Below are 72,089 nucleotides of genomic sequence, written 5' to 3'. Positions count from 1 at the left end.
CATGCATTCATATTGTATTATATGGTCGGTCAGTTAACCTGCTAATTAGCGGCCATTGGCATGTTTTATACAACATGTAATTTCTCAAACACTTGAAAGTACTTGGTGTTAGTGTTGGTCATTTTGGTTTTTGTTTTACTGCTGTATTATCTTGGTTAGTTTCTCCCCTCACTCTTCCTCAGCCTCCAATATCTTGCCCAGAAATGTTCACTTTGTTTTCTAAATTAACATGATGGCAGTGACAGAGAGGGTTAATGTGGGGCTTTCAAATGGCGGTCCACAAACAATGAGGCTACATCCAACATCACAAAAGTGCTCCAGTTATTACATACATTCTAGATGAAACTCATATCAATTCCAGTGTGAAACCATTTCGATTATGTGTTAAACCTTTGTTACAGATATAAACTGTGTATGAATACCCTCCGTGATGCTACCCACTGGCTTGTGAACTGTTATTTGAAGTCTTGAGATGGAAGCCATTACCATGTTTGTTTTATGGAAAGTGGATGAAGGTGGAGAAGAATGAAGGATGGAACTGGAATTTACTGAAAACACTTCATTTCATTTTATTTATCTATTTAGACAGGGACAATGCACAATATACATTAACCTTAAAAAGGAGAGATGTAGTGTGCCAGGTAGCACTAGTGCTAATTTCTGCAGGCTGATGTTATCATTAAAAACTTAGCACATTAAATTAAAACAGTGGAATAATAAATGTAACAAAGAATTCCAGCTGCTAAATAAATGTTAACATAGTTGTGACAGCAGTCATGACAACGTCCTGAAGTGTATAATAAGTTAATTAGCAGCCTAGTTGACAAAGCATTTAACTGAATGCAAATTAATGCTAACATCAGCTACTGCAGCTAAGTCATGCCAATAATTTAGTAAGTAAACTTGATATGAAAGAATCTTCTCTATTTAAAACAACTGTAGCAGAGTTTCCATTAGCGAAGAAAGTGAGTTTTATTCAGTAAACGAGAGCTCTGAATGTCAGCAGTGGAGCTAACGCTAGCTGTCAGTCAAAGCCCACATACACACTCACCTGTCAATCAAATTGGTCAGTCCTTCAATCATGTATAGCATTAAACCTACTATGATATAAACAGGTGATTTATATAAAAATTCATCCCCTCCACATTTGTCCCAAATTGCAAAATTAACTCCCAGGCTGTAAAAGTTTATTTCCATTCTATGTTAACATGGCTCTATGGGGATTGACACTCTTCTGTTTTCAGGTCCTGCTTTTTTCCCACTTGGTTACAATGTGCTAATATGGTTCCTATATACAGATGTGATCATATGTCCACATGTTAAAATGTTTTACTCATCATGTTTTACTTACTAATAACTTTATAGTCTGTTCCCAGTAAAAACAGAAATTCATCTTTTGTCACAGTTTTAAGACAAAGTTTAAAAACCACACTCAGGCATTAAAAACACCTCAACACAATCAAAAGCACAATACAATGGATAAAAACAAGTAAAACACATAAAATGACTAAAACCACTAAAACCACAGTGCAGTCTGTTTTGTGTAGTTAAGAGCAGCTGTTGCAGAGGGGATGAAAGATTTTTTGTAGATGTTTTTCCTGGCCAGTGGGGTTCTGTAGAGTCTGCCTGGTGGCAGCAGTGGAGTGGAGGGGAGGGGGGGTCCACAGTGATGAGAATGGCTTCCTCATCACCAAGTGTCTATACAGTTCACACAGAGGGAGTTGGGCTGTTTGAGTGATTTTACTGGCCTGATTTATTATTCAAGGGTTAAAATGTGTTTGCTGATGTTAAAGGATCTGAGCCTCCTGAGCAGGTGAAAATGCTGTTGTGCCCTCTTGTACACAGAGGGCCAGATCTACTAAGATCCCAATTTGCATGTGTAAATGGCTTTTGCACTAAATGATTTATATTGATGTGCAGTGATTACAACAGATTGTGATCCTATAGCGCCTTCTTTAGTGTACTATTTTATTTTGAAGGTCTCACATTCTTCTTCGTGTGTTTTTTGTTGAGTTATACTTCCGGCTTTTACCTCATAGTGTGGAGCCGCGGATTTGAGAATGCGGTAAAAAATGTATAAAATATAATTGATGATTTTTATTGTTTGTTTGAGACTTGTTTGAACCATTTTGTATGCCTTTTGTTTACTTTGTTCTGTTTGAGTATCTCCGTGTTTGTCCGGTTTACCGTTGTAATGTGTAGACGGAGCTAAGCGTTGGCTAGCAGAGACGGCTTCATTCGGGACATTAGATAGCGCCCTCGGAGAGTGGAGCGAGGTGCAGTGTTGTGTTAGTATGTTAATTATTGTGAATGTTTAGTGTGAATTGTTTTTTAAACTGTATATTGTGTTGCTTTGTGGGTTTTTTTGTATAGTTTTCACAGTGTTACAAACTGAGATTAAAGCACCTTTATGAAACGCTCTGGATCTGAGACTTTAATCCGAGGGACCGCTACAGCATGTACTAATTTGCCAGCGCAATCTAGAATTTTGCGTGTGAGGTTGAACCGCGGTTTGTGGGTGATTTACAAAGATTGCTTGCGCAAATGTCAACAGGTGCAAAGTCTTGCAGACCACCCTATTTAAATGAGGATTTTGTATGCGCTAAAGTGCTCTGGGATACGCCAGCACTAATATAAAAGGTGGGGTCTGAGATCTTAGAAAAACGGTTTGAGCTAGCTACATTTTGAAAATACTCAGTTCAAAAGTCCAAACCCCTTTCTTCAGACGTCCCTCCAAAGCCACGCCTCCAGAGTACTGGCACGCACAATGCTTGTTCCCGAGGGTTCACCAGCGCTGCACAGCAACAATTCACCAGCTGAGGCTCTGCTCTGCTCCGTACCTGGGTTGGGCTCCGACGCCGTCTACGGTCCGGTCCGGTCCATCCGAAACGTCTCCGCTGATGCTCCGTTCTCTGCTTCACTCCCGTACACCTCGGGCTCCGACGCCGACTACAGTCCCGGCTGATCTATCCATGCATACCTCATTCAGTTTCTTCTAACACCCCCACTCTTCCAGAACAGCCCCAGTTCAGACCTATGTGACTAATGTTGCATTTCCTAGTGGTTTATGTTAGTGACAAAACAGTTTGCCGGTGAACTTTCCATCCTAATATAACTAATATAGCCAAGTTCTGGCTACGCTTCCTGTACAAGCGCTCCAGCCTCTGGGTACGCGCAGGGGGAGGAAGGGGGGAGGGGTGAATGATAGTTGAGTTTGATAGACATATCACTGTTCAGTGATTTCGAGTGGGCGCTCAAAATGATTGGATAGTGTTTTTTCAGTCCTGCCCGTTCCACAGGTGACTGATTTTTTTAATTTTTGTGTTAGAGCATTTAATTAATTAGTTGTAATCGGGGTGTGAAGGGGATTTTAAGGAATATAATAAAAATGGTCCAGAAAAACATCTCAGACCCCACCTTTAACAGTGCGCTGAAGGATTCAGATGCACGGAAATGTTATGTTGGAGGAGTTTGGTCATAAAAGGCATTGCATGACTCATTCATTCATTCATTCATTTATCATTTTAAAGGTGTGTGTGTGGGGGGGGTGATTGAATGACTGTCAGGCGTACATACTTTTGTCACACTGTAGCCTAATGTCGGTGTGTATTTTTAATCACACTCATCAGAAGTGGAAAAGAGTCCCGTAAACTGTGTGTGTGTGTGTGTGTGTGTGTGTGTGTGTGTGTGTGTGTGTGTGTGTGGTGGTGGTGGTGGTGGTGGTGGGGGGGGGGGGGCATATGTCTCATCAATTATTTTTTCTTTCGTCACTCCAAAAATGTTCACACAAGGGTGAAAAACGCATTCTCTGCATCTCGTTTCATCATTTCATGTCATGCCTGCAGCCAGACGTTAGTCTGGTTTTGTCTGTCTTTTATGTTTTACTTTGTCACTTCCTGTTTTATTTTGTTAAGTTTCCCCTCATGTGTCTTGTCTGTCGTCTTTACTTCCTGTTCCCTGATTGTTCTGACCTCTTACCTGATTACCTGTCTCCGCCCTGATTTGCTCCACCTGTGTCTCGTTGTCTTCCCTCCCTTTTGTGTATTTAAACCCTGTCTCTTCCCCCTGTTAGACGCCAGTTTGTAACTCCTGTAGTTCTTACCAGCATTTTGACCTCGTTTGTCTGCCTGTTTTTTGACTCCTCGGTTTCTCGTCTTCTGCCTGCTCCCTGTCTGGTTTTTGTCTGCCTCTTCTGATACCTGGTTTTGACCTTCTCGCCCTGATTACCGGTACGTGAGTTTTTGCCTTGTCCTTATGTCCTGTTGCCCAATTGTTTGCCTACTTGTGTATGACCTGTTTCCGTCCCTGACCTCCCTTTGCTTTTCCCTAGTCGGGAAAAACACCCCTAACACCGCTCAGGGAGACGGGCTTTCGCCCTCGATCCGGAGGACGAATCAGAGGAGGATATCACCAACTATTATCCTCAAGATTCTGTCACTGATCATTATTTTTCACCTGTGTGTGTTCAATAAACCTTTTGAACTATACTTCTGGTGTTTGAGTTCTGCATTTGGATTCTGTGTTTGTACTAGCACCATTACATTTCAATGTCTCCTAACCTCCGCCATATGTGCACAATTACGCATCCAAACCGTTTGCTCCTCCTTTTGAGACGTGTTAAATATAGACGCAGTTTCTTTGAACAAAATTGCTTTCAGGTTTGATAAATCACTTTGCGTGTTAATAAATTTAATACATTTACATTTTCTCCTCCCAGCACATGCGCAACTGTGTGTAAACGCTCCATGTTGCATATTCATTGTGCCAAATGTACTAATTGGATGCAGATGCGCTATTTTGCACCTTTGGAAAAACGCAACCCTTGGCGCACACTGTTAGTAAATCAGTTTGTACACATTTTAATACACGCAAACCTTTAGTAGATCCAGCCCAGAGTCTGTGTGTTGGCCAAAGTTCTAGTGAGCTCTCAGCAAATGTTTGAACCAGGGTGTGGACTTCCTGCTGGTACTGTCAGGGCCTGGGTGTCAGTAATATGTGCTACCAGGGCCATGTTATCTACATATTTGTAAAGTTTCAGTCCTTCCCTGCTCCTGGTGATACTGTTAGTGTAGGCAGAGAACAAGATGGGTGACAAAACACAGCCCTGGGGAAGCCCTGTTTATAAAATCATTGAATTTAAAACCATTTAAAAACACATGTTGTGGTCTGTCCATGAAAAAGTCCTTTATCCATAAAATCAATGTGGGGTGAATCGGGAGGTCAGAGAGGCAGTGTAGCAGGGTGTTGGTATTTACAGAGTTAAAAGCTGATGAAAAGTCCATGAATAAAATCCTTGCGTGTGGATGTGTGGAGTCCAGTTGTTTAGTGACTGTATCTAAGAGGATGAGACTTCCATTATCAGTACCTCATTTTGTTTTGTAGGCAAACTGGAGTGGATCCCCCAACAGCTGACCATACAGTACTCTTTCCATGCATTTGCAGAGGACTGATGTCAGGGCCACTGGTCTGTTGTCCTTCAAATGTTTTGGTTGTGTCTTTTTGGGGATAGGAGTGATGGTTGATTCTTTCCATTTTTTGGCAACGACGCCTGAGTCCAGGAGGTGCTGAAACAACCTGGTAAACGCTCCTCCTTGCTGGATGGAACAGTCCTTGAGTACCCTGCCCCTGAGCCTGTCCAGGCCAGCAGCTTTGTTGGGGTTTACTTTGCATACGATGGAGGTTACCAGGTGTTCATTGATGTTGAGGGCTTGCATGGGGGGACTGAGGGCTGGAGGGGTCCAGGTGATTGGTGAGATGTAACTGTTAAAACGGGTGAAGAAGGTGTTTAGCTGTTCTGCAAGAGAGACGGAATCTGGCCAGTCAGCCACTGCAGGTTTGGTTGCCATGCCCAACATGATGTTTAAGCCCTGCCATGCCTCTCTTGCTTTTCCTGATAGAAGTTTTTTCTGTACCTCGTCCTTGTGCCTGATTTTAGCCAGCTTGGCCTTCCTCCTGAATTCTTTCTGCAGCTCCCTCATTCTGACTTTGTCACCCTGTAGGAAAGCCTTTTTCTTTTCCACCGAACAGGCTTTCATGTCCTTGGTGACCCATTTCTTGTTGTTTTGGTGGATGGTTACCTGTTTGGTTTGGGTGACATTGTCTTCACAGAAAATAATATATGAGGTGAGTACATCAGAAAGTCTGCTAAAATCATCCCCACTGTTATCAAAAAACATATCCCAATCTGTCAGTTCAAAACAGCCCCTCAGTGTCACAGATATATCCTCATTCCAGATCCTAATGTCTTTTTTATAGATTGTCCCCTCTGTCTTTAGTCGTGACCTGTATTTGGGCAGCCGCAGGATGACATTGTGGTCTGAGAGGCTTAAAGGTGGACATGGTTTTGAGATGTATCCCCCAGGTATACTGCCAAAGCACAAGTCCAGCATGTTCTGTCCTCTTGTTGGGGTTGTGACATACTGTTCAAGGCTGGAAAGATGTGTGGCAATATTATACCTACTAAAATCACCCAATAAAAACACTGGCTGCTCTCCCTTTTCAGTTACCGCTCTGTTGTAACTTTGTTATTCTCTCAGCCGCTAGATTAAAATCAGGTTCTGGGATATACAAATAATGGCTCTCTTGTAGATCAACTATTAATCTGTCCCTGGTATGTTTACACACAAATAACCATGATGTGCTCTTCTGTCCTCTGTTGTGCCTTTTTCGGGGACAAGATAACTTGTTTTAACATGCATGCACATTACTTCATACTGGACTTAGATAGCTCGTGTTTCAACTGAATTTATGGTCATGTTCAAAACTTTCTGCCCATTTAAAATGACTTATCCACTTATTGTTTTTAGGAACACTGAGGTAGACAGAGGCCTACAACACTTTTTTTTTTAGGGGGCATACCCTCTGCATAAATGTAACAGTTACAAGAGTCAAAGTTGTGCTGATTTTAAAAGAGAGTCCTCCATCCTCAGGCATATACTCCGTCACATCCTTCATATTTGGCTTTGCTTGTCCCAGGATTTCCCTGACTATGTAAAAGGATCCCAAGGAAGTCTAAGGGATGTAAGTGTTGTACTTGAACTCTTTTGGAAATATGTGGGATGCTTCTTTTCACTGTATGGTCAAAATTTAATGTTTCCCCATAGTCAAACTAAGTTCCCTGAACAGTGAGTGGAAACAAAAGGGAACTACAGTACCTTTGTTACTCTCATTTGTGGCAGATGTGACATGACAGCACCTGACTTAACTTTATTTAGATTTATATAAAAGTAATCATTGGGTTTTCTACCGGTTGAATAGTTTTGACTGGGTTAAAACTAACAGGTTTACTATTGGCAAAATGATTACAATATCCCTTTGGCCATTTCTGGCTGAGGGGAAACCATTCAATGTTGAGTGAAATCATTTTGACAGTGAAGCATTTTAAATGGCAAAACTGAAACCAAAACAAAAACATTTTCTGCTGAAGTCTTTATCATAGTATAAAAGTATATTCTGATATTAGTGATTATTGTTTTACTCTTGCCTCCATAAACAATGAAAAACACCTGAATTCAATGTGTGCTCATACTTTTGTCCACATAGTGTACCTGGAATTGAACCTGCATTGACATAATTGTGTGTACAGTTTTCTGTATTTTATGTTTGATTTTGAAACCTGGACACGACCCAAACTGGGAAAAAAAGTATAATGAAGATGGTACTAGACCTTGACCTTTAACTGAATTGGGCAATGCCCCTCATTTTCTCTTCTTTTTTTTTTTTTTTTTTTTTTTCAAATTTCACAATAAGCAAAAATGTGTATTTTTATTATACTTTGAAATTCCTCAGAGTAGGCACACATGTCTGACTAGAATGAAAGAATCTCACACTTACAGCTGCAGTGATGTATGTAGTCCTCTGCATTTTTACCTCCACCAAGTGTAATGGCGGAGGTTATGTTTTCGTCAGGGTTTGTTTGTCTGTCTGTCTGTCTGTCTGTTTGTCTGTTAGTGAGATAACTCAAAAATTTATGGATGAATTTGGATGAAATTTTCAGGAAAGGTTGATACTGGCACAAGGAACAAATGACTAAATTTTGGTGGTGTTGGGGGGGACTGATCTGCCTTGGCGGAGGTCTGCACTCTCAGAGTGCTTTTCTATTTTTTTTTTTTTTTTCCATTTTTTTTTTTTTTTTTTCATTTTAACCAATAAAGACCCAGACATCCACCACCGACTTAAACCATCTACTGATCTAAAATGTTTAATAGCTGTTGATCCACTAATCTACAAAAACTCATCTTTTCATGGTCATCAGATATGATCCATTTGAATGTACAGAGGCTCCATAGAGAACCTGAAAACACTGTTATTTTCAACAACATTGATTCATCAGTAAAACCCATGGAGTTTGATCAATGACAATGGATAATAATAATAATAATAATAATAATAATAATAATAATAATAATAATAATAATAATAATAGTAATAAACTTTATTTGTATAGCACCTTTCATACAGAAATTGTAGCCCAAAGTGCTTCACATTGATTGAAAAAAATACAATATTAAAATACATTAAGATTTGATTAGAAATACAATAAAATAAAAATAAATATAAAAACAGCGCACATTAAAATATTTGATTATGCATAGAATTTTTGAAGTGCAAGAAATAAGATGAAATGTGAGAGAAATACAATAAAATAAAAATAAAAGCAGCACACATTAAAATATTTGATTATACATAGAATTTTTGAAGTGCAAGAAATAAGATGAAATTTGAAATACAATAAAATAAAAAAATAAAAACAGAAATGCAATAAAATAAAATAAAAATAAAAAACCGCACATTCCTGGTTCCTGAATTGTGACCCCATTTTTATCTCCTTTCAAAGGCTAATGAGAATAAAAATGTTTTTAATTTGGTTTTAAATATATTCAGTGAACTGGCTTCTCTAATGTCTTTTGGAATTGTATTCCATAACTTTGGTGCATAGTTAGTAAAGGCTGCGTCCCCCATTTTCTTTGTAATATTTCTGGGAGTCGCTAGTAACCCTGCGTTTGATGACCTCAGTGTTCTAGCTTGTACATAATTGATCAGTGAGTTTGCAATGTAACTTGGTCCGGTTCCATTTAGAGCTTTATACGTGAGGAGTAGTATCTTAAAATCAATTCTGTAGGTTACCGGTAGCCAGTGCAGGGAAACCAACACTGGAGTAATGTGCTCTCCCTTCTTGGTTTTGGTTAATAACCTAGCTGCAGAGTTCTGAATCAGCTGAAGTCTGTCTGTGGTGCTTTTTAGGAGACCTGTAAGGAGTTACATTACAGTAGTCCAGTCTGCTGGAGATAAAAGCATGGACCAGTTTTTCAGCATCCTTTCGATTTATAACCAGCATTACTTTGGCTATGTTTCTGAGGTGGAAGAATGACGTTTTAGTGACTTTCTTTATGTGGGACTTAAAGTTTAAGTCTGAGTCTATAATGACTCCCAGACTTGTCACTTCTGGTTTGATCCAGGAAGTGAGTTTGCCCATCCTACTCATCAGCATTTCCCTTTTTGCTTTTGGGCCAACAAGCAGGATTTCAGTTTTTTCCTCATTCAGTTTCAGAAAGTTCCTGCACATCCATTGATTCATTGCTGTGAGGCAGTTTGTAATGGAATGGATGGCTGTCACGTCATTGGGTTCTGCGGAGATGTATATTTGTGTGTCGTCCGCATAGCTATGGAAGCTAACATTATGTTTTCTGATGATATCTCCAAGTGGTAGCATATATAAGGAGAATAGTAGTGGACCCAGGCAGCTCCCTTGTGGAACCCCATAGCATGTATCATGTGTGTTTGACACGTGATCTCCAAGCCTGACGTAGTACTGTCTTTCCTTAATATATGTTTTGAACCACTGCAGTACACTGTCAGAGAGACCTACGAGCTTTTCTAGCCGATTAATCAGGATGGAGATACTTGGATGATAGCTTTTACTGAAAAAGTCGTTTTTTCTTCAGTTTTCTCTGTTTCTGATATAATAACCCCCAACTTTAATGTGCACTTTTATGAACATCTAAAAGATCAGTGCATTAAATATTGGAAAATACCTGATTTTCACTGGAAAAATGCAAATTATGGAGGATTATTTTATAATAAATGGTGAAAAATCACTGTTAATGTTTAATATAGAGAAAAAAATAATTTGGGAACTGCCACAAAAGAAGCACTGAGTCTTCATATGGGTTAACCAGGATGGACCCAATACGTAATGGAAAAAATATGCATTAGAAGTAAAAGCAGTTAAAGTTTAAAGAGACAAAAATATCCCAGTCTACCATAGGTGATGATATTACTTCATCTTTTAAGTAGGTGATGTAATAGCTATGTCATCCAAGCGGTGCAATCACTAAATCACTTTCTCTGGGAATTCAAAGGACCTGGAAGCGAATCCCAGCCGAACAATTCCTAACATGTTTAGCCATAATATCATCTCTTCATTGTACATTTGTTATAACTTGCAGCTAAAAGTGTTATGGTATGGCTTATTGCATTTATAGTAACAAAAGAGTGTATTTTATGTTAATTTTAATTTAGTTCATGAATGGAATTCTGATGTAATTCCAGTCTGTAAGGATGCAGTAGGGTGGGGGTACATGCAGACTTCTGAGGGGGCACATCTAGTCAGATGAGGGTGAAGAGGTCCATCCACACAGGTGAGGGTAAGGGAGGAGGTCTGGGGTCACACTAGTTGTTCCTCATTGTTTCTCTACTATGGGTCTGGGGATGAGCTATGAACTGGGTGTGTAAACCTGAAGAAGCTATACATGAAATGCTTTGTTTGCTCTGATTCAGTGTGTGGTGGTCTATTGTGGTTTCCTTTACACAGAGTGTATATGACAGGCTACACCATCCTGAGAACATATATGTGCACTTAGGAATAAAGAACTCCAGGACTTACATTGTACATGTATTGATTAGAGCTTTTTTTCTGGTGGTTTGTCTTAGTTTTATTCTTGCTCTGGCAACAAAGAGGAGTAATTTTTAGTTCACTGTTTTCTTGTCCTCGTCCCAGGATCAGGCTCTAGTGTCCAGAAGAACACCATATGGACAAATTGGAGATAACACATCTGACTGATCAAAAAATAGAACTGAAGTGTTAAAACAAGGGAGACAGAGGCAGAGGAGATCCACTATCTGATGATGACAGTGTATCTGTATTGGAACTGAAAGCACTGAAAGAACTGTGCCTGGGTCTGGTCTCCTGGTCTGTGTCATAATATCCGAGATGACAATGGAGTGCAAGACTGGAAATGATAGACTGTTAAATTGATTCAGGATCAGCTCTATCTTCAATGGTGTCATGATAATTTGTTCATTTCTGATGACTATGACCAGGTCCAAACAGGCTCTCAAACACAACAGTGTGTTTGAGGGGACTTTCAAACCCGTATATCTATGTGTGTCCATGATCTAATCAATAAATGGAGAGTAATGCACCCATGTATTAAGCACACCCAAACTGTCCAGAAAAGGTCTTTGTTTTATATCTTCCTGTTTAGAACTTAATCAGCAAGTTAGAGTTTTGATGTATTGGATTGGGCTCTGTTTATGTTAGAGTTACATCCAAAATGAAATAAGAATGGGGGATAATTATAATTCCACTGCCATATGAGTACTGACATTTCAATGCAGCAATTTTTCTCTGCCCCTGATTTTTTAGGATATGACTCTTTGAATTTTGTATTCTTTTGTGTTGTGATGACGCCTCAGATTATATTATTTAGCGACAGTTTCAGCACAAATGAGGCACATGGGTACCACATTCTAATAGTACTATGTACACATACTTATCAGTCCATTCTCCATTGAATCTATGGTTTTCAGCATCAACTTTACGGTTAAGGTTCATCGAGTGCCATTTTGCATGCTTCAAATGTATTCAGAAAGCAGTGTTGTAGTTCTTCACAATACTATGGAACAGTGATGGACAGTTTGACAACTTCACTATCAAGCATAAAATATTGCTATCGCCCCCTAGTGGCTTGCTGCACTACAGGTAATGAGTTTTAACACTGACAAAGGCTAAAAAATAATACATTTGGGAAAAAAAATTAATATATCAAATAATAATAAATTGCATGGGAGAATCTGGCCCTCGGTGTCTGCTGATTAAAAAATTCTACTCTTTGGACAAATGTAGTTCATGACCCCTACTCTTAAGTGTTATAGTGGTCACCTTTTATGTAATTCCTCTGTTAAGAAGATTTTAGGGTGAATAGAAAACTCTCATACCTGTTGTGCTAAAAGTTCCCAAACACCTGAACTGTAGTTGTGGTTAATAAGCCACACTAGCAATACCACTAAAGGACTTTGTAATGCAAATGTTTTCAGTTCATCATTTAATGTCAGTAAGCTGCTGTTGAGCCTTAGCTTGTTCATCTATCTTCACATTGACTTAGCTCCACCCAGTGGTCATTCCTGGCTCCCGTGCAAAATGTCACTGTGGCCCCATCCACCTCCTTCATACAGTCTACATACAGAGCCCCATATCCAAGACACAAATCAACAGGCTTTTTGAAAAACAGATTGCTTTAATTTTCAATGTTAAAGAGGAGCACTTTGTAGTATAAACACTAACTGTCAAGGTGTGTGGTTCACATCTTGAGTAGAACAGCTATAGATGTACAGTCATCTGCCGCCAGCTGTGCAAACTGTTCCATGAACTATTTTATACATCTACAACACAAATGTTTTCATTCCACTGTTTTATTTAATTAATAATTCATATGAATCACTGGGATCAGCCAATAACATTTCAAAGTCATAATTATTCCAAAATGCAGCAGCCTGTAACATATCATTATGTCAGGCTCAGTTATCGAGATCCTCAGATCAACCGTTTACCCTCAGTCTGTTCTTGTTCAGAATCATCAGTTATAAGCAGAAAAAAGAGGACTTTAGAACCAGCCATTGCTGGTAGCTTCTTGCCATCTGTCAAGATAATTAAAGTGTAATCTGTGCCTGGTTAAGAGACAGAATCATGTGATAATCAACACAAAAACACTCAGCTTAAGCTCAAAGGAAGTTCTGTTGATTATTATTTATCTACTCATGCAGGCGCAGTGCAGGACCGTAGACCTGGAACACAGTTAGAGAAAGTAAAACAAAAGGGTCAGCCCTTAGTGCAGCAGAACCCATCAACTGTCCCAACTGAACCACTTCACACCAGAGATGGAGAGTGACTGGAGGGTACTGGTGCAGTCAAAGCGCTACATCTGCTGTGTGGAGTTGCCATTCCAGGTGTTGTTCTCATCCTCACTGTCCTCCTGAGTCCGGAGCCTGCAAATTTTACCATCTTTCTTGAAGTCCTTGGGCCGCTTTTCCAGTGTGTGCCTGGAGAGAGTTTCTCTGAGGGGATACATGAAGGCAACGTTGTACACAAGGACTAAAATTAGGAGCTGTGAATGTGGAGAAGAGCTACATGTGAAACAGAAGTGTAGCAGTGCCTCACCTCTTTGGTTTATCAGAAGATGATATTGAGTTGGTATGAGAGTTGGATTGTTGTGCGGCACCTCTGCTTGCTGCTCCAGGAGGAGGAGGAGTCGTAAACAGGAAGGAGCTGAGGAATCTCCAAACAGCGAGCAGAGGGTACAGGAGCGTCCCCAAAACAGCCCAGATACCACTCTCAGAGGACTGGACCACTGTGTTTGCAGGCCTGGCTGACTGCTGAGAACAGTGGAAATTACACAAATGTTAAAGCAGTCACCGGAACATGATCAAAGTGCAGTACACAGTAGTACCATGTTTAGACTGTTGACTGGTCTACTTACAGGCAGAAGCACAATGGAAGCACTTGGAGCCAGTTCCAGCTCCAGCAGAGTCTTGTTCAGGTCTTCGCTGGTGAATTCCCGCCGAGGGAACATGGTCGCTAAGGAGAAGTTACCATAGCGGTTTCCTACTTCCTGAGAGAGGATCAACACAAGAAACTCATCAGCGGTGTGATAATGGAAGCATTCTTAAATATGCACAAAGAAACTGACTTTACTTTAAAAAGTTGAATCCTTATGAAAATCATTTCAGTCAAATTAATATTCACTCCTTAAAAATCAAAAAATAAAATAACATTGTCATTCCCTATATTATTATGAATAGGGAACAAAAGTTGTTTTTGCTGCTCATTGCTCATCACAAACAATCTTCTCAGCTGTTTAAATTACATTATCAGGTCTCTTTTGCTCACATTCAAGACCTGACTCAGCCACACATTGCTTCTCTACAAATATTCTTGTGTAAATAAATGGAAACCTCTATGTCCGTTTGTTTGTCAACATGTACTGATGAGACTGACCTGAACAGCAAACTGCCTAGCCTCCTGCAGTCTGCTCTGTGAGGGAAACTGATTGGTGAAGGATGAACCATTTGGGAGGCGGAACTGTATCCTCGCTATGGTGCTGCTCACACAACATACATAGACAGAAAAATGAAAAAATTCAATATGTTTTCATATGTGTTTAAGGTCTAACTCTTCTACCCTATGATGCACCGGATCAAATGTTCAAAGGAAATAGCAGCTAATTTATGGAATAATAGTTATTATCAGAAATATCACAAAGAAGCAAAAAGAAATTACTAAAAAATGCATTTGAGAGCTACATTCACAATATAGTGTTAATTCAATCAATGAAAACCCCTTAGTTTATTGCAAGGCAAGAGGACTAACTAATATTTGCTAGTTTAGTAGAGTTTAAGTAAAAAACATGTCTCTGTCATCAGTATCATTTGTGGTTGTTCTTACTGTGTTTCAAATGCTACACAATAACCCAACTTGAAGTTAAAAGAAATATTTTTTTATTAATTCAACCATCTTTGTTTGCTAATAAATCTGTGCGGAGCTAGCTATCATTAGCTAGAATCTTACCGTGGGGCAAACCATTATTGATTAAATTAACACTATACTGTGACTGTAGCTAAATATACTATGTGTGGTCCATGGTTAGGCTACATGACAGACTGCAGAGCTGCTGTAAATGGACCTGGCATGTCATAACATCTCAAACTGTCACTCTCACCAAATTATCTTTTTGGTAACGTTAGATCTTATCAGGTGGTGTTGTACTTTACAAAATCTGTGGATAACATGTTAAAAACCATCACAGAGGTCCTCTGTTAGTTTTTACAAAAAGGACTTGAAGAACAAAAACACCACATAACACATACTGCACAGATTTTAGCTATTTTTTTGGCCAACAAATGACAATGTATTTTCTTATGTAATGCTGGTAGCTGAACACTTGTGGACATAAAATATATTGGTGTTCATGTGTGGTTCACCTCCGCTCCCGGACTATGGCCTCCTTCCTGGCCTCCTGCTCTGCCTGTCTAGCCTGCAACAAGGCCTGTTTGGCGGCCTTCTCTTCCTCCTGGGTTTTGGCATAGCGAGCTGCTCTGTCAGCTCGGTCCTGTAAGACAGCAAGGAGTTTAACACACACACAATTTTTTTTACAGAGGATTTTCTGTATGCACCCTTTTCTATCAAGCTCATATACTTACTAAAACAAGCCTTATTTTTTGGAATGTGAGTTGTGAGTGTGATTATTGTCCTATAAGTATAGGTACATTGTCTTATAGGTAGAGGTCGACCAATTATCGGCTGGGCCGATTATCAGCACTGCTTTTTGGAAATTAGACGTATATCGGTATTGGCCTTTTTTTAATCTGATGGGCCGATATTAAGAAATCAATTTAAAACTGGGTTATTTCGGCTCAGATGCAGCCACGCCTCTCTCTGTCTCTCTCCTGCCTACTGTCTCCTGCATTATCCACCCCGCGCCCTCTGATTGGTTGACGCGGAAGCTGTCCTCACACACACAGACTGGGACTGACTTGGGATGAGACTGTGCTCTACATACATTTTCTCCATTACTAATACATAGTCTGCAGAGCGTTTAGAACCAGATTGATGAACTAATGTTCTGGTAAAAGCTCATCAGCCTCCACCTTAGCGTGCTTCCCTAAAACAAGTGAACAGAGTTTTTCCTGCGCTCTCTCTTAATCACACACACATGCTTTTCTATCACGGACTGTTTCCATCTCCATATTATCAGCAGTCTTCTTTTAACTAATTCTCAGACATGTCAGGAGGTAATATGTGTTAGCAGAGCTGCCGCTAATGTTTACTCTGCTCTTACGTTCTTCTGCTGCTCACTGAAACATTAGTAGTAGTTGTGAGATGTAGAGCACAGGGATGTTTAGTATAGTTTCAGAAGAGTTTTCTGCGTTTACCTTTGACACGTGTTTTCTCTCCGGAGCTTCTCACACGAGAAAACTTCGCCTCTCCGCGGTGTGTACCCATTCCGCGTCGAAATCCGATGCGGAAGGGGTACCCCCCCCGCGTCAAATAGTGCCGCTATGGGGCTCTGACCGCATGTGTCGATTTCTGACTATTTGGGGTGAGACTGTGTTGGTATGTAATGTAATAGTGTGTGTTTGCGTTAAAGTCACATGAAGAACTCTACAACTCACAACTACTAATGTTGCTGTGAGCTTTCTAGTCCTATGATCTGAAAATTAAAGTGAAGATGAGAGAAAGAGAGTAAAATTCAGAAGTGATTTATCTGAACATGATGGAACATTTTAAATATTGTGTGGGCTCATTAAAGCCCTAAAGGCTGTTTGTGTTCTGTCAGGAGTTTAATTGCACTCATAGCAACTATTATACTTTTTTATGTAGCTTTTGTCATATTAATCATTAATAATGTAGCAACATAGTTTTGAATGACAGGGTCCCTGCTATCGCACGGTAAAATATAAAATTTAATAATGAAATCAACTTAAGGCTTCCCAAATGCTGTAATAAATTAAGCATGATGAGTTGAGCATATGTCAGCATGTGGCCCAAGAGTTTACAAGAGTCTCCCTGTATTTTTGTTGTGTTTGAACTTAAAACAAAGATAAGTCATTATAGTTATATTTAAATTTTACTTTACTTACTGTGGAAAAATTTAAGGGAACTATTTATTTAAGCTTTTATTCAACTTTATAAGAGATGCTTCTGAGTCTAGGAAATCCATGCACTTCTGGAGCTATTATTTTCTATTTGTTTAATTAAATAAACATGCTTTAGGCATTTAAACAAAGTTTAGTGTTTGCATTATTCAAAATTTTTCACACCAATTTTTACACTTTTACTGCTAATGAATATCGGCTCCAAATATCGGTTATCGGCCTCCTCTAACTGCTAATAATTGATATCGGTATCAGCCCTGAAAAACCCATATCGGTCGATCTCTACTTATAGGTAAAATAGGAAGACCGGCAGATAGCATTACCAAGGCAATCTGCTGCTTGACTCTCTCCCTGGCAGCCTTCTCCTCTGCCTTCTCTTTGTTCCTCTCCTCCAGGAGTCTCTTGGTCTTCTCTTCTTCCTGTTTCCTCTTGAAGTCCAGCATATCCTTTCCCATCTTCCGCCGCTCTACTTCCTTCCTGATCTCATTCTGATCACAGACAAAACACACAGCACCAACATGAGAGTGAGTAGTAATAATTACCTTGCCACCAGCTTGTGCTTTTGTTGGAGGGGACTGCAAAGAAGCTAAAAAAAAAGGTCCCAGTCTCAATCTGAGCCAATACAGTAGTCTGTAAAATAGGCTGGTGTCCTTACCTCCTCTTCTCCTTTCTTCCTTTGCTCTCTTCTCTCCTCAAGCTTCTTGGTTAATCTGACAGGAAATGAACAACAGCAAAAGATGCTTCATCCATCCAGATGCCACGATATGTTACGACTATTTACAACTGAGGGAAATGAAGTTGAAAGTTGCATATAGGAAATGAGATTAAAAAATACATGCATGTATACAATAACACAATTAATGATGTAAAGATTTAGTGAAGTTACACAAAATAAAAATCTGTGACTGTGTGGGACTGGGAAGGATGAGCTAGTGAATATGTAGTTCTGTGGCTACTCTACATAGAAGTGGGTGTCTGGCTACGATGACTTAAAGTCCAATTCAGAATGCAAAATAAGATGCAAAGGAGCCCAGAACTAATTGAGCTTTTTAATTGTCTCTTTTCTTGAGTCTATCCTCCTCAACTTTCATGTTGTGACAGGAAGGAGCTGAGGACATGACCATTTAATAAATAATATATCATCACCACAGAGTTATCATTTAAAACAGACAGTGGTTAAATATGACGTGTGTAACAGCTGCATCATCTGCCTGTTATTTAGTTACAAAGTCCTGCTTTATTTCATGACCTGACAGATGAGTGTTCATCTAAACTTATGACTACCCTTTAATCCAATGCAGGTGGCATTATTTGTAGGTAGGTGATATAGGGATGTCATTATTTCATTTTTTGTAACACACACACACAAAACTCTGATTTGTGCATTTGATCACTTTAAATAACTAAAACATCTGCAGACTGAGAAAAACTTGCATTATTTAAGTCCTGCTCCTGTCACACATCTTTTACACATCAGTTCTGAAATATCAGAGAGAAATAGACAGAAAACAGTATCTAGTTCAGGGCTACAACAGTGTTACAATACAGAATTAATTCTATTAATAAAACTCATTTGTTTGCTCTAACAGGAAGACACTAAAGTTTGCAGGACTGATAAGAATATTAACTTAAGCATTCAGAAAGCTGTCTGTCAGTTACCCTTCCTGGCTTTGGTTGTGGCTGATGGGTTACTTTTTATTTTCTAATTAATTCCTCAGGTTTGTTTAGGATTATAGTGTCATCTTTATACCTGACTGTGTTTGGGATTGGTCATTTGGTTTCAAATTAATCATTTTATGTGCATATACTCACAACTGGGTCCAAAAGACCTGGGTTGACAAAAAGACTTGATTGATTAATATCAACTGTTGATAGAATTTCTTTATGGTAAACCAATATTTTAATCTTTACTACACGCACTGTACATCAGTCCGTTTCAGGTCTCACGGATTGTAAAAAGTATGTTTGGTCCTACCTTTCCACCTTGTCCTCCAAGTTTTCTTGAGTCTGAGAACTCTGAGCCACAGGGTCTGAGGACGGATTTGTATCCTGTGTAGGAGTTGCTGAAAGGCTGCCTTTATCGACTGGGGCTGACAGGGATTCTGAACAAAACAGGAACAACACCAGAAAAAGATCCACTACAGTAGCAGCACTGAACCAATTAAAGAATGTCAGTCCAGGAGAAAACTACAGAATCACTTTTTTTTTTTTTTAATAAATATACCTGTGATTCTGATTAAACATTTGAAAAATCAATCAATCAGTCAATCAAGCAAATGTATTTATATAGCATCACGTCATAATAACTGTTAATAGTACTACTACATAATAATAACTGTTAATACTACTACTCCAAATACAAGAATTACCAGTGGATATACTACTACTGCTGCAAAAAGTAAGTGGAGCTTACTAATACCCCCACCCGTCGCACAACACTTTGCCCTCCTGCTCACTGATACCCTACCTACCCAGGAATTCATATTGAATTTTATATTAAAGATATCTGTAAACACGATTAAACTAAATAACTGTCCTTTTTGGGTAGTTCAGTCAAACTAAGACAAACATTATCAGTCTTTTAATTTTTTTTTTTAATTTGTAAAAAAAAAATGCAAAAATTTAAATTCAGTCATCAAACTGTGCACTGCACCTCTGCTAGTGATTGAGAACGTGTGTCAAATTTGAAAAGAATCGGGTGAATAGCCTTTGAGAAATCGGTTGTACAAAAATCTCGGAAAGATGGATGGAAGGACAGATTGGAATTCCTCTGCCCCCTGGGGTGGGTGGGGTATAATAAAAAACAACCCAGAATTCTGACAATATTTCTGTTGATTAGATTTGATAGAGATGGGTTAAATTACGTTCTTCCTCCTTCAAGCATCACCAATGACTAAGACCAGACAACAAACACATTAGTAAATCATGTATAACTAATTCCTGTGGGAAAAACTCTAGTTCTTTAACAGTATTACCAGTTCTTTAAATGATTTCGTCAGCTCTATAACCACCAGCAAGCAAGCTGCAGCTTGGATATTTAACGCCCTCTCTGGCTCCATCATTTTACTTTGATCACTGAAAGCTGAAATGAATGTTATTGGCCAAACAGAATACCATCTCTGTAGTTTCTTAAGTGAACCTCTTGTCAAGCCTTTGCAAGAAGTTATGACTCTGCAACTGCCTAATGTAACACACTGACCATCAAAGCTGCCTTGTGGTCATGTGATGTACCAGACTACATATTGCTCCCTGACAAGTTTGATGTAATCTGGAATGAGGTTCTAGTGACAAAAATGTTACGCGGTGTACATGTCTACAGCTTTAAAGGTGATGGATCTCAGGTCTGGAACTGAGTGAAAATGAGTAAAAACAATAAAAAAACAGTTCAGTGTAGATTGAACTGGAACAGTATGGGAAGGAAGGCTCTGTTATTACTTTTTGTTTTTTATATATGAAGGTGCTATTCATGACCCTTGGCTACATACACTATATTGCCCAAAGTATTCGCTCACCTGCCTTGACTCGCAAATGAATTTCAGTGACATCCCATTCCTAGTCTATGGGGTTCAATATGACGTCGGTCCACCCTTTGCAGCTATAACAGCTTCAACTCTTCTGGGAAGGCTGTCCACAAGGTTTAGGAGTGTGTTCATGGGAATTTTTGATCATTCTTCCAGAAGCGCATTTGTGAGGTCACACACTGATGTTGGACGAGAAGGCCTGGCTCTCAGTCTCCGCTCTAATTCATCCCAAAGGTGTTCTATGGGGTTGAGATCAGGACTCTGTGCAGGCCAGTCAAGTTCATCCACACCAGACTCTGTCATCCATGTCTTTATGGACCTTGCTTTGTGCACTGGTGCACAGTCATGTTGGAAGAGGAAGGGGCCAGCTCCAAACTGTTCCCACAAAGTTGGGAGCATGGAATTGTCCAAAATGTCTTGGTATACTGAAGCACTCACAGTTCCTTTCACTGGAACTAAGGGGCCAAGCCCAGCTCCTGAAAAACGACCCCACACCATAATCCCCCCTCCACCAAACTTTACACTTGGCAGAATGCGGTCCAACAAGTATCGTTCTCCGGGCGACCGCCGAACCCAGACCCGTCCATCAGATTTGCCAGATGGAGAAGTGCGATTTGTCACTCCAGAGAACGCGCCTCCACTGCTCTAGAGTCCAGTGGCGGCATGCTTTACACCACTGCATCCGGCGCTCTGCATTGCACTTGGTGATGTATGGCTTGGATGCAGCTGCTCGGCCATGGAAACCCATTCCATGAAGCTCTCTGCGCACTGTTGTTGAGCTTATCTGAAGGTTACATGAAGTTTGTAGGTCTGTAGCGATTGACTCTGCAGAAAGTTGGCGACCTCTTCGCATTACGTGCCTCAGCATCCGCTGACCCCGCACCATCAGTTTACGTGGCCTACCACTTCGTGGCTGAGTTGCTGTCGTTCCCAAACACTTCCACTTTCTTATAATACAGCTGACAGTTGACTGTGGAATATGTAGGAGCAAGGAAATTTCATGACTGGATTTGTTGCACAGGTGGCATCCTATCACAGTTCCACACTGGAATTCACTGAGCTCCTGAGAGTGACCCATTCTTTCACAAATGTTTGTAAAAGCAGTCTGCATGCCTAGGTGCTTGATTTTATACACCTGTGGCCATGGAAGTGATTGGAACACCTGATTCTGATTATTTGGATGGGTGAGCGAATACTTTTGGCAAAATAGTGTAAATAAAGCAGTGAGTGGGATATTAGTAAAGAACTTATACTTATGCGTTTATACTCTGACACTGGCTATGTTGTGTTGGAAATGAAATAAAAATTTCTGAGGTCATTGAAGGAGACAGTATGGGCTGTCAATCCCATTTTGTATGTTCACAGCTGTGCACTGCAGATCACTTTGTGCTCCTCTTGGTCAATGTCAGAGAGGTCTCAGATACCATCATGGAGAATTCAAACATGTTGGACAGACATGTTGTTGACTGACATCACACAATAGTTCCAGCCATTGTACAGCTGATACAAGACGTATTGAACTTCTTGGCATAATACACGTAACAACCTGAGGAGGACTACATGCTCACAATATAACTTGACAACAACACGACTACGAATCATACACAGATGTGACAGCCCAATTGCAGCTACTTGCAGATTTAATTTTGTTTTTGATCCTCATTAGGCAGTTTCCTGTTATTCAAATTAAGTATTATGTTCAGGTATTGAACTGATTGCCTCTCCCAGATGTTCAAGTCTGAATTTTACACAAACATACATTTTCATGGTGTACACTGAAGGTAATTTACTTCCCAGGGTGAAAGGACTGCCGTCATACATGTGCTGAAGCTAACAGATGACCTGATGGGCAGTTCTGATAGAGCATACTGGTGCTTCAGGAGGTTATCTTACCTGGTAGTCCTGCAGGCTGAGTGACTGCAGCTGCTGAAGACCCAGCGGGCTCCTCTGCTGAAACAGTTGCTGGAACTGAAGCCAGTTCTGGTGCTGTCCTGTCACACTGGCTTGTCACCATGGGAGAGCTTTCCTGTGGTAATGCTGTCGCACCTCTAATCTGCTGAGCATGCATCTATCAAAAAGGATATTGAGAGATGGTCACAAGAACACAAAGAAGAATGAGTAGTTTTAGGGACAAGTTGAATAGCTTGATCAGCCATCCCTCTTTCTCAATGAGAAATCCGTCTGGAACAACGGGGCTTGAATCCAAATATGAAGTCGGGACAAACAGGTGCCATGTAAACCAATTACAGACTAGAAAAGCACTCGGAGAGTGCAGACCTCCACCAAGGCAGATCAGCCCCCCCCCGATCACCACCAAAATTTAATCATTTGTTCTTTGTGCCAGTATCAACATTTCCTGAAAATTTCATCAAAAAAAGGTAATACGACAGACATGGCGCTTTTGTCACAGAAATTTAAGAATATGGAGTGTAATCTGTAATTCAATCCTCATGTTTGAATCAAGTAAACAACCAACAACAGATGTAAAGAGATTTGCGGACTTAAAATCTGACTTTGACTCGCTACAAAAAGAAGTCAGTGTGTATGATGCATTAAGAAACACCTGCCCCCCAGATTCATGATTGGTTCAGTATAGAATAGATTGTGCATATTTCACAGTGACTGGCCCAATTCCAACCTGTTTTCTCAGTAATGAATACGCTGAGAAACCAGATGGCTGGCCAGGCTACAAGTAGAATAGGGAAACATAAGAAACACATGCTTAGTTACATATTGGACTGTTCGAAGCTTTTTTTTTTCTGGGGAAACAGCAGCAAGTCTCTTCAGACAAACTGCAATATAAGATCAAATTCACCAAGTTTGATGAACTTACCTGCTTGACTCTACTGATTCTTTTCATCAGTTCCTCAGCTGACACACTGCTGGCTATAACCTCCAGAGGAATCCCATTCTCTCCAATGAAGAAGCTTGAGGGTATGCACACTACTGGATCTTCACACAGGTGACGTTAAGGAACAACTTTCCACCCACTGACCTTCAGTATCACTGTTTGGTCTACAACTCATACTCATTACTACTCACTACACATGCATATTCTTCAGTTTGGATTTGTTACAGAAAACCTGTGTTGGTAAAAGTAGAGAAATGATAATAACATCATGGTGATTCAAATTACTCCAAGGCAAAAGTCTGACTACTGAAACCGTTAATAATTCAAAATTGTATCATCTGACTTATCATCTGGCTCTTTCCAGGTCTGGATTTGACATGTGTTTTTGGTGAGTCAATCTCAAGTGGACACTAAGTGTGTCCGTTCATACCTGCCATTAAAATACAGTGTGAGTGATCCCATACAATCATTTCCCCACTTGATATGTAAATAACCAAGCACAATGTAATAAATGAAAATGTAGCTATGCAAACTTTCATTTCCCAGAGGCATAGGGTCAGTTTAATAAATTACCTTTGCAATGTTTCCAAGTAAATTCATAACATGATGAAGAAATGATGCTAAGCTATTACTTCAGTTTCAGAGCATAACAGAGGTTTTTTCTTATGAATTTGCGAGGTTAATCTGTGCCATTCAGAGGTTTTTTCCTCACCTACTGCATTCTCCCCCAGGCTTGTAATGTATGCCACCTCTGACTATTCTTTTTGCATTTATTGGTTCTCTTGCGTGACGTATACTACACTAGTGATAATTTAATCTTTCCAGCCTTGTGAACTGCGAATGTTCTATTTCCTTACTTGGATAAAATAAGTGCTGTTCCAGTGTATTCAGGCAACAACAAACCTTGCATTGTCTGTGTATGGGCTTTAAAAAACTTCAATATGATGCCAATTGCTCACTAACTTTTGCTTACAAAGAGAAAATCCACTTAGTAGAAAGTGCTTTAGTGCATCCCTAGACACATTTATGTTCACAAGGTCATATGTATCCCAGACCACCTCTGAATGAGGTCTGAAAGACCAGATCTCAGTGACTTTAGGGCATGTTCACATCTGGCAATTAGAACAGTCCAATTGTGATCAGATCACCAAAAACACGTTAATGAAGGTCTGAACAGAACCCTTAGTCCAAATTGTAACAAAATTTCATGATTGTGAACCACTAAGGGTTTTTTTCTGTTAAAATTGACCTCAGAATTGTTAAAAATGTCCTGTCATCACTAAAAAAAAAAAAGGAACGTTTGAATAGGACTAAGTTACTTAACATTATTCTGCCACATACGCTATATAAGGCTGTATTTCAGTTGTATCGTCCAAATTGTACAATTTCACTTGGTGTGAGCATAATCAGATTTCTAACAATTACTCTAAATGCTTAATTGTTGGGACAATTCTCCATGTTGTATATCTTCGTGTACATGATGTTCACTGCCGCCTCAAATTCTCAATCAAAGATGATGAAAAAAGAAGTTAACATTCTTCTAGTGTTTCTTCTCTGTTAACAGTTAACTTACCTACTACTAGCTCACTATATAGTAACCCCAGAGTAATCTGTCACATGTAGAAACTTTTTTGCACAAAAAAAGATACAGATTTGGGAAAACTGCACACATGTCTCACTGTGGGGGAAAAATTACAAGTTATTACAAATTAATCCTGCCTTATTACATTTTTCACCTGCCAATTTGGTATACTGCTGCTGTAATAAAGATAGGAAAACTGGTTGCTTAATTTTAATAATGCAGAGATGCAGTTATAATATGAAAAGGTATATGTTTTAAAATGAGATATAACTAAGCTAATGATTAGTTAAAAATGACCAAATTAAAAGTTCTGGTATAAACCGCTTCATAAATTTTACTGATGTTAGACCAATTTCCTATAGAACAATAAAAAGATAATAATAATAACAATAATAACGGATAAGATTTCTTTAGTGCTTTTTTGGCCACTCAAAGTGCTTTACATTATTGTGTGTATATGTTTAATGATCAATACCTTATGCAGAACAATATATTGCAAAGACTTCTCTCTGCAAAGTAGTGGCAACTATACATTTAGTACAGTTTATCTACATGCATTTCATCAACACAAGAAAAAATGGATGTTTCATTTGAAAATACTGTCTGAGTGTTCCACTACATTTATATAAATCATTGATTTTAAAAAATCCAGCTGCAGGTATATGCATTTAATATACCTAAGACCACTGACTAGTGCAAAAAAAAAAACAAAACAACTTGCAAATTGCAGCTGCAGAATTAATGATATAAAAAGATTTCAATTACAGGAAAAAATCTGCCTTATACAGATGACAGTGGCTTTTGTTGCTTTGGTTTTCTTCCCTGGTGTACAGACTATTAGACTATTCCGGTTTGTTTATGAAGCTTACACTGGGCATCATATCAACAGAGTGTGGCCATACTGGTTCAGTGAGTAAAACAGTCAAATTTTGCTCGCTCTGTTTGTAATAACTATGTAATAAAATTTTCTGCCATCCACTGTGCCTTTAACTGAACACATCGGTACCTCTTGGCATCGACTTTGATGGCGACACAACATTTCTGTGCTGCTTCTGAGACTTTGTCGTCCTCCCAGCTGGACATGAGCTGTGCAGACTGTTCATCTTCTCCTGGGAGCACAGAATGTGACGGTGATGAGTCATTTGTCCACACATTCAGCCATTTAAACTACTGAGACACTTTCTAGCTCTACAGTGGAGGAAAACCTGAATAATTAGACTTAATAAGATGCATTAATGACCCAGCACTGGGACGTTTATAGGCTTGTTAAATGTGAGTCGTATTCATTCCGTCTATGGTCCTGGATCTCTCCAATCATAATGTGACGAGTGTCACCTCGGTTAACTTTAAAAATCCTTTAGCTGCTCACCTAGCCTGTGTCATTCAAGATGAGTCTGACTGTGACGAATAACTACACGTAAATATTTTTTCTGACTGTAACGATACCCCCAATAACCAACAATACTTGTATACATTAGTGTGTAACAGAACTGCCTTACTACATATCTGTTTACTTGCTTTTGACCGGCCATTTCCTGAAACTTGCGCAGCAACACTATTTCTTTGGCTGCTACTTGTCAGCGCTAGCTTGTTTCACGGCTGGACTGCCAGCTAATGTTAGCTGGCTAGCATGCTAACGCTATCGCTTGTTGATCATCTCTTCGTGTAACGTTAGCTAGCTGGCTAGTCGATTAAACATACCTGTGATGACAACGACAAAGACCAAACTCCGTTGTTTAGCTGAGCTAATAGCGTCAGGAATGGAGCCCTCAAACCAAATCATCTTTACGAAAACTGAATCTTTCTGGCTGTGTTGTTGGTAATGATGTTTACCAGGGCTAAGCTATATCAATTCATAAAGCCTAGTCAGCCTGTCAATTTGGAGCTGAACACTGAACACTGCGCTAATCAGCTGGCAAGAGTGAGACACACTAGGGACGTAACGACGGCTGCCATGTGACCACTTTCGTAAACTCCGATTGGACACTTATTTATGGCCCCGTACAAAGATAGACGGGCAGTTAATACTGTACTGTTGTACACTTATGGTTTTAATAAGGAATATAATAACTTTAAGTATTCTTGATAGCAACACTAGCGTCAACTTTAGCAAAACCATAGACGATGGTAAATCCAGCTAACCTCTAGCTGTTATATCAAATGTGACACTGTAGAGGTTTGGGTATATTTGGATATATTTGTGCGTAGAGTAATTATTTTTAAAGTTATACACGACTTGAGTTTGACTATTATTATGATTACGATTAACTTATTGGATTCTATTAAATCCTGAAATCAGTAAAACCATCACTAAATCTCTTGGTCATGGCATTTAGGGACACACTTAAACTGAATTATAGGCTACTTTTTTTGTTGTGTTAATGTTTGAACTATTTACCATCTGTCTTTTGGTTAGACTTCGTGTACGCCATCTGATTCGTCACAACTCAAGCTTTAACTTTCACTTTTGATTTGGCTTACAGTCAGATCCTCCGTAGCTTGGATGATCTGTTTGTTTTCTCTTTGCCGTTTCTGTCACATTACACATTTTAACGAGTAGAAGAGCGAACCGAAACACAGGTAGACGGTATACTATCAGAGGACCTGCATCAAACATTGTATTTTTTATGAAGGCTGAACTACTTTGTTAACACAAAGTTTCGATTTCCTGCTGGCCATGTCTTACTTCTCCAATGACACCACGGTACAGGTAAGCGTTATTATAATCTAGATTGTGATTATTATTTTTAACTCTTTCTGATAAATGACTGATAAATGTGATTTTTTTTTCAGCCTGTCAGTGTCCTCGAAGATCCCACACAAATCGCTGAGTCCAAGAAAGAGCTGGAGGCATGGAAGGTATGACACAAAGACATAAACATTACAGGAACCAGGAAATGCAATCCTCTTTCCAGAAAAGTTGGTACATTTTGTAAACGTCAGCCAAAACTAAAATTTGTGATTTGCTAAATCAGTTGAACTGTGATTTAACTGACAAGAGCACAAAGAACAGATATTAAGTAATGTTTTTACTGACCAATTTAATTGTATTTTGTAAACATTTCTATGCATGTAACACACTAGAAACAGTAATAATGTCCTGTCAGATTCTACCATTATAAGGTTAAAAGGTAACAATTGAGAAGATTGTAATTGAGCATAAAAGGAGCATCCACCAAAATTAATACCTCTTTCATTTACAGTACAATATTTACAGTATATAGTAGAATGAACATACACATGAAACAAATCTTAGTGTTTAAAACGCCAGTGATGGATATGCTTAACCATTGAGCGCTCAGACAGCATTACTTAAAACTAATAAATATGGACACATGGGGCCAAGAGGGAATGTATCGCTGTATTCAGAGGAGCAGTCTGAAATTGTAGTACATAATGGGGAAGTCCTGTATCAGGTCAGTGCATGTATGCTGTTGTCACACAAATCTGTGTTTAATCTTATTTCAGAAAACATATACATCAGTTTCAAATTTCACAAAGGAAAAAAAAAACACATCCAGATTATTGTTAGAGAAAGGTGCAGCATCTATGATGGTCTGGGGCTTTATCAGTGCCTACATGGCTGACCTATGAAGGCAAAGATTGAAATTTTATGAGACATATGCTGCCATCAGGTCAAGATCATTTCCCTAAAGTGTTTTTTTTTTTTTTGCAAAACAATACCAGCCCTCATTCATGTCAACAGTGTGGCTTCAGAGTTAAGTGTGTGTACTGGACTGTTCTGCTGCAGTCCACACCTCTCCCCTTGTGAAAATGCAAGGACATGAAGAAGACAATCTGATCAACAGCCATCACAGACTGATGAGCAGCTCAAGTCTAGGAAACATCAGGGATAGACATGTAACATAACAGTAAATATGTCTCTGTCCCAACTTTTTTTAGCATGTTGGTGGAATCAAGAAAAGAAATTCCATATACTTTTTCCATTAAACTCTCACAGAAATGTAGAAACAAACAAATACTAAATAAATAAATGAATAAACATATAACATAACCAGTTGTGTGGAATTCATGCACATCAGAATGGTTTAATATAGAGTTCCAATTAGGCAGTACAATGTCATTTGATAAATGCAATTTTTTTTTTTTTTCCAGTTTTTGCTTAAAGGTTCATCTTTGATTCTCAGCAATAAAGTCAACTTCTCCATGGCTAAAATGTCAAAAACAGCTTCCATCTACTGATCTAGCTTTGAAGTGTTTATATTGAGTAAATTCCCAGTAAGAGCTTTTCACAATACAGTATAGTGTAACTTATAGTATAAACACAGTATAACCTCAGTCAAATACAAATCTTTTTTCATAACAACATACACAATGTTCTCAAGATGCATCACAGAGCAGTGGTTTGGAATTTTATTTCCCAAAATGATTTTGATAGTTGCATTAACAGTTTGATTATTTGGTCTCCATTTGCACAGTTCTAGAAAATACATGAGTGGGCCACCTTCATAGTGCCACACATCCAACAGTGTTGTAATGAGTTACTTACTTTTTATTTTAGGTATTATAAAGAACTGGGTTAAACTCTTCTGACAGAATACAAAGCACATTTAGGGTCAGGGAAAATATTGGAAATGTTTTTATATTCTTTTAGCAGTTGAATAAAGGATTCCAGCAAATCACCAAATCAGGTTTTCTAGAAATGGGGTTTGTAGATAAATTAAACATTTAATATCGTGACAAAATACTGGAGACATAACCTGAACATATCAACTAATACAGAAATTATTCACAGATAGAGAGGGTGGTTATGACTACAGACAGAAACCAAATATGAGACAACATTTCACTAGAACAAATCTTAAAAAGATGTACATTTCATGTTGGAGTGGTTTTGTGGAAAAAAAATGAAACTAAATATCAAACAGTGTGAAAACATCACAAAATTTAAGATGTATTAAAACCTTATTTTCCAGAGATATAGTAGCACTAAATGAGACTACAACAGTAATAGTTATCGATGGTATGTCATCATTTGCTCTTTTTTTGTAATTTAATAACTGACCTATTTTTGTTATGGACTGTATACATTAGCTGACTATCCAAGTCATGTAGAATTGGGGGAGGACAATATAAGTTCCTACTCCTTTTTGGACATTAAGTATTATAAAAGAGTCACAATGAAATAATTATACATTGTGTGACATTTGTTTTTCTTTTTTGGTTGACTTATTTCCTTCAATATATTGGAGTGCCCTGTTTAAATTGGTAATTTCTTTTGCCTGCTTCTGTTTGAAATAAAATCTATCTATCTACACTATATTGCCAAAAGTATTTGCTCACCTGCCTTGACTCGCATATGAATTCAGTGACATCCCATTCCTAGTCTATGGGGTTCAATATGACGTCGGTCCACCCTTTGCAGCTATAACAGCTTCAACTCTTCTGGGAAGGCTGTCCACAAGGTTTAGGAGTGTGTTCATGGGAATTTTGGACCATTCTTCCAGAAGCGCATTTGTGAGGTCACACACTGATGTTGGTCGAGAAGGCCTGGCTCTCAGTCTCCGCTCTAATTCATCGCAAAGGTGTTCTATCAGGCTGAGGTCAGGACTCTGTGCAGGCCAGTCAAGTTCATCCACACCAGACTCTGTCATCCATGTCTTTATGGACCTTGTTTTGTGCACTGGTGCACAGTCATGTTTGAAGAGGAAGGGGCCAGCTCCAAACTGTTCCCACAAAATTGGGAGCATGGAATTGTCCAAAATGTCTTGGTATGCTGAAGCATTCACAGTTCCTTTCACTGGAACTAAGGGGCCAAGCCCAGCTCCTGAAAAACGACTCCACACCATAATCCCCCCTCCACCAAACTTTACACTTGGCACAATGCGGTCCAACAAGTATCGTTCTCCGGGCGACCGCCGAACCCAGACCCGTCCATCAGATTGCCAGATGGAGAAGCGCGATTTTTCACTCCAGAAAACGCGCCTCCACTGCTCTACAGTCCAGTGGCAGCATGCTTTACACCACTGCATGCGGCGCTCTGCATTGCACTTGGTGATGTATGGCTTGGACGCAGCTGCTCGGCCATGGAAACCCATTCCATGAAGCTCTCTGCGCACTGTTGAGCTAATCTGAAGGCCACATGAAGTTTGGAGGTCTGTAGCGACTGACTCTGCAGAAAGTTGGCGACCTCTTCGTACTGCGCCTCAGCATCTGCTGACCCGCTCCGTCAGTTTACGTGGCCTACCACTTCGTGGCTGAGTTGCTGTCGTTCCCAAACACTTCCACTTTCTTATAATACAGCTGAAGTGTTTGCTCCTGGAGGATTCTGTTGGGTTTCTGTAAACTGGCTTAGAGTCTGGTTTTTGACCAACTCTATATATAAAGTGTCATGAGATAACTTTTTTGTTGCGATCTGGCGCTATATAAATAAAATTTGATTGATTGAGTGATTTAATTGGTTTTCCCCTGTAAGTCGCTTTGGAAAAAAGCGTCTGCCAAATGCATAAACATAAACATAAACAGCTGACAGTTGACTGTGGAATATTTAGGAGCGAGGAAATTTCACGACTGGATTTGTTGCACAGGTGGGATCCTATCACAGTTCCACACTGGAATTCACTGAGCCCCTGAGAGCGACCCATTCTTTCACAAATGTTTGTAAAAGCAGTCTGCATGCCTAGGTGCTTGATTTTAAACACCTGTGGCCATGGAAGTGACTGGAACACCTGATTCTGATTATTTGGATGGGTGAGCAAATACTTTTGGCAATATAGTGTATCTATCTATCTATCTATCTATCTATCTATCTATCTATCTATCTATCTATAGTTGGTAATTTCAATAGTGGAAAACTGTATGTGTGTGTTTTATGTCATTTAAGTGCTCACAACACTGTAGGTATTAGATAGTGGTAACCATGTTAGCCATTTTTCACAGTAGACATTTTATTTTGTTAAGGAAGAAGACACATAGATGTATTTGATATTATAAAAATTGGTGGATTCCACTCGGGTGTGTCAGTTCTACACCTTGAAGTTGTGCAGGTGGGTTAAGCGGAGCAACAAAATGGAACAAAAATATTACTAATGTTATCAATCAGTCGGTCAGTTTTTATTTATATAGTATCAAAACATAACAAAAGTTGTCTCATGACACTTTACATTTTGTAAAATGGAACAAATTTCTCCCCAGCACTGGAAATACAGCATATATTAAGTGATCAGAGAATTTTGTATCAGACTCTAGATGCACAGTTGTGCTCAGTTTGATAAGTGTGGACGCAGTAGTCAGACATGTGATATCTAAAACTGGACAATATGATAAATGTAAAGTTTGGACTGATTGTGTAGAACAAAAGAAATGTTGTGTTATAACTCAAACAACAACTCCTGTGTTTTTATTGTCAGTCAACTTTATCTGCCTACATGAAATTAATAGGTTACGGTTTCTTATGTTCTTGTGCACATTCTTCTGGCAAGGGTAGAGTTGGTCCTCAGTTGCACTAGTTGAAATTGGGCAGCAGGGGGTGCTAATAGGCTGATTACATGCGTCTCGTACATTTCATGCTCTTTTAGGAGAAATATGCACTGTATTAAAATGTTAAGAAAAGACAGAACAAGCATGAAAATCCAACTGAAACTCTTCTGTCCTGTTTGTCCAGTAATACCTGGTATGGATTTGGGGTCACTGGGTCATATGACATATAAGCTAACAGAAAAACTACGATCATATTCTATTCAAATATTTATGTAACCTAAAATAAATTAATTATGATACATTTTAGAATGAAAAAAACTAGACTGTGACATTAATAAACCAGATATTATTATCACACTGGATAATTTGTTTGTATTATCTGTTTGTATTAGATATTAGTGTTTCTTCCATTTAGTTGCAATATGACCAACATTAGCTGTGAGATTTTGTAAACTTTGATCATGGGTGTTTGACAGTGGGTCTCAGAATGCTAGACATTTCTTAAACATTGAATTAAGTGGAACAGTAATGAAAACCACCCAGTCCATTTTCCCACCTAAATTATCTAACTACCGTTTGCCAGTAGCTGCTACAATTATTGTAAAGTTATACATACAGTTAAGCTACATGTTATATGTAACTGACTTATTAGACTGTAAGTTTAGATTTAGGTTTTGGACTTCACTCATTTATTCACAGTGATGGTGTTGCTAACATTACGAGCTAGTGAAATGAGAATCACAACATGATCTATCACTTTGAATGGTTTGAGTGTGATCTAACCACCAGAATTACTGTGTTTTAATTGATATCAGTTTTTGTTTTTCTGATTTTTAAATGAAGTAATGACCTTTTGTGGATCTGTGATCTGTAAATTACAATGCATATGTGTAAATGATAAGGTGAGACATACCTGTTAATAATATTGTTAAAATTGCACTTATTTTAATCAAGAAATTTCAGGTTGTTCATGTTATTCACAATTTTATGAAGAATACTTCGTAGATGTAAATATTTTCATAATGTAATTTTACTTTTTTCACTCTAAAACAGAGAAAAGATGGTAGATGACATTATTTACAGGTTATTATGTTATTATTTGTATTTGTTATTATTATGTAATTATTGCACTGGTCTGGCCCTCTTGAGATCATATTGGGCTGAATGTGGCCCCTGACCCAAAATAAGTTTGACACCCCAGCTCACGAGGGTTCCAGGGTACTCTCTCCACTGGAAATGATGTACCTTATTTCAGCAAACACAGATGTTGATAAAAACATTAGTCTTGTATGAATCAACATCTCCATGGTCTGCAACATTTCTGTCTGCCATAGATTTATTCTGCTTATGTCCTGGTTGAGAACTGTGGAAGCTGATTGGTGACAATAAAGATAAATTAAAAAAAGTTTAAAAAATTACTACTTGGAAATTCAGAAGGCTAATGTCACAGTAGAGCTACTGTATATCCACTGAAAGAAACTAAAATCTTTCAAAAAAAAAAGTGATGGATGACAGGCATGATAGTGTAGAGTAAGGAATATTTTTCTATCTTTCAACTTGTACAATGAATAAAAAATATACCTTGAAATACAGACATGGGGTTTAATTTCCACTAGTTCCATCTTAATAGGATTTTAGTTGTTGTAATGGAAAAATATGATTATTTTCAATCTCAGCCCTCTGAATTCTGTGTAATGTGTTGGTGAAATAAAAAAGGACTTTGTGATGCTATGTCTGTTATCCACAACGTATTATTTTTCATTCAGTAGGAGCATTTGAGTGGTCAACTAACACCCTGCCTTGTGTTGAAGGTGAAGGTAGAGAAAGCTGATGATGTGAAGACCAGGCTGGTAATGGAAAAGCTGGAAGAAGAAGAAGCCAAGAGGAAAGCCAAGGAGCAGATGATGACTTATGCAAACAAGCGGCAGGAGTGTGAGAAAAAATTTAATGAAAACCTGAAAGAAATGCAGGTAACCTCCAGTTACTGTCAGCTGTGTTAAACACTGTAGATGCATCAGCTTGGATCAGTCTCTTCCTGAGTACTGACTGAGATTTTTGTCTTTCATAGTCTGAGGTCTGCCAGCTTGGGAAACGCAAACAGGACTTGATGGACAAGCTGAAGAGGTGCCAAGCTGAACTGGAGGCTAAAAGAAGCGAGTCCATGAAACTGAGGCAGAAGTTTAAGGTGGAAATGAAAGACTGCTGACTTCTCTTGTGTCACATATGTTCAGACTTGCATATTCAGACTGTCTGTGTTTCTTAGATAAATGCCCAGATTCCAGATACAGAAGTGAAGTTCACACAGCAGAACAAGGAAAATGGTGATGATGACACTTCAGCCATCAGAGGAGTGTTTACCATCAGCCAGAGACCCAGTGTGCTTCTGCGGGGAGGACAGGCACTCATCACCTTTGAGGAGGAGAAAGGTTTATAGTATTTGATTAACTGCACTATATTATCATGAACTCAGCATCAGTTTTGGGAATGCAGTTTACTAAACATTTATCTGCATGGAGGAAAACAATAGGAGAACAGCATGAATTTACATTTCACAAATTAAGAATGAGGACAAAATATGAAAGTGTGAAACTTACTGCAAAGACAATACTGTAGAGTGGGTGTTGAAAATGTAAGTAATATCAAATTCCAGCTTGACACAAATTTTTTTTAAACACTCCTTCATCTTTCTAGTATATTTCCTGTTGGAAACTTCACTAATAATTGACGATTCACTAAGTTTTTCCTAACAATGGCATCTGTCTTATCCTGTACAACCACTCATAACTAGGTATAGGAGGCTTGTCAGACATTCTGAGCAACTGATAAAGGTGTAACCTGCAAATCCAACAGCAGATCTCCTCAAAGATTCATTTGCTTTTCCAAGGCTGTAAGTATAAAAGGACAAAAGGTCAGACCTGGATTAACCCATAAAGACCCAAACCACCACCATAAACCAAAAGCATCTACTGATCTGAAATGTTTAATACCTGCTGATCCACTAATCCTATTGATACATGTAAATAATTGGCTGATGACCTTTAATGGTCATCAGATATAACCCATTTGAATGTTCAGTGGCTCCGTAGTGAACACTGTCATCTTCTACAACATCTAATTCACCAGTAAAAACCATGGAGTTTGATCAGTGACAGTAGATGGGGACACTGGGTTTATAATGCTATATTTGCAGCAAAACTCAGTTTTTCTTCTGTTTTTTTCTGTTTTGATATAATAACCTTTGAATTAACTTTCACAAATGTCTTAATCAAAAATAGAATATTAAATATAGGAAAATATAAGATTTACAGTGAAAAATGCAAAATATCGATGATAATATTATAATAAATGGTGATAAATCAGGGTTCAAAGGTTAAGTAGAGAGAAAAATTCATCTGTGAACTGTCACAAAAGTGACACTGTGTCTTTATGGGTTAAAGTTTGTTAGAGCAGACTCACAGCTCAGTCCATCAGCGTTACTATATACAGACTGAGACTTAAATGGACTGATCTTATATAGCGCATTTTCTACACCTTAATGGTGCCCAAAGCACTTTACAATTCCTCACATTCACCCATTCACACACACATTCATACACCACTAGGCAGCTGCTGCCATGCAAGGCACTTCCAGGCTTTACTGGGAGCAATTTAGGGTTCAGTGTCTTGCCCAAGGACACTTCGACATGTCAGAGCCAGGATTTGAACCGCCGACCCTTCGGTCAAAGGATGACCCGCTCTACCAACTTAGCCACAGTCGCCTAAAAGGTGTTCCTTACCGGCCATGGACACAATGTATATAGAGAATTAAAAAATAGCATATGTTCTGTGTCTCTTAATTTGACGATGTATGAGAAGATGAAAACCTTTCTATGTCAGGTAAATGAAAACAATTTTTTCTAGCAAAGCTGAATTCCACATATAAGTAGACTATAAAGACTACAATATGCATTTGAGAGCTACATTTACAGTCTGCTGACTTGGTACCTGAACAATGCAAATGAAGAAAAATATGTTGCATAACTGACTTTTCTTAAATGTGAATTTTCCGCAATTACCTAACTAAAAGCGAATAAAATAAATAAATTAGAATGACTACTCAATCATCTTAGTTAACTAAGCTAGCTAACCCTAGGATCTTAACTGTAACTCAAACAAAGGAATTTTCATTGACTATTTGAAACTTTTTTAAATTAGTTCTTCAATACATCATTCTGCTCTTTCTGTTGGAGCAGTGAGCTGACAAAGCAGTAAAGCAAAGCAAAATATGTGTTTGTTTTTTATATATTCCTGGGGCCCTCTTTTAATTGTGTAAAACCACCTTTGTATGAGATGGAAATGACTAGACTGACAGAGAAACCTCCAAAGACCTTTAGGATCTTTGCATATAATTAGTTTCTTTCTAGTGTAAACAGATAGAATTGGGGTACAACTTCACAGAAGATTACTTGTGAGTACACTGTACTTAAATGTTCCTTTCTTCCAGTGGTTTCTCAGATTCTCAAGATTCCCAAGTGCTCTGTATCCTGTGAGAATATTACCTTGGATGTGAAACCAAAAAGAATAGCCATGGATCCTGTTGTGAAGTTTGAGGTACACATTTATGAAACCACTGTCTGTCATAGAAACCTTCAGCAGCAGTCTTTTTCTTTTTTTGTTTTTGTTTTGGTGTTCTCCACTGCTTTCCAGATGTACACAAACTAAGAAGTAGTCCTTTGTAATAGCTTCTTTGTCATAACATCAGAACTCTTTGATTCTTCACCCTCTGATGATTATTTTCTAACACTTTTTTAATATTTTAAGTTGAAATAGATCCTTTAAAGGCTCATCTGTAATCACTCTGCACTTCAACATATAGGTCCACCTTGATATTTCTAAAAAGGATCTCAAGGTTGCTAATGTCCCCCCGTTGATGCCAGAAGAGCGAATAAAGGACCGGCTGGAGATAAGTTTCTCACGGCCCAGCAGAGGAGGGGGAGAGGTGGAGAGCGTGGACTACCATAAAGCCACTGGGACGGGTCTGATCACCTTCCTCCATCCTGGAGGTACAGCTCTCTGTTCTTATATTATCATAACTTTAGACCTCAGCAAACTTTTATGATAAATTTTATACATCAACCTCTCCAGTGTTTAGACATGGAGAGGAGCTCAGATATTTCTGATCAGGTTACATGCACAGAAGTCTTTTTAGCTCACCAGCTGATAAAGCTGTTGTGATGGTGCCATGTCCGTCTTTGTTTTCATCTTTGTTAGCAATTGCTTCAAATATTTTCTCTGATGAAACCACTGGTCAGATTCATTTCAATTCTTTTATTTAGCTTCCTTGGGACAATGTCTACAAAGTTTGCTCTCAATTTTTTTAAAAATTAGATTTTTGAATTTTTGAATAATGTGCCTTTATAAATGTAAATGTGTCATATTTTGATGGCTTATAACATGGGAATGGTTACAGATATCAGTATAGTTACTATTGAGCACTGATAGGAAGTCACATATGGACATTTAAGTTGTTGAGTTATCCTCCAGTACCACCCACTTCAGTTGGGAGATTGATCTCCTGCATCAAGACCAGAGGACTCTAACATAGCAGCAGAATGTGACAACCTCGCAACCACTTTATTCTTCATAGAACATGCCAGGGAGATACAGGGACTTTGGTCCTATTTTTGTGCTTGCACTCACATTGAATTCAAATGAATTCAACGAAAAACACACAAAAACAATACTAACTATATTTCATTATTTAATTTACAAGCTGTTCTTTAACTTCTCTTGACTTTGTCATTCCATTTGTTCTGTATCAGCTTCATGGATCAGGTTGTTAGCCTTATTTAGACAAAGAGAGACTAATGTAGGGCTAAGCTTTACAAAAAGTGGACGGTATTTAAAAGAAGAATAGCAGACTGGTTTATCTCATACACCAGGGTTATAGGTATGTTCTCACTCAAGTGATTAGTCAAATATTTAAGCATTACTTTACTACAAACATATCTTGCTGACTTTACAGACTGGTTTTGTGTGGTTTCTGAATTTTCAAATTAAGAGTAAAACCCTTCTATTATAAATAATTAAAGTTGCATGATAAATGCAGCACAGAGCATGTAGTTGTGTTGGATAACATTATTGTCAGCTTAGCATAATTTATAGCATAAACAGTAATCAGTACTAGCTGTCCAGTCACACAACTTATCTAGTTGTGTTCCAGGATAATGTGTTCATCAGGGACTGCAATATAGGTCTACAACACCTAAACTGTTCTATTACAGGTCACAATGTTGTGAAACACTGATTCTATTACCTAGTTTGTGAAACAGTAATAGAGCAAACAACCTGACTAGGAAAAAGTCACACATGCTAATCTTTAGCCTTAGCCTTATTTAGCCTGTAGCTTTAAGTTAATGCACAATATTATTTCTGTTACTTTGTGGACTCATAATGTTGCTGAACCTAGACCTGACAAAATGAAGCAACCTAAATCATAACACTGGCCCCACAGGCATGTACTATAGGCACTAGACATGATGGGTAATCACTCCATCTGCCTCTCTTCTCACCCTGATGCACCCATCACTCTGGAACAGGGTCATTCTGGACTTATCAGACCACATGACCTTCTTTCATTGACACACAGTCCAATTTTTGTGTTCTCTTTTAAACTGATAGTTGTTTAAGAAATACAAATCTAGTCACTCCATCAGTTAAGGGTTAAAAAATTTGTTGTAGCTCAAACATATTAATCCCTGCAGTCATTATCCAGTGGAAGGATGTGAACTCTGAACTGTTAAACTAAATGAACTGAACTAACTTAGTGAAATCCAGGTGGAGCCTCTTGTTCTTTTTTGGCTGGGCTGCGTACAAGTAAACCAAGGTTGTTGATAATGGCAAATGCATTTCCTTGTGAGTGTTTTAACTGAATAATCACTCTTCAGGGGAAAATAGAGTAAGTATTGGCAGTTGATATCCTAGGTATGACATGTATGTCATCAGACAAAATCATAGTTTTGTGTCCGATGTTTGTATGCCCGATATCTTTGTTCACTTGGAGTCTAGACTGGTAAATGACATAAGGATGGTTTACATAAGAAATGATCTCTTTTTGCAGTCATTCCCTGTTTCCAGTCATCACCTGCTCTTTGCCAACTAATCCAGTTCTGTTTACCAGTTTAAATTACTCAGAAGCTGACAGAAATTAGTTATGGAGACAAAGTCAGTTTTTAATACAACATGTGTAAGTTGTCATTGACATCAATACCCGTTAGCTACTTGCCAGCCAGACCATTAGCTGTGCTGAGGTTGGCATCTCTTTAAGTTGTTTCAGAAAATGAAAATTACTGACAAAATAAACATTTTGCTAATTTTCTGTGTAACCAAGAGGCTGCCATCATCTACCAACGATATTGTTGTATGTTTGCATGAGTCCATGAATAACTCAGCACACCCAAATGTCAATGTGATAATTAAACCATTCCCTTTTTTTATTGGCTGTTGCAGGATACACACTTTAGTGATGGCTGGGTCATCAAGTATGTCATGTTACCAAGCATTGTTTTAACAATTAATAATGCTAAAATGTGTGGCTGTGTTTAGTTGCAGAGGGCCTGGCTTTGAAAGGGAGGTATGAAGTGGATCTGGATACTGCTGTGACTGTACAGGTCACACCCCTTTACAAATACCAGCTACGTAAGTTTCAGGTAAGATAATCCCACTAACTCAGGTTTACCTTTCACTTTTACTTATTTGTACCATGTTTTTAGGCTAGACAACCCTGCAGCCAGGTTTTAAAAATCTGATGAATAGCTAGAACAAAACATAAGGTTAATAGATATCTGCTAATTTATTCATGTCATTTGGAATGTTCATAATCACCTACTGTGTTTTTTTATTCAAATTTTTTTGGTGTTGCTTTTAGTGTAACTTGTAACAGTTTTATTTTGGTGCTCTACCTTGTAGTACTTGCTGTAACAAATCAGAGGTCTGGCAGAAGTTACACAGTTTCTGACAGTATAGGGTTTATGTCCTCTGCTTTTATCATAAAATTTTTTTAAAAATTACATTCCTACATATATCTGTGTTCCACCAGCTTCAGGGCCTTTGAATTTCAGGGAAAACTGGTTCCAGAGCAGGACCAAAGTATAACTTTAATTAAATTTATAACTACTATTTTCCAAAGCATACATATATATATATATATATATATATATATATATATATATATATATATATATATATATATGTATGCTTTGGAAAATAGTAGTTATAAATTTAATTAAAGTTATACTTTGGTCCTGCTCTGGAACCAGTTTTCCCTGAAATTCAAAGGCCCTGAAGCTGGTGGAACACAGATATATGTAGGAATGTAATTTTTAAAAAAATTTTGTGTGTGTGTGTGTGTGTGTGTATATATGTGTGTGTATATATATATATATATATATATATATATATATACATGTATATATGTGTGTGTGTGTGTGTGTGTGTGTGTGTATATAGAGAGAGATTAGGGCTGTCAAAATTACCACATTAACATTTATTAACATGTTTTTGGGGTTTTTTTGGATAAAAAAATTTTAATGCAATTAACCCATCTGCAGCACAGAATGACTCTGAACATCTCTGGCAATGCATTTTGGACAGTTACCATCACGCATTCGCAAATGGGCAGTTGCTCTGGTAGTGACAGGCAGCAGAACCAACCGTTACAGGTGGAAGACGCTAAACAGCACGTTGGCCCTCCTGATGGGAAATTTGAGTACAAAAAAAACAAGACGGAAGGGTGGTTTCAAATTGTTTTGTTTTAACTTGTTTTGTTGAAACTGTAGTCTGTCTAAAGGCCTTGTAAATAACATAGTTGGAATTGTGTTGGTATTTGTTGTTGTTGGATGACTGCTGTTGGTTACTGTTCTCTGTTTAGTTTACTGCTGATTGTAAATCAAATTGTCCCTCGGGGATAATAAAGATGCCTTGAACCTTGAATCTGAAGTTATAACTTACTGCTAATCAGCTGGGTGACAGTAACTAATGTTACCATGTTTCTCTCAAACTTTTCCCTTGGTTTACCAACATATGCAGAACTGAGCTGAACTGGGGCGTAATCAAAAACACAAGTCACATTAAGTCACAAGACAAACACTGGTCCAGAACAAACTAGGGGTCCAGAGGTAATGGACAACCCTGGACCAGTACAAACACTGGTCCAGAACAAGCTCTAGGTCCAGAGGTAATGAGAACGCTGGACCAGTACAAACACTGGTCTAGAACCAGCTCTGGGTCCAGAGGTAACGGAGAACCCAGTCAGTGCTAATATTTGTGATTCTTTTCAGACCTTCTGTGGCACTCCAAAGCGTACCCTCCTCCTGGATGACATCGAGGACATTGATGATATAGATGATGATGAGGAAATACAAGACCATGTGGAGATCCACTTCCAGAAGCCCAACAACTACGGCGGTGAGATCGAGAGCATCAAGTACATCTCCGGTGGGAAAGTTCTGCAGGCCTTTTTCTCTGAGGACACTGTGTAAACTGATCTAGTCAAAGCTGTGTAGAACGACTCACAAATCATTGCTTACTCTTAACTAATATGGAATCAGTATTGTAATATGCTTTTTGTGATTTAGAATAACTTCAAATATATTTCTAGTTATCTAAGCTGCTTTTTGGTATATTCACATATTCATCCTGTTCTGCTGGGGGTCAGGTAGTCTGAGGAATCTATTCATCAAGTTCAGAACTTGATTGTCAATAGTTTATGAGATAACTTAATCATGGAAATAATAAACTCAGAAATTTACACCATCATTCATCAGTGTTACAACTGCTTATTTACATTTATGTGGGATTCCTGTGACTACGGTCTAACAGGTAACTGAATGCTTATCTGAATATTCATTCTAAGCCCAGGATGTATTTAGGGTAACTGTAATCTGATTTTCCTCTGGAAATTTTTGCTCAATAAAAGATGACATGCCGTTAAACACTTTCTTGAAACGAAGCTTGGTGGTTTATAAATGTCATCAGGGTCAATACACAGTAGGCGTAGAAGCCCAGAATATCCAAACATATCAAGGTAACCAGTCCCATATGATATGTTAACTCAAACATTTGGCTCCCAAACATATTACATGCTGTACTACAGAGGAGAAAAAAGGTACTACTAGGCTTCAGACACTAAAGGTTTTCTGTGAAAATAATGAATAACTTAATCTTAAAACTAATTTTCTGGTTCTTTTCATTGTTTTCACCTTGCTATTAAATGCAGTCTTTTGAGAAACACAGAAGATATACAAAAGGTACAAAAAACTGGTTTAATTTGGAGGCAACTTGAGGTAAACTTTTGAAGAAAAAAGAAGGGAGAGGAGAATTCCAAAGAGGCCAGTTCCCATCAAGTGCTTTGCAGGAGTAAATAAAGTAGCTGATGTCTGAAGGTGATGCTATAAGCTTCTATATGTTGTACATGGCTGCAATGAACACCAGGTTTACAGCTGACCGATCACATGAAATAGAAGTTCACAATATCAAAACTTATTCACACATTTTTTCCATCTTCCATTAGTATTTTCAGATTTTACACATAAAAAATAAACTCCAGAAATATAGTTTGTCACATTGTTCTCAGAAACCATGGCTGCAGCATCGCTGAGAGATAGTACAAGACACAAGTCCCAGACCAGTCAAACATGTAACTTGGAGCTGTAAAGCCATTGTTCCAGAGCTAAATGCCTCTTGAATAAATTTTAATCTCATAAATAAATGCTTAAATATAACACAATAACTGCAAATGTTTCCATTCAGGTGTTCCATAATGCCACCTACTGTAACCTACAGCCCTTGGCCAAAACAGTACATTTTGTACATTTATAGTATATACAATTTGCAAAATAAAAAGTGCTACTGCTGGACTGAAGAAAGTAACTGGGGCACCTACAGTAAATGGCCTGTAAATGTTCACTATGATGCAAAATGAAAATAATGGATAATTACCCTCAAAGGTTTTAACTCTACATCAGTGAACGGATTCTTAAAATGTAAGGGACACAAAGTATTGGAGATATACAGAAAAATAAATCCTCAGTAAAGTACAGATATAAAATATAAAAACTCTACTGAGAAATAGTGTTCATACTCCATACCCCTTCTGCCCTGTCTCATGGTTTGGACATTTACATTTATCTTATTTACAATTATTATAAATGTGCAGCTGCTCCAACAATGAACACATTAAAAGGTCAATAGAAGTGACAAAACTGTCAGCAAGTCACAATTCTGTTTGAAAGATCAATTCTCCACCCTGTATATCTCCAAAATAGGTGCTTTATGCATCTTTTCAAAAAAAAAAAAAAGCTTTATATTTATACTTTGCTTTAGTTTAATAGGTTAAGCCATTTCACAAATTTGAACACACATGCTCTTCAGTGTGGTCCGAACATAGTGTTTTTAAATAACGTTGTCTTTAGTTATAATCCTCATCTCCAGATGTTTTGCAAATTATTCTTTCTTGTTTTCTACATTATCAAATATCAATATCATATGCCAGAGTTCACCCAAGTTAATGAGGCTTTGGGAATGAGTTCTGAAACAATTCATGAACAAGTCTGAGCAGGTCAGGATCTGATGATCTGAAGTACAGGCAGTGGTGCTGCTTGCCATTAGGCAAGGCAGGCAGCTGCTTGGGGCCCCTAAGCCAGCAGGGGCCCCTAAAGGACCAACAGACTTGACACAAACAGTCTAAAGAATAAGTTCACTACACAGCGGCAGAGAGAAGTTGCAGTAACAACTAGCTGTCTCAAATTCTCTGAAGGGGCCCCCTGAGTCCAAATTGCCCCTCCCCCACCTGTGTGTGTGTGTGTATATATATATATATATATATATATATATATATATATATATATATATATATATATATTTATATATTTTTTTTTTTTTTTTTTTTTTTGGCTTGGGGCCCCAGGGGACCTTTTCTGCGCCACTGAGTACAGGTGTCAAACATACAGCCTGTGGGCCAAAAATGGCCCGCCAAAGAGTCCAATCCACCCTCTGGGATAAATTTGTGAACTGCAAAAATGACACTTAAGATATTAACAATCACAGATGTGAAAATCATTACAGTTCAGGGGCCACATACAGACCAATATGAGCTCAAGTGGGTTAGATCAGTAAAATAATAATATTCTATCAATAATGACAACTGCAAATTTTTGTTTGTTTAATGTAAAAAAGTAAAATTACATCAAAATGTTTACATTTACAAACTATCCTTTCATAAAAATGTGAATAACCTGAACAAACATGAACAACCTGAAATGTCTTAAGTCCAATTTTATCAATATTCTACTAAATGTTTTGTGTATTTGTAGATCCACTGTGATCTGTAAGTTGTAATATATGTGTAAATGATAAACTGAGGCATAATACTGTTAAAAATGCACTTATTTTTTTAAAGACATTTCATGTTGTTCAGATTTTTAAGGAGACTTTGTACATGTAAACATTTTCATAATGTAATTTTACGTTTTTTCAGTGTTATCAGATCATACTGGGCTAAATGTGGCCCCTGAACTAAAATGAGTTTGACACCCCTACTCTAAAGGGACTAGTTGCTGTCATTACATCTTATCAGCCCACTAAAAATCATCAACAGTTGTAAGTCGCTCATTAAAGCAGTGTAACTTTTTAATTCACAATTTAAAACAATATTATGTGCAAGTGTAACATTCATCACCATCCAGTGAACTCTCCTGACACATAAACACTTTGGAACCTCTTCACACAAAAAACATATAAAAAAAATGCATATATAATCAAAGGAATTCCAAAAGAGATTCATCTGTGTGGTAAAAACCCAAATGGTCTTTCCTGATGAGATGCTCTTGTGATTATAAAAGCCTTGCAGTATAATTACATGTGTATAAACCTAAGCAAGTGCCATGCAGTTGAATTAGAATAATAATCATTAGCTGTGGTAACCTGATGAAGGGTGTCAGAATGTCTCTTTTCCGATGTTTGTGACAACTTTATCAAGGTTCAGTGTGTGACGTTTAGTGATATCTGGTGGTAACCTTTACATAACAGGTGACGGCACCTCAACAACCAATCCCACACATTAAATAGAAAATGGAACATAAACTCTGCTTTGAGCTACTTAAGAAATATGGTGACACAACATGACGGACTTATTCCATATGTAGATAGAAATGAATGAAAGGAAAAAAAAAAACATTTCAACATGATAAATATTATATTCCATTCAATCAATTAGAGACTCATAAATATGACACACTGAACCTTTGAAAATACTTTACACTTACCTGCGTGTCAAAAAGCATTCAGTTCCTTCTACAACCTTAGAATTCAATGGTCTTGTCACCATACATACTTATAATTTTACCTAAATACATTTGTTATAGATCTTTTCCAAAAGCAATGAACACAGCTTTGACCCAGCTTTACTCTATTATGATGAACAAGATGAAAAATTGGCAGTTCTTTGAACATGTGGTAAGCCTGCATTAAGCCTGGCCGGGCTTCTGGAAGTAGCGCTTATACAGCCCTCTTGCTAGTTGGACTTCTTCAGCCCAGGTAGTGTCAGCTCATACCTGGTGAGAAAAAGATGCCATATTTCTTTAAAATGACACCTGAACCATGTAATGGACTTTTTCCTCATGTTAAAGGTTTACTATCGTCACCTTCCTAAAATAACTGCCTATATAATTTATTCATATTTTTCAGGAAATACAAAAAACTTAAGCAGAAATTAAGTATTTGATGATTTAGGCAAAAAAGTAATTTTTGTCAAAAAAAAAGTAAAATATATAAAATTCACCTGTGCTCATACTAAAGTTTTCATGGGGTGTTTTTATTTTTCCTCAAATCCAATTGTGAGCAAGGTACTGCCATCTCTAAGCTAATGTCTTTGTGACCTACATCTTTGTCACAGACTCTACACTGGTTTTTATGTATCAGGGGCTTTGAGAAACTCAGGAGCAAGTATAAGCACTTTCATGAAAAAATGACTAGTGTATATATTCTGATGTTTTCCAACAGCAACAGTGTTTTCCACTAGCTAATTTTAGCTCAGAAATGGAGTCAACTAAAGTCAACAAATGACCAACTACCAGCACTAAATATATGCCAACACCATCTTCATGCATCTGGTAGATTCCAGACTTCAGTATTTATTTTTCTTGAAAATGTTTTACTTTTACTCTGTTTCTTTCTTTCTAGATTGGTCTAGTAGAAAAACAGGACTCCTACCATTCTGTAATGCCTTTGGCTAGATCCAAGTTGTTCAGATTTATCAGTACCTGTGGACAAAAGCAGAATTCAAAACAAGCGAAACATGAAGTAAAACCCAGTGGACTAATCTGCAGTTCACAAAACCAGCAGTAAACAGTTCACACATCAGCCTTTCAGCTGTACTCTACACAACTGTCATGGATGTCTCTGTCATACATCTTCAGTTAGCAGTAAGAAGTCATCATCAATCACAACAAGCATTTCCCACCATGCCTATGTCCTTCCTCTCCCGTGTGTGGAACATCCTGCTGTTTTTCACAGCCACATCCAGCTTCCTGGTTTTTGCCTCTTCAAGTGACACATCAAACTCAAATCTGTGATTACAAAGCATTGGCAGAAAAAGAGCGCCATAAACAACCTCAGATGATGAGGAACAAAATACATCACTATATAATAATACTAATACTAATAATATATATACACGCATACACATACACACACACACACACACACACACACACACACACAGACAAACAGGACCTGTCGTTGAAGACTGGATTGACCGTCCTCTTCTTCACGTGTGTCTTCTTTCGGTGTCTCCAGGACTGGTCAGGGAGCAGATACAGGCGGACATATGAGTCTGTTCCGTTCTCATTGCAAGGGAATAAATTCCTGAAAGAAATGGTTATATGTGTATGAGTTATAATAGAATGCAACTACAGGGGTTGGACAAAATAATGGAAACACCTAACACTGTGGCATCATAGAAGGTGTTTCCATTATTTTGTCCAACCCCTGTATGTAAGTAATTGGCAGATTCTAACTAGTGATGAACAGAATCCTGGCACCCGGGGTCCCTCTACTGTTGCCAAACATAACTGTATGTGTTAACATTTGTTAAGGAGCTGACATGACTTGAGGGTGTTTATTATGACACTTAGTGGATGTGGTCTGTGTTTTCAACCATTCTTCAATCTTCTCCAACTCCACCCACTTGTTTCATAAAACAATCTATGACATCACAGAGGGTTTTCCACTATTTATACACAGTCTGTGGGTAAAACCTGCACAAACACTTAAACTAAACCTTTCATTGCCTCACATGGTTCTCCATAAGAGCCTGGGATTCTCTGACCTGATGTCCCTGAACTAGTCCTGTTCCACATGCACACCTGGACATTCAGACCCACATCATCCCAATGTCAACCACTTCCTAACTTTGTTGCAGTTTTCAGAGTCATCCTCATCCTCTTCTTCAGACTGTTTTTTATTTTTTTAATTTTAACTTTTCCATAAACATCGTTCATAAATGAGTTCATAATATGTAGAAGGGAAATGCAGCTGGTGAGTCACAGATCACTCTAGTGTTAAAAAGTGGTATAATGGTGGAGGACTAGCTGGGTAGAATGCTAACGGCTGTAGGCGTCTCTGCAACACAAACTACTCACGTCTTTAATCATTTAAATGTTTTAAAACAGAAATATTAGAAATTACACCTGTTATTGGTGTATTGGAATATTCTGAACAACCTCATTTTTCTCTCTTTACCAATCTTCCAAGTGTTCAAAAACAAATCATACCAAGCTGGATTTCTCTCCAAACAAGACAACTCTATGAGCTATGTACAACAGAGGTACCATGTGAATTGCTTTTCCTTTTACATGAAGTGTCCTGGGATTCAAGATAATTTTTGTTGAAAGAACTGAGTAAATTTCTGCTATTATTTGCTGGAAATCATTTGTGAGTGAGGGTTTTTGCCATGTACCTGCAGGCATTGACTAGTATGATCAGTTTGTTCCTCAGGGTGGCGTATCGCACTGTTAGATGGATCTCTCCAAGGGAACCCTGATATTTTCTGAGGGCTCTGTAATGATGAACACAATTGATATTTGATTATGTTTGGTTAAATCAGGCATATATCAGTTGCTAGAATGCATACACTGAAGTAGAAGAGGGCATGTACGAGGGGGCTTCAAAAAGTCAGTGGAAAAATAGCTTCGACATGGTTTAAATCACACAGCCCTTAGTCTTACACAGATGGACTTAAAGGCTGGTATCAACACTTGCAGAAGTGTATTGACATAGATTATGTCAAATGTTGAAAAATAAACGTCATAAACAGTTTTTTTCAACTTTCCTTTTTCCATGAACTTTTTGAAGCCCCGTCGTAGATGTACTGACACCAAAATATCACTTTATTACATCCTGTCCCAACTTTCCAACCCATATTTCCAGCCAACTCACTCTGGATACGAGGCTCCGTCTGAAAGGTCAAAGCGTGAGGAGGCGATGGAGTTCTCTGACAGGAGGCTGTGGGAGTCGTACCGACGCATGTTTGGTGTGGAAGGTGATGACTGGCAGGTTTCAGAGGCCAGGAAGGAACCACGACGGTGGACTAAGTAGTCATCAACTCCATTCCCGGTTGGAGATGGGAGCTGGGCAGCTGGCGTGGCTTCAGCGGACAGTGCAGCAGGGTGTGGTGTGGGGACACTGCTTCTTTGGTTCCTTTGTGGTGTTTTCGGTTGTGGCGGTGAACTGAGAATAATCTTTGGTGGTGGTTTTTCCTCAAAAAGAATCTGTGGTAGGATTGAAGACAAAAGTGTTGTCAGTTATGAATATAAAATCTAATAGCACTCAGTAGTTGACAAAAATTTGCATCAAGAAATGCCACAGTTCCAGTTATAGCAGTAATCATAGTTGTAACAAGGCTAAGCTAAGTTTGTGATATTTCAAGAAAGCACTCAAAATGCTAGAATAATATAGATAGAATATTTTGAAGGAAAATGAATAATGTTACTAGAATAAAGTTGTAATACTTTGAGAAAAATATCAGATTACAGGAATAAACTCCCAATATTTTGAGAGAAAGTCCTAATAAGGAGGTAATAGTGAAAGTTTAAAATTACAAGAGTTGTCAAAATTCTCAAGTGAACCAAATATCGCAGCCTGAGTCTTTTTGTATTGATAAATTACACAACAATAAATATGGCTTGTGGTTTACATGTTATGTGATGTTATATCAGGGGGGTTCAACAAAAATCACCAGAGGTCCACCAAGTCAAACCTCTTTTAGCTGAGGTCTGAACAAGTTCAAATAATAATAATAATAATAATAATAATAATAATAATAATAATGGATGGTGGTCTTCAAGGCATTCAAAGTGCTTTACATTTTTTATCCATCATTCATTCACTCTCACATTCACATTGGTGGTGGTAAAATGTTCCCACTTTTAAAGTAACATGTTTTGGTTTGAAGGCTCAACCAACCATAATAATAATAATAATAATAATAATAATAATAATAATGATATGGTAGTAGTGTTTGAGTTTATTCATTAAATGAGTTCCACGTAAGGAACCTTTAGTTTTCATTTGGGTTTATTTTCTCACAGCACACCATAATAACTTAAATTTTCTGCAGATCTCACCCATCTGCCTTAGCTTGTTACGAATATTTCTATGCCACCAGTCTGTACACAACTTTAAGTGGAATAACCATGACATCGACTCCAAATGAGTCCTTGTGATCCTGTATGGGTTTCCACAGGGAAACCATTGTGGTGAACGAGTGCCTACCCTGAGCGTGGCCTTCAGCTTGATTTGGCTCGTGGCTCCAGATCGCTCCAGCATGAAACGCTGGTCTAGGCACATGTTGGAAATGTTAAAGAGACGACTCAGGGGCAAGTTGAGGGTACCAAGCGGAGTCTTCTTATCCTGTTCTTTCACCTGGACAATAACAGCACAAAGAAAAATGAGCCTAAAAGCAGAGAAAAGGTTCATGTTATGCAAACTTTTGTTGGTGTTCTTCCCTGTGAAGTTTCTGTAAGTCTTTGACCTTAATTTGTGAGATAATCACATGGTGCTATATGAATGAAACTGAATTTGAAGCTGTCTTTTTCTTTGATGCCTTTATTGCAATAATGTCATTTATGTTATGTACAAATGTATAGAATTGTAGAGAACCAACGTGACATAACTAATTGGATTTTCACCTGTTGTTTGGAATCATTTTTTGTATTTGGGTCACCTCTGTGTTGACTCTGGAGTGGAAGTGGTAAAGGGTAGAGGGGTGATGGGTGACCGAACGGTGTAAGCTAATGTAAGCTTAGCGACATAGTGACAGGGTTAAATGTGAACAGGAACCACTGCCCCAGGGGTCACGTGTCATTTGATCTCTCTTTCTCCTGTCATCTCCATACTGTCTTATGAAGACAGAGTAAGACAGATTTAGGGTAGAGAAATAAATAAATAGTAAACTGAGTACAGTGCTAATATTTGAAGAAAAAACTCAATCATAAATATAGGAGAAAATGTGGAACTCATAGCCGGCTATTTTCCCTCTTGGTCAAAATAATCTTCACATGCTACATCAGCTGATAGATAAGATTATAGCTCTGTTAACTTAACCCTGTTTCAGACAGAAAAAAGCCACAGTACAACCGTGGATAAACAAACAGCAACTTAGCAAAGATAATAACATCCCATAATAACTTTATACCTTCATAAGCCTCATAATCAAACTCCCCCATGTAGAAAAAAAACGCTGACATTTTACCCTCAAACTCCATTCTTTATATTTACAGCTGTGTCCAGTGGTGAAAAACAACCACAGTGCTCTAAACTTTTATCATTTTGTCACTTCCTTTGACTCCAAACGATATTTTGTAGTGATTCTCATCCCATCTGATCCCTTTCTGATGCGTTGGTCAAAGATGTGAGTAACTCACCACTCCCTCTAGTGGTATAGACATATAAGCCTGTCAGTGTGAATAAATTCACTCAATATTTGTACAATCTACATCGGTGTCTTGTGTTAAGTTCAGAGGTCCTTATTCTAAACGCTAGTGTTAATTTTAAGTCATTTTTAATGTCTCAAAGTGTATATATATATAGCCCCTGAGTAGTGAATTACATGAGAAATACTGAAATTTATGACAAAATAGAACATTCTCAAAAAAATAAAGTTGCACACTTCTGACAGAATCAATATTTTCTTCACTATTCTCTCAGACTTAAGTTGCTAACTTAATAAGCCAAAGGCTAAACACTTGTCTCCTCAGTGACAATATAAAAGCCTTTCAGCCAATCTGATAATCTGATTTCTTAAGTGGAGGCTTCAGTCTACCTCGTTTCAATGCCTTTGCTACCCAAGTTTTCTTGTATATTTGTAACCTCACTGGAAATTTAGGACTTTTATGATAGACGTTATTATAATGTAGTTTGTGTCTGTGGCGAACCTGGACAATAAGCTGCTGTGTTTTGATGTTATGCACAAAGAAGGTGAAGCCCTCTTCCCACACTGGGTCTTTGGACGCGTATACAGTCTGTGGGCAAACAACACAATGATTGTGATAATTTGAACAGAAAAGCTATAGAAATTCTCAACTGCATGACTTTTGTCACCACTTTTAATCAAACCTGTTAAAAATGGAGAGTTGTACCTTGCTTTTCTGGACATCTTTATCAATAGAAAATTCCACAAAGGAATTGGGGTTAGGAGTTCTCTTTGTGAGCTGAAAGGAAAAGCAGATCAATGAGACAGGGCATGTATTTATATTTTTTTCAGTTAACAATGTGAGAAAAAGGTGGGTAAGTTGTTGAATCAGGACAAAGCTTGTCCTTACATGCCTACCAACCAGGAAACAATGCGGAAGATAGTCCATAAGCTTCCACTGTTGTTGAAATTTATAGTTAAGATCTCAAATGTGGCAAACTCTTTTTAGTTTTCATCCATCTGAAACATTACAGAACAACAGCCTGCAACTTCCAAATGAATGTGTAGATGTCTTCTTTACATGACTTACGGAGTTTTCATTGTCAGTCCCACCAAACTATGAACAGATGATGTTGACACTACACAGTTCTGATCAGCAGAGGGCAGCCAAAAACAGTAGAACATTCTGACATTTAACTCGTCTCACCCTGAACTGAATTTTTTTTACGTCAAAATCTCAAAAAGTGGCCCTAATAGATATACAGATGGAGTTTTACATAAAAAACACTGTTTAGATGGTGAGATTTAAGTCTACCAAAACATAATCTGTTGCATTGACAGCACTCAATGATTTATCCGTCAGTTTGAACGATAGTCCACAGAACGGTTACAGATTGAACTGTTGTTTACTTTGCTCCTTCATTACACTGGTAAAGTCACTCTGAATAGGCCTTTGCTTAAGGAGGAAATCTAAGAACGAGAGCACTAGTTGGTAAAACACACCTAGAAAATGACAGGCATGCAGCCGACAAACAGGAAATACCAGCCAAGCAGAGAAATAATCACACCTGGACAAGGCATTTGAGCTGCCCGAGGCCTCTGTCTCACACAGGGATACAAATGGACTTTCTGTTGAGGGGAAACTACCTGCTCAAAATGAAACATTTGGCACATTGGAATGTACTTCCTTGGTATCTGTTCATAAGGACATGTAAGATGTCTTTTCTCAGACACTACTATGCATGTTTCACTTCCATCTTTGAGAGTGCAGGGAAAAAGTATTAAAGGACATGAAAATCAAGTCTAAGAGTCCGGTCACGTTGAAGCTGTAGAGATGTCTTCAGCGACCCTGAACAGATCATGTAAAGATCACAGTTACAAGGACGTCACATCTGGGACTTCCAGGTGTGTAGTCTTTATATTTATGTATGTTCACCATCTGATACCTCAACAGTTTTACAACAAACCGCAATGTTCTTGCCAAGCAAAAATATATTTTAAACTAACAAACATAATATGTGTTAATGATGGAATAATTCAAACAGGGTCCAAATATTGCTTGTCTCTTGCTGTTGACTGTAATACAATGAGGCACAATCAGAAAGAATACGACACCACACACACCTCTTTGTAGCTGACAGACCACAGCTGACAGTTTCAGTATTTTCATTTTTATTTCTTCTACACCACAACTACAGTTAAACTGTCTGTCAGGAAATAAAATTATATGCTCTAAAGGTCTCACTCATCAGCTGAGCTAGCTGTCAATCAAAGCCCACACAGCTGACAACACACATTTAATTCTGTACAACTTTAATCCTATTTGTAGAATACCTGTAAAATACTTGATGTATTTTGACGGGAAACTATCCACAGCCTTAAAACAATGACCGGGTTTTTTATTGGAATGCAACAATTTCCAGTTCACTACTTAGAGAAAAAATAAGTCCAAGTGTGAGTATTATTGAATGAAGAATGAAACCCCTTCTTCTCATGTTTGACACATTGCTTTTTATTGTGCTGCCAAAATGTAATGCTTTGATTATTTAATTTTTGTAAAGTGTCTAAACTCTTGTCTTACCCGAGCTTCCTTTGCCTGCCTCCCATGTTTTTGATGCTGGGTGATCTCACTTTGGTCTTTCTGGAGACAAACACAAGAAAATATGCCACCAAATCCATATGGCATAAAAGGGACAAATTTGTGTTACTCCATATTGCGCCGCCTGCTTTTAACATCAATCCTGAGTACATGACACTTACCGGCAGGCTGGAGGCACTGTCCAGATACACTGCAAGCATTGCACAAGCAAGACCATCATCAGACTGAAAGAGACATTATAGAACTTTAACTTCAACCGTGTGCAGACACAAGAACCCACACAAGTGTAAAAGCACGGAGAGAAGGGAGAGCTCTAAGTAAAACTGAAGCTACCTTCAGGAGTATAATAGTCTGGATCTGACTGTCACAGTGATATGTGCATTATGAACTCATGTGCAGTGTTATTCATTTATTATTGCCCAACTTTGATTTATTGATGGCTTCATTAAATGATTATTAGTTTTAATCTACCCACCCTTAGCTTTTATTTATTGATTGTTATCTTCTATGCGGTGATTATTGCTTTTATTTATAGATTGGACCTTTATTCATGGTATGTACACAGCATGGCCAAAAAAGTCTCACACTCTAATATTTAATCTCAGCCTTATTTAGCCTTTAGCTTATACTATGGCATGTATTTGCTGTGGCATCATTTCAATAAGTTAATACAATGTCACAACTGTTATTTTTGTTGTTTTTTTGGACACATAACGGTGCAGAACCTAGACCCAAAAAACTGAAGCAACCCCAGACCATAACACTGCCTCAACAAGCTTGTACTGTAGACACAAGGCATGATGGGTAATCACGTCATTCATTTCTCTTCTCACCCTGATGCACCCCCACTCTGGAAAAGGGTCAATCTGGAGTCATCAGACCACATGACCTTTTTCTATTAAAACACGGTCCAATCTGTATGCTCTCTATCAAACTGATGGTTATTTAAGAAATAAGAAGCTACTCACTGCATCAGTTAAAGGGTCAAAGAAGTTGTTGCAGCTCAGACTTACTAATCACTAAAGTCATTATCCAGTGGAAGGATACTCCTCATTTGGTTTGCTGAATCCATGTTATGACTTTTTTTTTTAGCCAAGTATGTACACAACACTACTAAGCCCAAAGCGAAATACCCAAGAGTACAATGAAGTCTATAATATTGCATCATACCTCTTTGAGAAGGCTTGAATCCATCTGAAGGGAAAGCCATTGGAGTTTGAGATGAATTTCTCCAGTCTGGGCGCCCTCCAGGGTAAACCACTGTTACAGAAGTTGATCCATTCAACAAAGTGGTGTTCACATAGACACTGGATTTAAATCTTGAAAATGGTGAGTATTTTGGAATGTACTACAACGTTATAAAAAATCATAATGGTAAATATTTGAAACTGTCAAATCACTTCCAAAGGTCCTGCAGTGCTGGAAATCATTTTTGCTAATACATTTTTCTAACTGAAGAACTGCCCTCTGTTTGGGATGAACCACTCTATTACACCTAGAACAATTAACCACACGTTACCTGATCCATTTCTTTCTCTTGCTTCACCTCTCCAAAGTCAATGTTAAACCTATTGCAGAAAGAACAGAGATATTTACTGTGTAAAACTAAAAATCAAACAAGTGAAAAAGTAGGCAGAGCTTACTAATAACCCCGCCTGGTCGCACAACACTTTGCCCCTCCTGCTTACTCATACCGTGCCTACATAGGGATTAATTTTAAGTCTTAACTTTGAATTTTTTCATAAAATGTGTAAAAAAAATGCAAAAATTGGGAGAAATTGCGAGGTAAATGTAAAGATGATGTGTGAAATTTGAAAAGAATCAGGTGAACAGTGTCTGAGAAATCGTTTGAACAAATTGTCCAAGTTGAAATTTTCCTATATTTATGAAAAATCCAAGAATTGAAATTCTGCCATCAAACTGTGCACTGCACCTCTCCTAGTGGTAAAAAACATGTGTGTCAAAATTGAAAAGCATTGGGTGAATAATGTCAGAGAAACTGGTTGGACAAAAATCTCGGTTGAACAGACAGAATTCCTGGTATATCTATATACCATATACCAGGTATAATATTAACAATGGCAAGCAGAAAAGCAAAATATGCATCTTTTGCACAACATATTCTTTTAAATATTTTTATGGATCATTGTCCATATGCGGATGATACAAATAATAACAAATGCAAAACTAACTCCCCTTCTTCTTTGGTATACTGGACTTATCATCTTCCATTTTCCTGCTGGACTCTAGGCGTGTATGTCTTCCAGAGAACTCAGACCATTCCCTGATTTGAAATGATTCGAAGTTCAACTGAATGAGTGAAATGTGAGTTTCATACCAGATTACTAGAGAAGAATTCAAGTATGTACTTTTAAAAACACAAACAAGTTCATGATAATATCATCTTTAACCCTAACCTCACTCCTCAAATGACAATTATTATATGACAGAATCAGAGATGAGACTTGTGTTGACTCCAGCAGCTTCAAGCCTACTGCTGTTATCAGATGGTTTACCTTCCGAGGAAGTCATCTTTATCTGTGTCTTCATCAAACACCTCCAGCTCCAGCTCTTGTCCTGGAGCCTCATGGACGACAAACTGCATGAAAATATAGAAAATGAAGCCCTTAAATGATCCATGCTGCAGTTCAGTAAACACGCATTTATACCTGTGTAAGTCATTTGATGACAGTGTGAGTGCGTATGTGTCTGTCACTTTACCTCATAGACCTCGTTCCATTTTGGGTGCAAATTCTCCTTAATAGTTTTGCTTTTGTAATGTCGGTTGCCAACTCGGAGTGTTGCATAGGGGTCTGATTTCCCCTTTACTATGCCCAACATGTATGTATCCTTAGCCATCAGATCTCTGGCCTCCAGCAAGTGGACCCTCACCACCCCCTGAGGAGCACAACAAAGTGACAATGAAATACACAGCACTGTCAAATGGAGGAAAAGGCTGTACAGTGCAATCCCTTGTACATATAAACTCAGTCATTAGGACATAATGTCAATTTAAAGTGGATTTTCACACTTTGTCACATTAGATGTAGTGTTTCATACAATAATACTAGTTGAGGTGTTCATGGAGGAGCTGACAGTGGTAACCAGAGGTCTTTGACCCACAATGTCATCCATTTTGGTCAAAACCTAGAAGATGGATTAAAATTTACCCTCCCAACCAAGCATCGCCATCTGATGCTATTTGCTCAACATTGTTCACTTTTTTTGTTGAGTCTTTGCCCACACAAGATTATATGTCATCATTTATATGCACAATGCATTTCCATTGTACTTCTAAAGTGAATAGGAGTGTGTATTGGCAAGAATCTGGCAATACGACACAAATCACAATACTAGGATCACGATATGATATATCATGATATATCACAATACTGTTAAGAAGGCAATTTTTTGTTTGTTTCTTTTTTTTAAATGATTATTTCCTCAAAGAATTGAATCACACCAGAAATACTAAACACATTTTTATTTGATCAGAACAGGATCTAATGCTACATCACAAAATTTTCCTGTGTTAAAACTTCAATCATGTTTTACAGACATTACAGTTTAAGATCCTGTTCAAATGTTTATATTCTATTAGTTCATAACCAACATCAGAACATTATTTTTGTGCAATCCCAACAAAGGAACTAACATTATTTAATAAAAGAGTGTTAAATAATAATAAATAAAATATACACAAAAAACAAAACAAAAATGAACCTCCACAATATCTGCATTTGAATAAATACCTAAAAATATTGATACAGTATTTTTTAATATCAATACAGTATTGTGAAATTAAATATCGCAATATATTGCAGAACCGATATTTTCTTACACCCATAAAAGTGAAGCATTTCTATTTGACAGAAATGAATTAAGCACATTTTAAATGCACTGGAATTGAAATATTAATGCATATCATACATACACGAGGCAGTGGAAACCTCATCTGGTCCATTTTGACCTGGTCTATGAGTGGAAAACACATGCGGTTTGGTAACACCATGAGGGAAGCAATGATGTCCATGATGGCCTCCTCAGACAATGAACTGGACACAAGGGATGAAAGAGCATTATATTCAGAACATTAAAAAAAAAACTAAACTAAAACACTTTTAAGTCCCAGTGGAGAGGATGAGCAGAATGACTGTCAGCAGGTCTCCTGTGGAAACTCACCTAAAGGCAGGGCTGTCCAAAAGGTTAGTGGTCCCAGTCCAGTTAACTTGCATTGTCTGAAAAAGTTTGAAGTATTGAAATTGAACTCATCCCATCCTCACATGAACTAAACACAGAAATCTAATGAACAGTTGTTGCTAGACTGGATCTGCTAGTAGATAGCACGATTGGTTCAGTTACTACATTGAAACGAATATTAACACTGCTGCCATGCTAATACATTATTCACAATTAGTGTTTCTTGTTAATAATAATAATAATAATAAGAATAATAAGAATAAGAATAAGAATAAGAATAATACATTTTATTTACAGGTGCCTTTCTTGGCACTCAAGGACACTGTACAGTAAAACAGCAAACAGAAGAGTATAAACAAGCAATAAAACAGAGTAAAAAAATAAATAAAAGGGAGGTTAAAAAATTGGACAATGGAGTTGTGATCACAAAGAGAAAGAGTTCCTAAACAGATGCGTTTTGACTCTGGATTTGAAGAGAGGGTGTGAAGTGACGTTTCTGAGATCCGGTGGCAAGGAGTTCCAGAGTTGGGGAGCAGAGCGGCTGAATGCTCTGCTCCCCATGGTGGTGAGACGGGCAGAGGGGACAGTGAGGTGGATGAAGGAGGAAGATCTGAGGGCACGAGAGGGAGTGGCAACATGAAGGAGGTCAGACAGATATGGAGGGGCGAGGTTATGGATGGCCTTGAATGTCATTAGAAGGATTTTAAATTCAATCCGGAACTTAATCGGGAGCCAGTGGAGCTGTTGGAGGCAGGAGTGATGTGGTGAGTGGAGGGGGTCCTGGTGATGATGCAAGCAGCAGAGTTCTGAATTAATTGAAGTTTAACACCCTACTCCTTTGATGAAATCCAAAATCTACATATATGGTTACAAATACGTATGGGTAAAAACCACAGATTGTATGTAAATACTGGACAAATCCTCTGTGACCACAGATAGATTTGTGAGTTTGTCAATTTTGAAGCCTAAATATGTGTGACATGGCCTTAGCCTTGTTGGATTTATGGAACCAAGTGGCTAGAGTTTAAGAAGACTAAGCTGAAACCAAAAATTACTGAAAACACAGACCACATCTACTCACCGTGTCATAATAAACAACATCAAATCATTTCAGTTCTTTAATACATGTTAACCCATGCCGTGTTTGAAAAGAGTAATGTTGTGAAATGTACAAAAACACTAATTATGGCCACCTGACCCACTTAGCAGGCAAGCTGACAGGCTATATGATCCAATATGAATTAATTAATTAATTAATATAGCTAATGCAGCTAAGTTATGCTGGTTGTTGTCATAAATCACCGGTAAACTTCATGACACAATCCTCTGACAGTCTTATTCCTATAACTTCTCAAACACATAACAGCAGAGCTGCCTGTTGGGGAGAAGAATAAGTTTTATTTGATAAATAAGTCTGACTCAGAATCCAATCTAACACTAGTAAAACAGCATGGAAGATGCTGACGGCACGTACCTGTCACTCACAGTGACCACTCCCATAATGAAGCAGAACATTTAGATTCAAAGCTGCGTATGACTTTTGTCACCAATTTTTCATCAAATCTGTAAAACCCGAGTCATAGCCTAAGCATCACGAATCCGTTCGTCTTTCTGTGATTACACACCTGAATCACTTCCCTAACAGCGAACAACTTCGAAGTGTACTCCATCACAAGCAGTCCATTTGTTTACATACCAAACCAATATGTCACTCTGGCCTTTTCGGAAATTTTTTTGTAAAGTGCATTGTGGGAATGGGAATTCCATGCAGCCGCAGTATGTCTGCAGCAGCAACAAACATGGAAACGGCTTCATTGCTTCTTGCTGCTGCGGCTGCGTGGAAGTCAGAAAAAGCTCAAGTGATGGTTTGGTATGTAAACAAATGGACGGCTTGTGATGGTGTGTTTTCACCCTAAGGACTTTATCTTTGTCTGAGGCCTGTCTATGAGCTACTACTGACATTAAGAAGCAAGCACTTTGAAGCAGGTTTAGTTTTGAAGTTTGTTTCCTTACTTCCAGGCCTCAACTCTAATACAAATTAGAATTGACGGGTACTCACAGGGCGGCGAATGAAGAAAAACGTGACTCCTCCCACCAGCGGAACTTGACCAATCAGAGGCTCTAAAATGACTCTCAGCATCCCCTGGAACTGGATGACATAGGACAATATTACTGTTCTTCGAAACACTGACTATTATCTTCATATCCATGTTAGGCTTGGTGATCCACAGCGATAAATAACAATAGTTATCTAATTCAGGAAAAATGCTAAAACAAAAAGAGGAAAAAAAAGAAAAGAAATTCCTACTTTAAGTCCTTTGACACCAGCTGTGATTGGAGACTTCACGTCTGCATCGATGTCCACATCACCATCATAACTGCAAAGTGAACAGTGTTGGTGAGAGGTAAATGAGTACATGATGTAGGGAGCAAACAAATGTCAAATGACAGCACACAGGCTAAGCAGAGAAATGTATCCAACCTTATTTTCATGTCCAGAATCACTTCTCTCTGATCCACCTCATGGGTTAATGCTCTCATTCCAGTGATCCTGAGGGGCTAGAATGAAGGAAACATTAGCAAAACCACAAACAAAAGATACTGTGGTTAAATGGAGTGTATTAGCGACCAGTCTCTCTGGCACCTGGTCTATTAGGCATCAATGCTATTAGATTATGTTAAGTTCATAGTTATGTTCATTGCGTGTGACCCAGACCCAGATAAGCAAGAGGATATTGACAGACAAAGAATGAATGGGCAGTTGAATTTAGGACTACTGTTGACAATGCAGTATTATGACTTTCTGCAGGGCCTGCAGAGAGTTTGGACATACAAAGCCCAACGTTGACCATTGTAAGGACCCCTTGGCCACCCCTTTTGACAATGACAGCTGTCCTGTTGCTCCCTGCTCCCCTGCCAGTATGCCTATACCCCCACCTCATCTGTGCTTCTCCTATCAGCCCCCATGACCACGCAGTGACCCCAAAAGTCCTGAAAAATGTAGGTCAACTTTGCCATCCAAATATGATGCATCGACCCCACCTTGAAAATGGAGTGAAAATGGAGAACTTGTCCAAGAGCTCCCCAAGTTGCACCTAAATACCAAACATGCAGGAGATCAGATGATTTGGTAAAGAATCGCACTGATACAAAGATGGACGCTACAAGGTACAAGAAAACCCCTGCAGCCATCGATGTAGGGGTAAACTACTTATTAAAGAGATGCAGCCCAACGGATACTTTGGAAAGGTGAGGAAACAGATACTTTTAGCTTGTGTATTTGGGAGTGCACCTTTTGAGAATATTTAAATGACTACAGTTACAGGGTGGGGAAGCAAAATTTACAATGAACATTTAGTTGTTTTTTCTCAGCAGGCACTACGTCAATTGTTTTGAAACCAAACATAAATTGATGTCATAATCATACCTAACACTATAATCCATACCTTTTCAGAAACGTTTGCCCATATGAGTAATCACTAAAGCAAACGTCAAAGAGTGTGTGATTTGCTGAATGCACTCGTCACACCAAAGGAGATTTCAAAAATAGTTGGAGTGTCCATAAAGACTGTTTATAATGTAAAGAAGAGAATGACTATGAGCAAAACTATTACGAGAAAGTCTGGAAGATCCTATTAAAGAAGAATGGGAGAAGTTGTCACCCGAATATTTGAGGAACACTTGCGCAAGTTTCAGGAAGCGTGTGAAGGCAGTTATTGAGAAAGAAGGAGGACACATAGAATAAAAACATTTTCTATTATGTAAATTTTTTTGTGGCAAATAAATTCTCATGACTTTCAATAAACTAATTGGTCATACACTGTCTTTCAATCCCTGCCTCAAAATATTGTAAATTTTGCTTCCCCACCCTGTACTAAGGTTTATAGCAGTTGATGTATTGATCAGGGTGTCATTACTTTACATCTTAACCAATATGCACCTGGGAGGGGAGGGTGTCATCAGAGCACATTGACTATCATTTCACTTTTCCTGGTCCTGGAATTATTAACGGAAAAAACTCAGAGATATATAATGTTACCAAATGACAGGGAGGCATGACAAGATGTCAAGCAATGTCCTAATAAACTCTTACTTTCACACAGAGTCATAAGACCTTTTGCCCAATAAAAAAAAACAAAAAAAACAACACAAACACAATATACATGAAAATGTGAGCTTAATGAGTGTTTTTCCTGGTTCTGTTTCCTCTACAGATAGCAGGCAACACTTCCTTTCCTGTTACTCATATTAAACCACAGCCTATTCACTAGAATAAATGTAGGCTATCAGTCAGGATTAACTACAAAGTGTTGTGAATTACTGAAGACAGAATTCATGGTCATGATAGCCTTCAATTGTCAATTCTCTCTGTGTTGTTGTATCATATTCCTTAAATTTATCTGCAAAATTTGCACTGTGAAACCACCCTTTCCCCTCTCATACAACTGTGGCCACACATTTTTGCAATACACAAATGCACACAAATAAATGTCATTTATTTTATAAATAAAAGTCTTTGAAATGTATAGAATGCTTATAATTTTTCTTCAACGTACCTTAGAAACATGTGGAATACAACATGTATTCAAAAAAAACCCCAAAAACCTTAAGCTGCAGTTTGCAAACGCAAAATTTATGTCACTGCCAAAACTTTTGGATATGACTGTATTTGCCTCACTCACGATGGTGACTCAGGTTGAGAAGAGACCAGGTTATGTTCACCTACACACTCCTCTAGTTCTACTGCAGTACAGTCCTCCTTCTGCTGCCTTGTACTGAGGGAAAAGTATGACTAAAACCTACAAATGTAGTCACTATATTACTGTAACAAGCTATGTCTGTATTCATCAGGTGTGTATATGCACAATGCGGCTTTGAACTAATTTGTGTTGATTTAGTAAAGCTGGCCCAAAAACTCCTCCTTGGTTAGATATAGTCACTAAGACTACTTCGGTAGGTTTAGGAAATCATTACAGGTTAAAAGTAAAGGTAAAAATACACCTTTCACAATGTTAACTACATGTTATAAAGCTCACACATGCATTGTTTTCTACACCACGGCACTGGCAAAAACCTTGACTGGAAACTAGACACAAGAGATTTTTATTCTATTCTATTTTATCTTCTTGTTAAAATAAACTTAACTAAACTTATACACACATTAGTAATTAAATTTGGTTTCCTCTTCAGAAACAAATCCGCTTTCTCAGTTCATACAAGAAAACGATTAATTTCTGCTACTTTACCTCCGATGGATTATGGTGGTCTCCTTTTTATGAATGCATCTGAAAATCTTTTAAAAAAGCTGGACACTGTCTGCTACTGTGCTTTACGTTTTATGATTGGCTGTGGAAATCGTGTTCACCACTGTACTTTTTATGATACGGCTGGATTCCCTCTGTATGTTCACAGGTGGTCTCATTAGTTGATTTTCATTTACAAATGTATTCTCAGGCTCCTCCCATCTTACCTCTGTACTTATATGCAGATAAACCAACAACAGTATGCTCTGCGTTCGCAGAAAAACATACTGATGGTGGTTCCTAGAGCCAGAACAGAGTTGGTTAAGACTGCAATTCAATATGTTACCCCCTCTGCATGGAATACCCTGCAAAACAACCTAAATCTATCTGAACTTGTTACTATAGCTGAATTTAAAGCTATTTTTAAAGGAGTGTGAAATCAATGAGCTTGATCAATGCAACTGTTTTTAAACTTGCGCAAATGATTGTTTTGTCACTTTCGATTGTAAGTTTTTGTATTATGTGTTGATTATGTCTTGTCTTGTCAGAAACTGTGTGTTATGCTCCTTTTCTTGGCCAGGTCACTCTTGAAAAAGAGATTTGCAATCTCAATTAGACTTTTTTTACCTGGTTAAATAAAGGATATATACAGTAATTAAAAAATCCATGTAAATAAAGAAAAATAGACACTCACTACGTGTCCAAAGTGGACCTTGGTAAAGGTGAATGTTTTGAGTGCTTGGCTGGACTGCCTGACTGCCGGCTGAATAATCGTTCTAAGGAGCTTCTCCATAAACATCCCAAAGAAAGGCCAGGCCTGCTCCAGCACCTGAACACACAAAACAAAACAGAGCTTGTAGAAACACCAAATGCTCACACCTTGACCAAATACCATTAATACTAGTACTATACTGCACATAATATTGCACACAAATTGCATTCAAACTGCACATAATATGTTTTTATACTTCTTTCTACAATATGATGTAAATAGTCTTGTGATGTTCATATTCTCACAGTGTGTTTTATAGATGCACATATTCAGTGTTTTTCATATTTTTATCTAACCGAGAACTACCTGTAAACAAAAGTTTGTTATGTGCACATAATGACAATAAACAATCTTGAACTATGAAACACAAAGACTATTTACACCTGATGCTGTAACTCACATGGGCTATGGTGCAGCAGTGGTGACACACATATGTGAGATAACCTGATTTGAACACTGTACCTTGTTGACCCAGTCCACCTTCTCCACATCTGAGAAATTAACCTGTAAAAAACAAAAGATTTAGTTAGTTGTTGATGTACCTGAGTAATAATCATGGAACCTGATTCTTATCCATCCCAAACAATGATGTTGGTAATGTTAAGCATTAAGAAGTAGGCTTTCTAATTTTAAAACAAAATTGAGCTTGTAATTGTTATATTAGGCAGCACGGTGATGCAGCGGTTAGCACTGCTGCTTCACAGCAAGAAGGCCCCTTGCATTAGAAACTACAGTAAAATAAAACCATTTAGAACTCCCTGAAGAAAAAAAGCTTCTTCTATAGGAGCACTTGTTTTATCTGTCTAATGGCCAAACATCCAGACAAGTAACAGGACCTTTGGCTACTGACTCTGGTGTCTGTGAGGTTCAGCAGAGGTTTGTCGTTTCATGCAAATTAAGTTCAGGTAAGATTTCTGCAGCTTTACATACTACCCCTCTGCATATCACAAGTAAATAGGGACAGTTTCAGTATTACAGATGAAGATTTGTGGACAATATGACATGTTTTGGTCTTCACTGTCTTACAATAGCAGCATACAGATGGGTTCACATTGACAAAAAGTATTTTTTTAATCTTGTGTATACACAACTTCTTACCTCATGTTGAGGAAAAAGATAATTATCTGGTTCTCACAGGATCTTTTTAAAGGGTAATAACTTGTACACGCAGGATAATTATCTTTTCACAACATGATCACACAGAGCCACACCTGATTTTGCGACCAGAGAATAAACACACCCTACTTTCCCTAAACCAGGTATCCTGATCCCATATCTGAAATCCAAACATTTTCAGCACATGAGCATTTTGGGGTATGAACAGGTCAGTATCCGTGAGCACCATATCACAGCAGCATTTTATATCTATAAATTCTATGTGACCAAAATTCTGATGGATTTCCATAACTGAAAAAAAAAAAAAAAAAAAAAATGGTGGAGTTCAAAGCGATGCTGGAAATTTCTCTGAACCCCATATTCCCCTCAAAGCTCAGCTCTCTAGAATTAACAACTAGGTATTCATTTGTTCAAGTGATGCAAAATTTCTGGGTACATACACTACTGGTCAAAAGTTTTAGAACACCCTAATTTTTCCAGTTTTGTATTGAAATTCAAACAGCTGAAGTCCAATGAACAGCCTGAAATGGTACAAAGGGAAGCAGTGAACTGTCAGAGGTAAAACAAAAAGGTAAGGTTAAACAAAACTGAAAAATAATATACATTATACAAAAAAGCGAACAAGAAATGGGTTAACAACTTAAAGCAGTTCTGCAGCAATGGACGTTGATCAAGCCTCGAGAGTTGGTGCTACCAATTCCTACAGGTGTCCCAACGTTTCTTAATTACTTACAACCCCCTCTGTCTGCATAAAAGTAGTGTTGGAACACTCTTTGGTACCATACCGTTGTGAGCATTATTTGAACTGTATTGTACTGCAGAAAGTAGTGTGTTACTATAAAAATAGCGAGGAAAAGGCAATTAATGAGAGAAGAGAGACAGACCATCATAACACTTAAATACGTAGGTCTTTCCTACAGAGAAATTGCCAAGAAAGTCAAGGTGTCAGTAAGTACAGTTTCCTTCACCATCAAAAGGCACTCAGAAACTGGTGGAAATGCTGACAGGAAGAGGTCTGGCAGACCCAAAGCCACAACAGAATCAGAAGACAAGTTTCTGGGAGTCAACAGCTTGCGTGATAGACGACTCACAGGACAACAGCTTCAAGCACAGTTCAATAGTGGTCGTAGTAAGCACGTCTCGTTTCAACTGTGAAGAAAAGACTTCAAGTTGCAGGTTTGATGGGTCAAGTTGCAGCAAGAAAGCCTTTGCTGAGACTTCAGAGTAAGAAGAAGAGGCTTGCCTGGGCCATGAAACAACACCAGTGGACTACTGAAGACTGGAAGAAGGTGTTATGGACTGATCAAACCTGCAACTGGAAGTCTTCTCTTCACAGTTGAAACTAAGACTTGCTTACTACACTGCTTGCTTACTAACTTCTCTTGACTTCAGAAAAGTTAGTGGAAAATATTTTTATATCTATATATGGATGCCAACATTAATCTAATGGACATCCACACTCTGCACAGGGCTCAGACCCTGAAGAGAACAGAACAAACCTGAGCCCGACCACCCACTCAACTCTAAGTTTAAGCTGCTCCTGTCAGAGCCAAGGTTTAGCTTGCCTAAATCAGGGGAGTCAAACACACGGCCCGTGGGCTAAAACTACCATTCCAAAGGTTCAAATCTGGCTGGCGGGATGAATTTGTGAAGTTCAAAAATTATACCTAAGATATTAAGAATCAAGGATGTCAAAATCATTTTACTTCCAAACTCCAGTCTCCAAACTTTAAACTGCCCGTTACTAAATGTTTTGTGCCTTTGTAGATTCATGTGTAAATGGTAAGGTGAGACATAATATTGTTAAAATTGCGCTTATTTTTCTGAAGAAAGTTCAAATCATTAATGTTATTCATTATTTTTTGTGAAAGCATAGTTTGTAAATGTAAACATTTTTTGCATTAAAACAAAGGGACAAATTTGGAGTTGTCATTATTTAGGCTATATGTTATTATTTAACTGGACCTGCCCGTTTGAGAACATACTGGGCTGAATATGGCCCCTGAACTGAAATGACTTTGACACCCCTGGCCTAAATGCAGGACAAACAGACGCATGAACTCCTTTGCTCCCATAGACATTAGCCTTTTAAATAGCACCTTGTAATTTATTACTGTATTATTAATTGTTTGAATTGTGTTCCTGTTTCCCTCCTGCCTCTATAATCATTATTCATCTATCCATATAGTTCTGATAGTGTTTATTATATAGTAGCTGGGATGGTAGAGGTTTCTATTATTGGCTACTATTACTGCAGTACTGTTAGTACTTAGAATAGTAGTATTAACAGTTAACTGATGACAGCTATGGGTATTTGTACTTATACTAGTAACAGCAGTTCCAGTTTTTAACAGTTATATTTCAATTTGTTGAGCCTCCATGTGTCTCCCCCTACCTTCCTCCTCCCCCACCTCTCTCTCTCTCTCTTTTACCCCAGCTCAAGGCAGACACCATCCTCCAGAGTAGGGGTCTGCTCCAGGTTTCTGCCTGTTAAAGGAAGTTTTTCCTCCCACTGTCACCAAGTGTTTGCTCCTGGAGGCTTGTGTTGGGTGTCTGTGAATTGGCTTAAGAATATGGTTTCGACCAGCTCTAAGTGTAAAGTGTCATGAGATAACTTTGGATTTCTTCCATGTATTGATATGTCATTTGGTGGATCTTGTCTTAATGTACTGCTGGCCCCACACAGAATTACCCCTCAGTGATAATAAACATTCTTGAACTCTTAAGCTCCGGTACTTTGGAGTTTGTTAAATGACAGAGTTTACGTGGCGTCCGCACCTTCTTCTCAGGTCGAAAATGTACAAACATTTTCACGCAAAGTTGATTTTTGCAGCTACATCCCAACGTGTGCGTGGAACATTGCGTATGACACATTTTCATGTATGGGCACGTTTCGTACGTGAAGCCCCTGGGTTAAAAAATGACAAATATTAATATTGTGACACTTGTTGATGTAGTGGAAGTTCCTGAACCTATGACACTGCTGTAAATATTACAGCTAAAGGCGGTACGAGGAAATAGAAGAGTGGGAGCGTGTGTGATACTGCCCGTGGAATCCTAAAAGCTTGGCCTGTGTCTTGTTCTTCGTCCACAGGACAAGGCAGCCCCATGTCATGTCAGAGTGGGCAGTGCGTGGATCACTTACCCACGATGCCATCTGTAAAGTACTCTGCAGCTCCTTGTCAATCACACGGGACTCGTTGTCCACGAAGTCGATGGCAGTTCCGATCCTGGCGTCTTTCCACTGGCGGTTCTTCTTCCACCAGGTGATGATGACCATGCACAGCAGCACCCAGCTGATACTGAGACCCAGGTAGCCCGTGGTGTACACCGGGTACAGCAGCAGCACGGCCCTGCCCATGTAAATCAGAAACTCCATCAGGATGCGGTTCACGGCGGACGGGCTCAGCCGCTCCGTGCTGCCGTGGACGGACAGGCTTTCCCCGTGGACGTGAGTGGGGCTGAGCGCGCCAGCCTGTCCGGGTCCGCCCGATGACATGGTCCCGTTGAGCCGGTGACTGGTGGGCTGGAATCCCCTTCTTTCACCTCCACACTTTCCCACCTCAGCTAAACAGAGCAGGGACACATACCGTGGGGTTGAGCCGGGAAACAGTGCGTGACAACCTGAAAACTTCCGTGTTTGGAACTACCAAAAGGTAGACACACCTGCGCCCACAGGTGGAGAGGGAGGAACTCCACCCGAAAAATGAATGCGTCAGGAGTGAATTAAGGAGGGGCCACTTATGTGTAGGTTTGGGCAGGGTCACTTCACTGGATCTTCCACAGACGTCCACTGTGGATTCACCATGTACGCATATGATGTTTGTCAGTTTTTAAACATGAGTGTCAAACTGAGTTTAGTTCAGGTTCCATATTCAGCCCAATATGATGTAACCAGTAGAATAATTATATAAAAATAATGTCAGTGTCCAACTTTTTCTTTATGCTTTAGAGTGAAAAAAGTAAAATTACATTATGAAAATGTTTACATCTACAGAGTATCCTTTAAAAATGTAAATAACATGAGCAAACATAACCTGAAATATTCAAAGAAAAATTAGTGCAGTTTTAACAATGTTATGTTCCAGTTTATCACATGTACGTTGCAACTTACCAGTGGATCTACAAATACACAAAACATTTAGTAACGGGCAGAATATTAATAAAATTGCACTTACTTCTTTGTAGACATTTCGTGTTGTTAATATTTGTTCGGGTTATTCTCATTTTTTGTGAAAGGATAGTTTGTAAATATAAACGTTTTTGCATGATTTTATGTTTTTACACTAAAACAAAAAGGAAAAATGGGGGTCGTCATTAATCATAGGTTGTCATGATAGTATTTTAGTAGTTCAGTCCACTTGAGGTCGAATTGGTCTGTATGTGGCCCCTGAACTAAAATGATTTTAACATCCTTCAATGTTAATATCTTTAAAGTAATTTTTGCATTTAACAAATTCAACCCACGGGCCAGATTGGACCCTTTGATGGGCCAGTTTTGACCCATGGGCCATATGTTTGACACCTCTGGTTTAAAACAGTTTGAAGCAGATCATAAGAACGACTGCCATTATTTATAGACCATTATTGATGTATTTTCAAAGGAGGCGTACCTATGTTCCCCAGCACACATTAGACAAAATATTCATCTCTGTGATCACATTATATTACACTGAGCTGTATTCACCAGAGACGAAGGCCACATAATATGAGTACTGAAAAAACAAAGCATTTGAATCCAATAATTACTCACATTTATAGTTCAAATATGTTTCATGTATCACAAAGTTTTTTCTGTTATGAAAATGAATACAATTGCAAGAAATATTTTAGACACTGCACCTTTTAACTTTGTTACATATTGTGTTGAATATTTAAATTAAACATAATCATTAATAATCTAGTTATTTGTACCTCAACTGAGGAGGTTATATTTTCACCTGCGTTTGTCTGTTTGTTTGTCTGCCTCAAAAATTAATTAAATTTTGGTGGTAATCAGTCAATACAGTCAGTCAGTACAATAACTGTACCCTTGGTGAAACTAGTGAAACACCACTGCCTGCAATTATGGTTTGTAGGTCATCATCCCTACATATGGAACTACATTCCTATCATGTATGTTGGACTGGAGAACATAAGTACCAGGGAACACAGGTAGGTATGCTCCCTTGTATACAAACTACATGATTATGATGGCGAACTGACAGAGAGATCATTTTATGAACCCAAGCTGCAGAAAGTAAAAATGAGCAATGACAAAATGTTTTATGTGGAGAAAATCTTAAAACAACACATAGTCAAAGGTGAAAAACAGCTTTTAGTAAAATGGAAAAATTGGCTGGAAAAGTTTAACAGCTGGATTAAAGCCACAGAGGTGGTATATAAAAACCTCTCTGCAAAACTCATCGGGGCATTCAGATAAAAATATTTTTTCATGGAGCATTCCTTGCCCAAGGGGTTTTGTGTGACCCCACCTTCCACCCCTCACACCTACTTGGACAACACTGGCTCTCTGACTCTGGAACAGGACGGCTCTGCCAACTGTTTTGACTCTTTCAGATTCCCTCCTGATTTTCCAGACTACCCCTTCAGCATCTTGGAGTTTCTGGAAAACGATTCAGAGAAAATACTCTCACGACCGTCAGCTTCAACACTTTTATTTTTTTTTATCTCTGTCATAAGGATGGTGGATTATCTTATTAAGAAATATTGTCTCTGTACCACAATTCAAGAGTTTTGAATCTTTGAAATGCTGTTGTTCTTATAGTAACTGAAGGTGAAAACTGCATTTAGTCATTAGATTTTTTTTTTTTTTTTTTTGCTTTTAGAGCAAATCAAATTTATGCTCATGATGAATATGACCAGGACAACAGCCAGTGCCAGCCCCCATCCAAACACCCACCTGCACCTAAAGTTTAATTTCCAGGTAAAGCAGACTGCATTTGTGTGTAAACTTCTAAACTTCTGCATAGAACCTGTATCACCAGAAGGTATGTTTTAAAAGGTGGCATTTCATATAATATTAAACTCTTATATCCAGTCGTATATTACTTTTTCCTTCTTCATGGTTGTTACAGATACAATAGACACTGCCAGGCAGGCTCTAAAAGGCAAGTGTAAATGTTGTGCCTTGAGATTATCATATGTAAAAGACTGGCATTGGGGGCAATTAGTATGCTGTGAATGGCCTAAATATTTATAGTTGTTTGCATCCCCTTTTGTTAACTCAATGTGAAAAGATACAAATCTTTGAATTCACCTGTACTAAATTAAATGTCTTAGCCATCAGATGTGGCCTTGCAGAAGCTCCTGACAGTGGTCTCCGAGCAGTCCCCTGAAGTCAGGGACCTTCGGAGGGAAGTCCAGGAGTTCCAGCAGTCCTGTAGGTCCTGCCAACCTGTAGGGGGGGTGGGACAGCAGATGTACCTCGCAGACCTAGTGGAGATGCCCATCTGAAATACGGAAGAGCTGGACTGTGCAGAGGCTACCCTCCAAACTCCAGAGGCTTGTAAGGCAATGATAATTCCATTATTCCTCTGGTTGAATCTGCTGGAACATGACAACAAGCTATTCAGATGGATTCAGTTTCAGTCTTATTCTAGATCATATAGGAAAAAAAACAAAAAACAAACACTTAAAACTACATCATGCATTTGTCTCATTTTTTAGCCAATATTAGTCAAGTCAGACTTGGAAACTGGCAGTCCTACACAAAACAGACCATCATGAAAATGGCTGCTCTTCAGTGTATCAGCACATACAGTACTCTTTGCATAGAGATTTTGGAGAGATTTTCTCTTTATCTGTATAGCACCTCAAGTCAGTTATCGGGCAAATAAGTTGCACTTTTGAACTACCGGTATTTGTTAATAATTTGTCATCTGAAA

General features: G+C 38.3%; 3 protein-coding genes across 4 annotated transcripts; 1 reads left to right on the top strand and 2 right to left on the bottom strand.

The window, feature by feature from the left end:
* Positions 1-12,498: 12,498 nt before the first annotated feature.
* On the bottom strand, positions 12,499-26,806 carry ubxn4 (UBX domain protein 4). 2 transcript variants are annotated; one of them, XM_030124643.1, is made up of 13 exons: positions 26,588-26,806; positions 25,893-25,995; positions 24,954-24,982; positions 23,287-23,405; positions 22,347-22,521; positions 18,908-19,034; positions 17,588-17,642; positions 17,256-17,420; positions 15,259-15,386; positions 14,276-14,378; positions 13,758-13,889; positions 13,439-13,650; positions 12,499-13,335 (listed from the first exon to the last, which is right to left on the bottom strand). In XM_030124643.1, exons 1-13 carry the CDS (start codon positions 26,667-26,669, stop codon positions 13,197-13,199), a joined length of 1,569 nt encoding a protein of 522 aa, XP_029980503.1. In that variant the 5' UTR covers positions 26,670-26,806; the 3' UTR covers positions 12,499-13,196. The 2 variants fall into 2 exon arrangements, with proteins under 2 accessions (XP_029980503.1, XP_029980502.1); XM_030124642.1 differs by having other exon boundaries at positions 13,439-13,653; positions 26,588-26,805.
* A 534-nt stretch (positions 26,807-27,340) lies between these two features.
* On the top strand, positions 27,341-42,321 carry nmi (N-myc (and STAT) interactor). The gene is made up of 9 exons (XM_030124641.1): positions 27,341-27,596; positions 27,680-27,745; positions 34,138-34,296; positions 34,395-34,511; positions 34,590-34,752; positions 36,810-36,916; positions 37,182-37,368; positions 39,911-40,014; positions 41,644-42,321. Exons 1-9 carry the CDS (start codon positions 27,564-27,566, stop codon positions 41,842-41,844), a joined length of 1,137 nt encoding a protein of 378 aa, XP_029980501.1. The 5' UTR covers positions 27,341-27,563; the 3' UTR covers positions 41,845-42,321.
* A 2,501-nt stretch (positions 42,322-44,822) lies between these two features.
* esyt3 (extended synaptotagmin-like protein 3) lies at positions 44,823-68,880 on the bottom strand. The gene is made up of 23 exons (XM_030124640.1): positions 68,348-68,880; positions 64,549-64,590; positions 64,009-64,143; positions 60,554-60,630; positions 60,380-60,449; positions 60,131-60,220; positions 58,054-58,109; positions 57,806-57,926; positions 56,593-56,769; positions 56,388-56,470; positions 55,391-55,439; positions 55,042-55,131; positions 54,033-54,095; positions 53,854-53,913; positions 52,000-52,071; positions 51,796-51,882; positions 50,135-50,284; positions 48,800-49,131; positions 48,321-48,419; positions 47,096-47,227; positions 46,824-46,929; positions 46,574-46,623; positions 44,823-45,915 (listed from the first exon to the last, which is right to left on the bottom strand). Exons 1-23 carry the CDS (start codon positions 68,699-68,701, stop codon positions 45,876-45,878), a joined length of 2,535 nt encoding a protein of 844 aa, XP_029980500.1. The 5' UTR covers positions 68,702-68,880; the 3' UTR covers positions 44,823-45,875.
* Between the last annotated feature and the right edge of the window lie 3,209 nt (positions 68,881-72,089).

Source organism: Sphaeramia orbicularis, chromosome 21 (assembly GCF_902148855.1).
Source record: "Sphaeramia orbicularis chromosome 21, fSphaOr1.1, whole genome shotgun sequence".
Lineage (NCBI taxonomy): Eukaryota > Metazoa > Chordata > Actinopteri > Kurtiformes > Apogonidae > Sphaeramia > Sphaeramia orbicularis.
This window is presented reverse-complemented; position numbering and strand designations above follow the sequence as displayed.

Excerpts from the sequence above, each read along its gene's own strand:
- ubxn4 (XM_030124642.1), bottom strand. The coding sequence starts at position 26,669 with ATGATTTGGTTTGAGGGCTCCATTCCTGACGCTATTAGCTCAGCTAAA. Across the intron at positions 23,406-24,953 it reads TGTGCAGTTTTCCCAAATCT|ATCCAGTAGTGTGCATACCC; the intron begins GTATCTTTTTTT and ends ACCTGTGTGAAG. Across the intron at positions 22,522-23,286 it reads GAATCAGTAGAGTCAAGCAG|ATGCATGCTCAGCAGATTAG; the intron begins GTAAGTTCATCA and ends CCTTTTTGATAG.
- nmi (XM_030124641.1), top strand. The coding sequence starts at position 27,564 with ATGTCTTACTTCTCCAATGACACCACGGTACAG. Across the intron at positions 27,597-27,679 it reads CCAATGACACCACGGTACAG|CCTGTCAGTGTCCTCGAAGA; the intron begins GTAAGCGTTATT and ends TTTTTTTTTCAG. Across the intron at positions 34,512-34,589 it reads AACTGAGGCAGAAGTTTAAG|ATAAATGCCCAGATTCCAGA; the intron begins GTGGAAATGAAA and ends TGTGTTTCTTAG.
- esyt3 (XM_030124640.1), bottom strand. The coding sequence starts at position 68,701 with ATGTCATCGGGCGGACCCGGACAGGCTGGCGCGCTCAGCCCCACTCAC. Across the intron at positions 64,144-64,548 it reads AGGTGGACTGGGTCAACAAG|GTGCTGGAGCAGGCCTGGCC; the intron begins GTACAGTGTTCA and ends TTGTGTGTTCAG. Across the intron at positions 54,096-55,041 it reads ATTCAAGCCTTCTCAAAGAG|TCTGATGATGGTCTTGCTTG; the intron begins GTATGATGCAAT and ends TGTCTCTTTCAG.